Consider the following 72089-nt stretch of genomic DNA (forward strand, 5'->3'; position numbering starts at 1 on the left):
AAGTCTACTCAGTCTTGATTATTGATCTGAAAGATCTGCATCTTAACTGTCATCAATAAAACTTCCAGACGAAAATTATCGTTCGCTGTGGACTTTTACAATGGTACCTAGGTACTTAAATGGGTCAACAGCAAAAAAGAAGACGTCGAGACTATCGTCACAATACAGGATAGTACAAATTTGTTTATCAACACGAGTAGCTGTCATTGTGACATCAAAGTGCGCGATATTAAATTCTTATTGTACTGGATCGCAACTTTAAGTAGTCCGATAAATCAGTCCTTCACCCGTGATGATAATGATTGGCGGTATCAGCACAGATTTGGATGATTGATTTATAGGACTAACCTTTAGGTAGATCTCGTTCAAAAATGCCCACGTACGTTAACATTGATTTTGCCGTACGCACTTCTCTGGTCGTGTAAATAAAGACCTTCCAAAGGAATGAAGATCCAAACAAACTGTATGAGGATCCGAACAAAGTGGATACTTGGCAGTAATAATACATATAATAGCATGTAGATTCAAACTCTAGAAAGAGAAACCCATTACTAAAATAATCGGTGTTGAATGCCTACATGTACTGTAAGACTTTTACTATAAATGAAAAAGGTGTGACACAATGTAAAAAGAGACATCATAGTAAGAGAAAATAAAAAAAAGAAGCAAGGTAAAGAAAAATACAATAAGATAAATTCGAAGATTAAATTTTACAATGCTTTTCTTTAGCAAAAGAACCTAATTTTTTTATAAAGTTAATGCTCAACTAAGTGTCCAGTATTATCAGTTTAAATATGTCAAACCTTTAGCTCCTGTTTCTAATAATTACAGATGAAACCCGATATAAAGCAATGCCCGGGGTCCAAAGAATAACATCGCGATATAAGCGGGATCGCATTAACAAATTTTTCGAAAAACTTTCCCATAGAAAATGTGCATTGAAATTTCAATGCCATCAGTTTTAACTAACCTCTTGATCATATATCGTTTGTTTTGTTCGCTGGGTTTCGTCAGACATTAAATATACTCGCTAACAAATATAACACTGCAATATGTTTTAGAAAATTTCGGAAGTTAAGGCAACATTAAACGTAGTGTTGGGATTAAAACTCTACACTCTTCTTGAGATACGAATAGTTGACTTTTCCAAGAGCATGTTTTAATGATGTTAAAAAGAGAGGTCATCTTAAATGAAAAAATGGGAGTCATGCTGCCATCGCGTCATAAGCAGATCGTGTTACAATCGGAATAGCGTTTTAACCGGCTTTACCTGTATGTTGAATTTGTTATTGGTAAGCAGATTCGGATCAATACAGTGCTCTGAATTTAACATCCTGGTCATCTAAATGAAAATTATTCATTATATGGTACTATTATAACTGCTTTACATAAAATAACTACTATTGGTTTGCATTATTTTATCAAACAAAAACATGATACTCTAATAAATATTAATAGTAGCATCATTATAGAGCTTTCACAAACAAACTTTTAAGAAAAAAAATGACACGAGGACTCAGATACGGTATTAAAAATTATGGATAATATATATTCCTGGAGAAAAGTGAAACTGTTTTGCCTGTTTGATTTCGATTTATGTTTTGAGGTTACTGTAAAGTGTGTGTGTGTTTTTTTTTTATTTTTAACGTGGCTTTAACAATTTTTCAGTCATATCGCTACGATGTCTGCAGTGTGACAGTTTGTAGTGATGTCTAGCACTGGGGCATCATGCCGCAGACATGTAGCATGATGTCCCACCCAGTCACATTATCCTGACACTAGGCCGACCAGTTATAACACTAACCTTTTAATGCTGAGCGCCAAGTGAGGAAGCTGTTAGTACAATTTGTGTATGTGTTTGGTATGACTCGACCGGGGATCGAACCCACGACCTGCCGCATCTGAGGCGGACACTCTAACTACTAGGCCAACGGAGCGGTCTGGTTACTGTAAAGAATCATCTACTTATTTTGTGCAACAACACAACTTAGACATTGAAGATATGTACGAATATTAACGCAGATCAAGATTACAAAGAAATAGCAATTGTACCCCTCTCCCCAACCTGATTAAATTAAATCACTTTCACGACTCTTACGTAAATCATAATAACCAAAACCGCGTGACAAGGACTTATTAATAATTTAGGTGAAGCAATCTTTCCTCAGTTTACACATTTTTTAATGTAACTGAGCAATCAGATGTTGACAGGTTAACATTATTTATTAATAGATCTCAATTAGATTTTATTGGCCAATTACAAATAAAGAATAAAATTTTTTAATAACATTTAGTAGTTTTACTAACATGAGCACATTGAGCGTATCATGCTGATCTTTTTTGTAATCATCGAATGCGTATTAATTTGGGAACTGTTTATCGCACAGAAGTAAACTTGACGCTAAATAAATGAAATAAAAAGTCAGCATGAACATAAAATAACACAGATGAAGAAGAAAAAACTTTAATTCTACCGTATGGGATATTATTTTCGTACAAAACAATGATCTATGATGTACGCTAGCAGAAGTGCTTCCATCTTAAAACCATAAACCACACAAAGTACCGCGTCCTTGAGTGGATAAAGCCTGAAACATTTGTGTGACTGGCGAAGAAGGTTCGAACTATTTAGTGTAAAAAAAAGATATATCTATTTGATGTGGTATGTCCAAATTGAGGTGAAATATGTCATGTCTTTGGATCAACATTTTTTAAAGCTCAAATAATAATATCGGTACATATACAAATACACTGTTGATTAATATTGTTTGTCTTGTTACCTAGGAGAACAACACAGCTCATTTTAATTGATTACATTAAGCAGCTTGCTTTCTTGTCATAATACGGTTGACATTAACGTGGGTCACGTGGCTTTGCAATCATGAACACTCACGGTTGAAACAACAGGGTCGATCTACAGAATCACATGCTAGTCTTCTCTATCATTAAAAAACTTGCGTAACAGTTGTACTCGCAAGTGTTCCTATTCCTATGCCTCTAATTAATATAATGCCCCGACGCCTAGTATCTATCTTCAGTGTGCTTTCAATATATATACATTTCTTGACATCATTGTGTCTTTACATTGTTTATAACACACATATATTCGTTTTCTTTTTGTGTTTGCTTGAACAATAATTGGTAACAGCGCCAATACAAAACAGTTTCGAAATTAAGCTCTACGTTACGGGAAGAAACAAGACAAAAAAAAAAAAAAAAAAAACAAAATAAAACAACAAAAAATTTTAAAAAAGAAGAAAATAAACAAGAAACAAGCCAAAAATAAAACCCCAAACGAAAACAAAAGAAAAACAAACAACTCCCCCCCCCAAAAAAAAAACCAACATAAAAGAAGAAGAGAAGATTTTTATTGTTGTAGGGTTTAACGCCATTTTTCAGCACACTATAGGCTATACATGGCGGCCAGTATTAATGGTGGAGGAAGAACCCGGGAAATCCCCGGAAAGAACCACCAACCCTCGAGAAGCTACTGGCAAGCTTTCTCACATACCCACATTGGCCGAATCCGAGACTCGAACCCACGCAGACAGAGGTGAGATGGCATTGATCCGTAACGGAGAGCGCTTTAAATGTCTATCGCACCTGATCAGTTATTTGCGCAGGCTGTGCATCCCTATCTTTCATTAAAAACAAGGAACCCTATGCAAATCTCATCGTTTGAAGACGGTTCATTCAAGACAGATTCAAAATTAGTTGTGACATTTTCAGATGCTATTTTACTTTGATTTTGCTATTTCTTCAATAGTTAACTTTTTGTAGATTTGTTCTTATGAGAAAGGGTAGCGATTTAAATTCAAGACAAACATTTGAAAGAGAAGAAAGGAAAGAAAAAAGGCACGATTAATATAGAAAGCAAACGTTTCTAAATAAATCAAATTTATTTTTTGCTCAGACTTGATAATATGTTGTGTGGGAGGATGCATTAAAATAATCATTTTTTATATACACCTTTTTTTTCTCCGTTAACTTTACATTGTCAGAATTGTGCGGTATTTTACGATACTGAACACTCGTATTGCACTCACGTGTACGACACGTGTGCTTAAATGATCTACTTTGTAAACAAACCATGTACACTCATGAAGTGGTCTTTAGGTTTCAGTTTAGTAGATTTGTTTGTTGATGAACTAAAACAGTTTTTTCGTGTATTTCAATGATGATAAATTGACGTGGACGAGTTCACTGAGTCACAACGAAATTTTAAAACAAGCAAACGATAAATAAACGTGAAAGATGCAGTACTGAAAATACCATTCTGATCATTTAAACATTTATTTAGGGGAAATGTTTGCAAGATTTTGTTAATGAATTGATCAGACTATGACCAGTGATCTAAGGGGTATATAAACATAGCAAAAGAAAGCATACTGAGGAAATCCATGAATAACATTTAAATTCAAAACAAAGCACATACGTACCATTTTGTGCATGAAAGTACTAAATTTGTGGGGAAGAAAGGAAATGAGGGTCTTGTTACAAAAGGAAGAGCCTCAGAGCCAATTATCCAAGACGACGAAGAATTTGTATTTCCGCTGAGTGAATGTGTTGTGATACACCAGACACGTTACAATTTTCCGCGTTAACTTTGTTGATACAATGTTTCGGATTTTTGCTAGCAACAGACGTCAGAAGTATGCAAGTGACCACGCGTAAACACATCTTCTTTAGCTGGTAATAAGAATGGCAAAATATACTTAACAATTTTGCATCTTGATATTCTTCAAAATGTACTTTTTCCGTTCTGTAAATCCGAATTACATGAGCTATGTCATGGGTTCTACAGCTTGCTTACAATTTATACGCCAGCGCTGTATTATCGCGGGCTCTATATTATCGCGGCAAACGGGATTTTCTACTAAATCTGTAGCCAGTAGGGACGCAGATATCTTAAAGTACATTTACCCCTAAAATGTTAACATTTTTATAAGTTTACACTGACAAAGAATGAACATCACTTTTTTAGTAAAGTGCATGCAATTCCGTTGATCATCATATACAAAACTCCAGTCGAACCTGCTATTCCTGCATTGGCTTTGAAAACGAAATATAATCAGTGTATCGTCTGACGTTTGATGAATATAACTCATATACCGATGGTGACATACATGTCTTGACAAGGATAAGCTTGGAATTTCATTCCATGGTAGCCAATGTTAACCAAACTTTACAAAATGTTGCTTATGAACATACTTATCATACATAAATAAGAATACAATAACACTTAAACTTTACTGAAATCAGTATTTCAATAATAATGATAATAAGACGATATATATATATATATATATATATATATATATATATATATATATATATATATATATATATATATATATACTGCATTTAAAATTCAGATAAAGTTAAATAATATTTGCGTTGAATTTGCAATGTTGTTGTTCATGGATTTCCACTTTAATTACATTTGTGTGTTCGATTTGATCATTGGATCCTTTCGTTTTTTTGTGTGGAAATATTCTGCCAATGCAAGCGTAGACATTCATTCTTATTGCAAGTTGCAGTTTATGTTTATTATAGTACGTGCGTGCTACCATACTTAAGTTTGGCAAATACCTTTATAATACAGAGTTGTTCCCCCATGGTAAAAGTTAATCTGGGTCAGCCACCATATGCTGTTTTATTTACATTTATGCGCTTCGATTCACAAACATCTTTTGAAGGAATAGAAAGAAGGAAAGTCATAGAAACTTTACAAATTATAAGCAAGTAGTAATAGCAAAACGGCTTTAGTATGTACTGATAAGAACATTAAGTGCCGCCACAATATAGCCTCCCAGGCTAGCGAAATTGTACTGTAATTTCGACTACGTTCCAAATGCATTCTACTTACTGCATTCAAAATAAAATGAACGTGAAATTTCAAAGCATCTTTTGGAAAATTACAACTGAAAGAGTTCATGTTTTCCCACATTATGATTCCAAACATTCAATGACAGAACGGGAACACACATGCAACTGAATCAAAACGTGTCCCAGGCGGGCGCCCTGCTCAAATCACAGACACATCTATTTTGTGTGGAATTGAAACAACTAATAAATCCAGTGGAATTGAGTAGAATCGATAATAAAGTCCCATTCATTCCAGACTAACTGGAATAGATGTTACAATGCACATTCATTTACAATATGACTCTAAATTCACGTTTAAGCAATAAAAAGTGGCAATTCTTTCTGAAATTGTTTTCGAGCGCGCTACTTAGTTCAAATTTTGATGGGTGGAGTTATGTGCGCATTAATATTGTTGTTGGTTACTGATGAATCTGCGCTTGTGTATCTATTTTGAAATACAGCATAAATTAATTACTTTGTTTCTTGTAGTGTATTTATGTTTATATAATTAACCCTTAGGTAGAATAAGAAAATGAGTATATGATGAAAAGGTTACTGCATTTCTATGGGAAAATATGAACTCGTTTTTATCGGATGGATATACTGGACTCCCAAGCTCGTGCATTATCCATTTGAAAAAAACTCATTCATATTTTCCAATACAAACCTATAAATTTTAGCACGGTGACAAAAACAAACAGAAAAGTAGTGATCATATAATAAAAAGATAGAATTAAAAAGTCTCCCAAATCTGGAATATGTAAATGTAAATACATTTTGAACGTTTTCTAATTGTGTTAAATTCTTAGTATTCATCAGTTCTATGAATTTGAATATCAGCAGTATTATGGGTTTTCCTGTAATGTTCAATATTGCTTATTTCTGCCCATTGACAATGATACTCCTCTCTTACGTTTAGCCGATACAAGTGATGAACCCTGTCTTGCGTTCAGTATTTCACATTTTCCAGTTACAATTGGTAGTTTATGATTCCGATTTCTAATAGCTACGAAAATATTACGAACTTTGGATGATAGAATATTCAAACACGTTTCAATCTGAAAAGTTACTTTCTTTGAAAATCATCATGAAAGATATGAGTTACCTGAATTATTCAAGGTACCACACTATCTTGAATAAAGTGATGCTTAAGTTTATGTCTAACACCTCTCGATTTACAGTTTATATTGTTGTTAGGAAAATCCTAATACCTGTCTGGAATATTTCCTGCCAGAAAGTAATTCATATCCGCTAGATCTGGCTCTGGACGATGACTTTCCTCAATCGAACATGCATCACAAGGGCAGAATTTCAGATCCTTTCCTGTCCTTTCAATGCGAACATGGTACTGACGAAACTGTATATGAAGGATGGGACCAAAACCACTTGTATAATCGGAACTATGCAATGCATGACAATTAAGCTAAAATAAAGTATCGAGAATCTGTAAGCATGTCCTATTTTATACATTGAACTATTTTTGCTTAATCACATACTCTATGTCAGTGAAGACATGCTCACGGATTTTATATTTACAAACTAATTATAAACACACTGAATGTTAGTCCCATAAATAAAGCACTCCAGTTTTAATGCAACATTGGTCATCTTTTTAATTATGTAAGAAAGACACGGACTTTCCTGGATTGAAACTTAGTTATTTCGTGAACAGCACAAACAATATATATTCTATAATTGCACACTAAGTCATCATGGAATTTAACCAAGCAGGAACCATTATTCGATTTTACGTGTATATTAAAAAAGGTCATTTAAATATAAATTTTAGCTTTGGTCCCTTGACATTTATGATTGATACAATCCTTTCACAGTGCAAAGTTTAGACCCGGGCCTAATATGTTTCGCAAAAGGCCTGTTAACCTTTTATAGGGAACTTTCTGGATATTTTCGGTATTCGTATTGAGTAATTTGAATACATCGATCGATTGAGTGTTTTGTATCTCATTTAGTGAAGTACTTATATTCGGCTTAGAAAAGCTTACATGTGAATGGTACAAATGTGAGACACGAAAAAAATGCAAGTGTGAAATTATAATAGTTTCTTGATATTTGGTCATTAGGTGATTAGAGATAAAATTACAGTATCATTAGCGCGTTAAGAACTTTTCATTTGACACTGACTGCTGGATGTACTAGAGAGATTCAAGGTAGGATGTAGAAGCTGTCTATTGTCATTGTTTTCAACGAACTCTCTTGAAAAGATCTTAATTTGTTTGAAACGACACATAGCCTGCTATTAATAAACGATAATCTGCAGGATTGATAGCTACGTCAAGACAGTGCCATTTTTGGTTTAACACGTAGGTAGTTTTTGTTCATTGTAAACATGATGTTTCAGTTTTAGGCGGTGAATGATTATGCTTTATCTGTAGATATGTAATAATGATTGTGAATCACGAATTGTCTTGGTGGTTGATTCTAGGGGAGTGTTCAGTTATGATTCATGACCACACGTATTACATTTATAAACACCCTGTAACGTTGTTTTTGGGCTACCTGTTGGCTGGTAGTGAGGGTGTGATGTCTTTGGGTTTTTAACTGAAGGAAATTGTCATTGTGTGACCTGCTATTAATATACGAGAAATTGCAGCTGTCGTAGCCTATTCAAGCAGTGTCATGTTTGGTTGAACGTTATGTAGCCTTTGTTCATTGTTTACGTTTTTCATTTTAGGCGATGAGTGATTATGCTTTACCTTTAGTTAGACGGAGAGAGGCTAAAATTCGTGAATTACTAATTTCAAGTCGGATTTATAATCATGTTTTGGAATCACGAATCGGGTTGGTTGTTGATTCTAGGGAAGTAATGAATCGTGATTCATGACCACACGTACGACGTTTGTAATCACTCTGGTGAATCATACAGTGTATACGAAGAAACACAAATGTGAAAATCATTAAAGATATGTGATGTGTGGTCATTAGTTGATTAGAGAAATTACTGTAGTATTTGCACGTTTAAGAACCATTGCGATGACAACTACTGTTTCCATGAGGTCTTTGGAAATAGAGGAAACATGGACTATCAAGTCACGTTCATGCATATGTTTGATTCTTTCATTACCAGAACCCTTGAATTGTATGTATGTATGTATGTATGTATGTATGTATGTATGTATGTATGTATGTATGTATGTATGTAAATTTTGTAATTTGCAACCAATTTAATCAAAATACCTTTAAGATAGTAGAGTCCTACACAAACTTTTGTTTCAGATTAGATGGCCCAACTATTTCGTTTGACACATAGGTTTCATTTATCCCTTATGTTTCGATTTTAGGAGTGTATATTGAGTAGACAAGTTGAACAGATCGATTATGCCAACAGTAATCCATACTAGTTCAAGATAAGTATATATTGAATAGACAAGTTGAACAGATCGATTATACCAACAGTAATCCATACTAGTTCAAGATACGTGTATATTGAATAGACAAGTTGAACAGATCGATTATGCCAACAGTAATCCATACTAGTTCAAGATAAGTATATATTGAATAGATCAGTCAAACAGATCCACTCAATCGATACTTCTTAACTTAGCTCAAAACTTATAGTGATGAGGTTGTGCTGGTTTTTAAACTCAGATGAGAGTCAACATCTAAGCAGGAGGACACCCAAACAGCACGTGCTCAGTGTTTAGGATTCAGTATGCTTAGGCTAAACTAATGCCTGAATTTATGGTATATGGTCTGTCAGTTCTCACTTGTTGCAGTTTTTGGTACATTAGCATTTATCAGGTGAGTTTAAACTATAAAATAAGTCGCTACCTTAAACATAAAGCCTGTGGTTGCTATTAATTCTCCACAGAATCAATTTTATGAATGATAATGCTTAGATCCTGCATGTTGCCTGTAGGAGTAATAAAAAAAATATCTTTTCACCTACCATTACAATGGCACTGAAATCAAGTTGATTCCTTATTCCCGATTTAATGATGAATAAGTTACCAATTACCGATTCAATAAGGACTAAGCAACCAGTTACTTATTCCCGATTCAAACAGACATCAACTTGGCTCCTTATTCCTTATTTCCAGTTAAATGAAGAATAGGTTACCACTTACTTATTACCGATTCAAAAATGCTACAAATATAATAGCTCTTCAGGTCATTTATAACTTTAAACCCTATCAAAAAACGATCCATGCCAAATATGAACTAAAAAGATAATTTCTTTGTGGGATTTGATATACTTATTATATACTGAGCTATCTTTTTCTCGAAATCCTTTCTTACTGTTGGAACAGACCCTTGTCTAAAAACTTTTCAAGAGGCGTTGAAACCAAATCCTCTAAACAGGGTTTCAGTTAGTACAAAATATTGATAGAGCTGATCTACCCTGCACGAGTTTTTCATAACCAGTACCCGTAAGCTGTCTCTTATTTCGCTGATTCCTCAAGACGAAATTCATCAAGACTTCTTCCGTGGGTCGAAGATTGTCTCTTGCTGAAACGGATCCCTAACTAGGAACTTTCAACCAGACGTTGAAATCAAAATTAGCTAAGCAGGGATTGACGCATAGCAGAATTTGGGTACAATCTGCCCAAAAACTATTTAATACTGTGGGTAGCCGTATAGACGCTCCTGTTTCTCCGATTACTCTTGACATACTTCGTTAATACTTCTTTTGGGTGTCAAACATATCCCTAAGAACAAAATATCAAAGGACGATCCATATAAAAATCCTTGTAGGGTGAACTGTATGGTCCACACATGGACTGAAGAGGTAGTCTCCTTGTGGGTTTTTCTTTTACACCTATCAAATACTGAGCTCCCTATTTCTCGAAATCGACTCGATACATTTTCTGTAAACGTTTCTACTGTTGGAACAGATCTTTAGCTAGAAGCTTTCCAAGAGGCGTTGAAATCAAAATCATCTAAGCAGGGTTTCAATTAGTACAACAGTATTTATAGGATTGATCCACATTTTAGTTTTTTTCATACCTGGTACCCATATGTTTTTTTTTCCCATTTAAAAGAATTTCAAAACAACAGTCAATGTCAGCTGATTGCTTTTTAAGCTGGCAAATAGGACAAATAATTCTCTCTAAGGACATTTTGACCACACATCACGAAACTCCAATTTCCCAATTGCATTTATTTTGTTTCAGATTTGCATAACTCATTAGTATCATTTTCGCATTATTTTGTTACAAAACTTTTGCTGCTGTAGGAACATATCTCTACCTAGAATGTGTCAAACAGGAGTTGAAATAAAAATTCTCCAAGAAGAGGTTCAGTCATTGCAAAATTTGGATATTATCGGTCCACGGTGTACTAGATTAATATTACCGCTATAATGTAAGGACCGTTTTGTTTTTTCTTCTCGACATGCTCTCGACGAACTGCGTCAATACTTCTTTTTTGGGAAAAACATTACCCTAGGTTTAATATTTCAAAGATCGATCCATGTCAAGATTTTTTTCTAGGTGTGGACAATATATGACCTTGAAAGGTAATGCCCTTACGGGCTTTAAAACGTATTTGTCGTTACGGGTGTTGTTACGGCTTCCGTATATTTAAGACCCTTTGTGGTTCAACGAATTTTCAGTAAACTTTAGCTACTGTTCGAGAGCGTCCCTAATTAGAAACTGTCAAACAAGGTTGAAATTAAAATGGTAAGAGGAGTATCAGTTGGTGCAGATTTTTGTTGAAATCGGTCCAGTATCCACCTCTTATACATAACCTGTACCTAAAAGAGACGACTATTTTTGATTCCTCTCGACCACTATCGTCGAGTCCTCTTTTTGGGGTAGAAAACATCGCTTTAGGACCAATCTGAAGAATGTTTCCATGTCAAATTCCTTTAAGGACGGGTTGTTCCATATGTGAACTTTAGAGGTAATATCCTTGTGAACTTCTTTATAACTCTCGTGTATTTATAAACCAATTTCTGGATATCGGCTAGACGCATTTTCCGTAAATTTTTCCTATGTTGGAGGAGATACCTAACCAAACTGTGAAAGAAGCACTTGGATGAAAATACTTTACTGAAGGGTTCTCGTCATTGAATATTTCCATACAATTGGTGATCTCTCTGTATTCAGCTTTATATAGCTTGTTCCAAAAGAACGCTCGTATTTCTCCAAATGGATGATAATAATACCATGAGGAGTGTTACAATTTGATGCACGATTCTTTCATTCGGCAATAACTTTATTGAATCAAAAATAAGAAATAAATCGTTAACTCAATTTGAGTAATGAATAAGTAGCCAACTGGATGTGAAAACTTTTGGATCGGGAAAAAATAACTCGTTACTTATTCATTATTGAATCGAGAGCTGGTTATTTATTCCTTTTTAAATCGCGAATAAGGAATAAGTAACAAACTTGATGTTAATTACCACGGTGGCCATTGAAGGAAGAAGATTTAACATTATACATTCCACTTAAAGCACCAGCTATCGGCGGTTCTGGAATCAGTACTTCTCAGTTACATCAGCTATACGTAAGACGACGTTTTCATGCACTATTTACAAGAAGTGTTGTAAACGAAGATGATGCCATCCAATATTCAAATTTACATCTGTTAGTGGAGTTGGTATTATCTTTTGTTTTGATATTTTTTCATTGTTTCATTCATCATCAGTCATTAAAATACACCCTCCCCCCAAAAAAAACCAACACAAAACCCCAAACAAACAAACTGATGAACTGCATCAGTAAGGTGCTACATGACAAACTAAACTTTTTCGCGGTCATCAACTTAGCACCTTTTAGTAAAGAAGAGGGTACATTCATATACGTTTGTAACATCTTTCAGAGCTGACATATAGCTGAACAAAATCACAGTGCTTTTACCGCTCACAGAAAGCAATGTTGCATATTTACGTACAGCTGACGTACTATAAGTACACCCATATCGATTGAAATACGATAGTTATTCCTGCAATGGAACAACATCTCCTTCTTGTATATAATATATAAAAGTGTTCTTATATCCTGAATCATATTGTCTGTTTTTATATCACCCACTAAAGTGTTTGTTGAGGCAGTTGAAATAGGAATGATGCTTTCATCAAGTCAACTGGTTGGTGTCAAGAAAACATGAATGCTTCTGTCGTTTATACAGGAGGAGAAACAAATTTGGTTATAAGCAATGTCTGGTACATTCTGAAGCTGTTTTTCATTTTCAAAGTGTTTACCAATTCCGCGTGTGATGAAATTCCTTTGAGATTTAGAGGAGACAGCGAATGCAGATTCCAGTCATTAAATTTGTATACTAGTTTGTTCTAATCCATATATTTATAAACTTCATAAATTAATTAATAAATCTTTTGGTACTAAAGCCGATTTTAGATCATTATCTTTGCACAAATCACTGTAAATGTCAGAATCATTCCATATATATAATCTATGTTTTAAAAGAAAAGTCCATATATATTAATACAGTACCATTGTATGGTATGTTAATTGATATCAATCTAATACATTTATTATGCATGCCAAGTTAATTGCTGTAGATTTGTAAATGTTCTGGAGCTACGTCAGATGATAACCAATATGCACTGCCTTTTAACAAGCCACCATTGATTACATTACACAACTGGATTATTGTTGACAAATAAATGCAAACAAAATTAAAAAAAGAAAACAGTTAGTTATGGATATACACAAGATAACACCTTAATATGAAAAATAACCGTTTACATGAATCCTTCTATGGTGCCAGTGCTACAATATGAACATATTAAACTAATTAGTATTTCGATTGTTTGGTTTTTTATCTAAGTTTGGACAGCTACTCGCTGGTTAGCCAAAAAGTCCTCTGCAAAGCCAATCATCTGGTCCAGAGCCAAAAGGGCCAGACAGCTGGTACCGTCGTCTAGTCGTATTTCATTTTCGTAGTTCTTGATGGGAAGGACATTGCTTCGTGGCACACCAATGATCTCTGATGCTTTATCTACCGCCTCTTTGACTTTTCCACTCTCAAAGACTTTGGACACATCTTGTTGAACAGTCTTTGACAGTTTGTCAATCTTTGTCAGCAGGACCACTCGAGGGAGGTCTGTTAATGTACATATTATAATCATAATTAGTTGAGTCTCTCTTAACTTCCCTTCTTCCATCTCTATCTCAGCTTGCATTTGGTGAATCTGAATATAACAACTTTTTCTTGAATAAATATGTTCGGTTCCGCAAGATAAATTGAGTTGTCTATGTTCCATGTAGTTTTAACATGACCCTGATAAACAAAATATAGAATAATTTTCAGTTTTTCTCGGCAAGCCTGTGATGTAGTAACAATATATAATGTTTTATTTAGATACAACATTATCAAATAACCGTATTTAAAGTTCATTGTAATGCGAAAATAAAAAGGTCATATTCATCCTTTGTGTCTAGGTTATAATACTGATCGTTATTGTAATCAGCAAGTCTATTTATTTATTTGATTGTAAATGGCTAATGTAAAAATAACTTTCTTCCTCAAAAAAGAATAAATAATGAAACATAAAAACAAAATGGTGTGGTGAATATAAATAAAATATATTAACTCTATGGTCTTGGATATAAAATTTTACCACCTTCTCTCTCTACAATTTCAAATAAAATAGGCGATTTTAAGGTTCATATTGTTGAACGGGAGCAGAAGTTATACCTAAGAAAAATTTAATTCATACTTATCAGATTCATCCGACGTTGTAGCTGGTTGAATTTGCCCAAAATTGATTGGGGAAAATCATCTACCGTGTTTCCATCCAGCACAAAAACCACACAATGGACCTTGTCCTTGAGTTGTGGTTGGTATATGAAGCCTGGAAAATCTGCAGAGACCGGCGAAGAAGGGTTGAACTATTTCATAATGGAAATGAAACATCGGTGAAATACTTCTGATTAATATTGTCAGAAGGATAATAATAGAGGCAAAAACTTATGCTAAATTTCAATGCAAATGTTGATAGTGATCCTGTAGACTACTACTTTTTGGAGCTATACACCAGACCTTTAAGATCTCCTCAATGACCCCGTGACACGACATTTTAGAGGTATGCGTGTTTGCAACGACCATACACATGTATAAGAAATGGAAAAGAAAACAAATTTACAACAGAAAGAAATATATGCACATTTGCATTTACAAACATGACAATTATAGAATCGAATCATTCTGTTTGACTAAAAAAGAATTCCCATACAGAGACAAGCATACAAGTCAAAGTTAAGTCATAATTGATGCAAAAATAAATATCCACAAAGAGCGGGAAGGACAAGTACTTCAGTGACTCATTGTCATTGTTAAAAAAAGCGGAATTGAAAAGGTATTTCATTGTTAAAAAAAAGCGGAATTGAAAAAGTATTTAAGTGCCTTAATGTCGTTATTATTGAAGGGCGGGATAGAGGAGTACTTAAGTGCCTTAATGTTGTTATTTTTAAAGAACTGGATCGAGGAGTACTTAAGTGCCTTAATGTTATTATTACTGACGGGGGATAATGGAGTACTTAGGTGCCTTAATGTGGTTACTATCCACGAAGAGCAGAGTCGATGGGTACTTAAGTCCGTTAATGTTTTTATTAACAAAGAGCGGGATCGAGGAGTACTTAAGTGCCTTAATGTTGTTATTATTAAAGAGCGGGATAGAGGAGTACTTAAGTGCCTTAATGTTGTTATTATTAAAGAGCGGGATCGAGGAGTACTTAAGTGCCTTACTGTTGTTATTATTAAAGAGCGGGATAGAGGAGTAATTAAGTGCCTTACTGTTGTTATTATTAAAGAGCGGGATCGAGGAGTACTTAAGTGTCTTAATGTCCTTACTATCCGCACGTCAAGTCTTCACACGGCGACAATCCAATAAATGCACAAGATACCTTACTGATCCTGCACAGGAAGAATTGTTAGAGTTCGCCTATTCAAATGGGGCAAGCTGCAAATTTTAAAACTATTAGGAAATCTGCTCACATGACATTTCAACAGCAACAGTTCACGTTTTCTTCGTAAACTTGAAAAGCTCGTTTTACAACCTTATTCTTTCCCCTTACGAGGTATATTATTGTGCTAACCATATGGAAAACAATCACATTTTTAACAATATCGAAGACAAAACGAAATAAAAAGCTGTGATAAAAAGATCTATACTTGCTGGCTTTCTCTATTGAATATCTGGAAATATCCTTTTCTTTTTTATCTTTTGTTTTCTTTTACTCGTCTAGCGCATCATTCATTTGATTTTCTAATCGTTATAACGCTTTGCCTCTTGTGAGTGGTTTCCTCTATCGTAGGAAGTAATAACAGTCATTAGTTTTCATTTTAATGAAATAAGCTGTGAAGGAAGATATTTTGTTTGTACCCAATATATGTATTTTCCTCTTATACATTTTCTTTTGTACTGGGTGGGTTGATTATTACACCCAACCTTTTCCCCACCTTCTGTCTCCTTCTTGCTCTTTTCTTCTCTTTTCGCATTGCCACGTAAGGAATATGTTGTCGAATAATAATGAGCCAAATTACAGTTAAGACATGAACCAAAGGACGGGGAAGACTAACAAGAGGCGCAAGATTTTCAAACGGATTCGTGATAAACATATCGCAAGATTCGCACTCTGTAAATAATGCATTGCGTCTCTAGAAACATGAAATTTGGCTGTGACGCATTTTGCATCGGTATTAGGAAAAGTAGTCAATGAGTAGCGATTATCTTTGATTCTAAATTTCAGTTGAAAATAAATGGTTCTGGTGAATTGTTAAGTGGAAAAAATATTATAGTACAAGGAACTAACGAAGATTTAAATATTGTTATAACCGTTTATGGGCCAAATACTGATGATTCGGATTTTATTAATAAGTTCGAAGAATATATACGGAATATAGTGCCAAAATACTTATTATTGGTGGACAATTAAACAGAGCAATCTTTCGTACTGTGGATAAAAAGGGGATAACATGAACTCGAAAACAAAGCCTAAAGATATTTAATTATACTTTCAGGAATATATAGCCTTATCGACATATCGGGTAATTACATTCATTCCAATAACGTTTTTACTATATTATGCAGACTTGATTATTTTCATATCTCCTACTGGCTGATAATATTTTCGAAAGCAAAATTATACATCTATCTGTTCGGATCACTCGGTGGTAATATTTCACTTTTCTAAGCTGAGAGTCTTACCTGGTACTTCTCTGGAATGTTTCCTGAAATAAGGAAATGCAGGTCCGCCAGATCAGGACCAAAACTCTCTTCAAGCCCACACGTGTCGCACAGGCGGAATTTCAGCTCCAGGCCTGTTTTCACTGACCTCACCGGGTACTGCATATACTGTAAAGGAAGGAAGTAACAAAAACATTTTTTGTGTGTGTGAACAACTCGCTCATTAACATATGTGACATGAAGTACTCTAGCTTGAATATGACAAAAAGAGTATGCAATGAGTCCGTTTTTATTATATCAGCTTTCATTGTTTCATCATAAAATCTCTGATGCAAGCTCATTGATTTTACATTCTCCATCTCCAAGATATGTAACACTACTTGGATATGTTTTTGCTCTCGTAATCATGAAAGCATCACATAAATAATTTGTAATTCCACATATTTTCAAATGAGGACCTCTTAATTACAAGAAGCAAAGGAATTATACGGCAGAAGTTTAAGAATGAAAATTGCATATAAGAAAAAAAAAGGAAAATTATGATCCGCGTTGCCCCCCCCCCCACTAATTCTTTATGGAATGTATAAAGAAGCTAGTAAAATGTCTCACCACTGTCGTTAAGCTGTGTTCAGCGCTGCCACTAGATGCTTGATAGGTGATTCTGTCTTTAAATACGGAATTAATGGTATTAAAGAAACTTGACTTTCCTGCTCCAACAGGACCAATCATCAGAATCTTTGCATAGGAAACAGGCAGGACTGATGGCGGACAGTAGTTTTCTATCTTTTCCTTCAATTGTTGCAAATACTGAGGCACATAAAGAATTGTAATTAATCATAAAAAGAAACAAGAAACTAAGTGTACGACTGAGGTAAAAGTTTCTTTCTAAAATATTAAAAATATTAAAACTTGCATAAACTGAGACGTATTCAACCAGATCTAGACAACATTTTGTTCTTCTGAATTATAATATGATCACAAGAAGAGTATCACCCAATGTTTCTGTCTGGCCACAAAAACGTTCTTGACTTAGTACAAGCCAGATGTTAGTTTTCAGTTAAAATATATTCATATGAAAGCAAAACAATACAAATCTTAGTTAGATTACTATATAACAACAAATATGTTCATTCCTTGACAAAACCTTATGTGTCCATGTTTGTTTAACAGTTCATTCAAAGCACATATTATTGAAATATTTCTATTGCAACCAAGCTTTTCTATAGTCATCGCTTGAATCCATATCAATGGATTGGATATTTAACTGTTTATCACATTACCCGTACATAAGTCAAAACTCCTTATAACCTACAGCGTAAGAATAGTTAAAAGTATGTGAAATCCCGTATTCTCGCTCTTCAAACAAAGAGCGGAGATATTATGAACAAATCTTGCATCAGTCCGTCCTATTTTGAAAAAATCATGTCATCACCTGTCCTTCTTCACCACAAAGTGTTTTGCTAAAACTTTGCATTCTAAAATGTATCTGTTGCATAATTCAATATAGATTATTGTCCTCTGCCTTTTTTAATTGTGAAAAATATTGAAAAAATGTCAAATTAGAAACCTCCTGAAAATTCGACTGCTAGGAGGAAATTTCTAAGACTTCGTTATTTAAGCAAATGGATAGTATTATTGCACAATAGCTTTTTAACTTTTTGTAACGAAAATTTTGAGGCGGAAGCTATATTTATAGGCAAAATAGGGTTATTTTGAGACATTCAATTATAGATTAAATTGTTTTCCATTATTAAATAAACAACTTGGAGTACTTTACGAAACTTTGTACAGACTACATGGATGGTTCAGCTTTGAGTATCTTACCAACTATTTGTGATTTCGATTTGCTGTTGGTACATTTTGTAACAGTAGTTTTGTATTTCAATGATATTTATATTTTGTAAACAAAATATTGAAAAGAGTATACTTTGGAGACTGATGTTCACAAATAAACTTTTCATGACTTGTTGTGATATACTTATGAGAGGATTTTATTGTTGCCCGAGTTAGAGTTTTACGTACGTATTCAATCAGTTTGATCGCTGCTTAAATTATTCTGTTGGCAAAACTGTGCAATATTGTCCAAAGACGCAGAATATTTCGGACGAAACAAGCTATCACTTCTTATCAATAAGTACTCAAATAATTATAGCGAAACCGTTTGGTTCAAATAAGTTGTTATTGAACATATTTTATTTACTTTTGTGCCAGTCACAAGATCGTCAATTTTTAAAAGGAAGGTGTCAAATAAAGAGAAAGTTATTAAATACAATTTTTATTAGAAGTTCGACATTTTTTGGCTAAATATTATAAAAGGATTTTACAGAAAAAGAGTAAGCTAGATGAATTTTTGGTGTTGATGTAACGCTAGCTTAGAGGATAAGGGTAAAACGTCAGCTAAAAGGAGATATTTTTATAAAAGAATATTAGAAGGAAGTTTGTCATCGCTTCTAATATAATACGTTAGTTATTACTAAGTGTTTTATGTTTAGTATTGGTTGATTTATATAAGTAAGAAGATTTTAGCATTTTTCTTTGGCTCTTTTTTTAAAACAAAAAGTACAATTGAAGCAATTTTAAGAGCCCCCACTTCTTGACTTTAGGCTATTAAAAATTCATTTAGATGAGTACAAAATGTACAGTGGCAGCAATTAAAAGGTCTAAAAATATTGCAATAGCACTGAACAATATTTAAAAAAGATCAGCATTCAAAACGTCGCAAATTTCTTTTCTGTGAAAGTAAAATGAGATTAGGATACATCTTATACAACGACAGAATCAGGAAGGTGAAGACGTTGAGTAGAGTTCTTGTTTGAAAGTAAGAAAGAAGGCATTTAAATATATTAAATAGAGTCAAAATGGAAAATATCACTGAACGTGTATTCGACATTTTAAATTACCAACTTGGTAATAAAACAAGCGATAGTACCAGAATGATTTTTTGACAAGATATAATATTCGACATTGCATACAAAACTCTCATAATTTTGCATGATTGAAATATGAACAAAAAGCAAACAAAACAAAAAAAAAAAAAAAAAAAAAAAAACAAACAAAAACAAAGCAAAAATAAAAAAACAACAACAAACAAACAAAACAACCAGCAAATGAGTATTAATATGGAAACAAAAACAGTAGATGTTTCTTTTATGATACTGAATCTATGATAAACATACCATGCGACAACTTTAATAGACCATACAAATACAATTTAGATACACACGCAGTTATTGGTTTGATAAATTATTGTCAACATGGAGGACAATCATAAGCTTGAAAATGAACTAGGTATATCTATAAACATGTATGAAACAGTGAAAAGGGGAAAAAAACCAGCACAGGAGGAAAGGGAGAAAGATTTTTGTTGACATGCTAATTATATTTATGGTGGTAAATATCACACTGTCCCTTAATAGAAGAAAACAAGAACAAATTAGGTCGTAAACACGATGGTGGATTGGTATTGGTGGAACACTGATGAGGCGAAATAAGGATATAGTACGTCCTAATATGGTTTCTATATGAACAAACGAAAACAGTTTTTAACGATGGTCAATTCATAGAAGAAAATGGAGAAAAAGTCAAATATGTCTCAGATGTCTACCGAGTTTTGAAGTATGCCTCCACATCGAGTTTTGTAATTGACCCCTTTACATGATAATAATAAAATAAATTATACAATTAGAATGGAATTTTCTCCAGATTGGAAGCAATGAGAATGTAGGAATATCACATACTTATCCAAAGAGTGAGGACCTAGGCAGCCTTTCGGCATTCTTGTTTGTATTCTTCTCCTTGAACTCACGCTTGTTCGAAAACTTGATCACTAGTATTTGAAATAAGCAAATCATTTTTCAAGTTGACTTAATTCATTTAGATAGTGCGAAAAAGGCAAAAGCTGGTGAAAAGGAATTTGAAGAATATTTTTTTATATTACTTTTACGATAAAGATTACACATGGGATTATTATCTAACCAATCAAGAAAACATCTTGATTATTGAACAGAAGACTTTACAAGTAGAGTTCTTGTAAAAAGAATTCTTGATGAATAATAAGAACATATTAAGGACTTTTCAAGTTCAATATAAACTCATTAAAACTCATTTAATTTATTAAAGATAGAGCCTGGTATAATTCTCAAATAAAAAAAGAATTAATACAATCTTCTAAGAAAAATAAACCAAAACGTTTCTTAACACCTAATTGTATAATAACATAAAAAGACAGAAATGATTTAATTTGGTCTTTAGTTTAAGAAAGAGAAGGAAAGAAGAATGAATCTACTATCAAACAAAAACCTGAAGGAAAACATTTGTTCATTTTACATTTGACGATGATTATGTATCCTACATAAAAGTAAGAAAATAAACAGTATAAAGAGCCAATAGTTACTAAATGATAACCAATAAACAAATTATGTTGAAACAGATTTACAAGAACTTTTAAATGATTCGGGAGAATTATATATTTTCTGTTATGCATATTTAATTTGCATTGCTTGTTATTTTTTATTTTTCTTAAATGTCTTTATATGCTTTTGGTAATGGATAATTGTATTTTGGACTTGACCTTGTACAAAATCAAGTTCAGTTTCCACTTGATCTGAATCATTTAATTTTTTTTTAGAATTCTGTAAACAATTAATAAATAGCTAAATAATTTCTCTATGAGTATGGATAGCTATTAGGACTATTATCTTTGCCATGTTCAAGGAAATTGTGTTTAGATTGTAGTTTTTTAAACAGAAAATGTTAATTGTGACCTGAGTCCAAGTAGAGGACTATATAATCTTCGTTTTCTAGAAATTACTAATTTGTGATGTAAGATCTCAGCAGAATCAGTTGGATTATTGGTGTGTCTAATAGTTAATTTTGGCTGGAAATATATTTATGTAAATTATTTATTCAATGGAAGTAAAAAGTGCTTATTAAAAATAACATTCTTGGAAATGGAGACTTGAATTTATAGGAAACTTATAAGAATACATTCCTGGATTGTGTTATTGTGATCCAACAAAAGACACCCTCCAGCGTTAAATTATTTAATTTAAATTCCCACTATAGTTTATTCAGAACGTTAATCATTATGAATTTATGTCTGTAATTCTAGAATTATTTGGGATTTAATTCGCAATGCCGTATGTTTCCGTTTTTACATTTTTAGTTTCGAATCTTTGTAAATAACGTATTTCTTGAATTTTACAAAGCTTCTTGCTTCTCACTCTTTTCCTTTACTTGCGTTAACACCATAGAGTCGTACTATTTCAGTAAGCAAAATAATTTAAAATTTGAAAGTAAGTGGATCACAATTGTAACATACTAATTTTCTACGGAAGAAGAAGGGAACTTCTGGGGTTATGTAGATGGAATGGATGTAGTAATATTCAAAAACTGTTTCAATTAAATTAAACTGTACGATGATCAGATAGTGGAACTGAAAAACAGTTCAGTGAAGCAAATGATATAACATAACAAAATTGAACAAAATATTGCATTCTTATAAAAGTGCACTGAATTGTTGGAAACTTCAAAAATGTATTTTCAAAATTTTTAAAGCAAATAACTGACTCAAAAGTTAGAGAAAATTTACCAATATGCGCAAGGTCAAAGACCTGTTTCAGGAAATTGGTGTAACAATTGCTACTAGTTTCATAGCCTTATTTAAGACTGCAACAACCGTTGCTTTATCTGTAGCAAATTATGTGATAAGATTAACCGAGGTGGGAAACATCATAAAGGTGGGATAAGCGGTATATATATATATATATATATATATATATATATATATATATATATATATATATATATATATATCGGCTACATGTTTAATTTAACAGAAGAAAGCTGCAGAGGAATTTTCTGGAAAAAGCAGCAGTGTATTAAGCAAGCTGCTGAAATTAAATGGACAATTATATTTCAGAATTCTATTTATGACATTTATTTTGTTGCAATAACTGATTTGTTTCTTGTAATTATACTCAAATGTATAGAGAAAAGACGAAAATGTATTTTTTCTTATATTTTTACACATTGTCTATTCGCGGCTGTAATTAAGATTGTAAAGCGTCAGTATTTACACCAGTACGTAATTAATTATAATTCATTTTTGGAAATTGTTGTTATAACATATTATCACATAGTAGGTATAGTTTTCCTATAGTATTTACAGTTTCATAATTTTGATATTACCACACGTTCAAATATTACTTTATATGATTATGATTATTCACGAAATTACTGCGCCTTATTCTCTTTATTGATTGGTAGCATTCGTGGGTTTACAATCCCGCCTTCTGGAATTGTTTGTTTTCAATGAACATTTTTGACTGCCAATTTACGAAACGAAAAGGAAATGGGAAAATTGGTCTCGTCTGTTTTAATTTGGCTAATTTACTCCCACAGGGGTTTGTTATGTCATGTATAACATATTATAAGATGAAAAATGGCTAGAACCACAGGACACAAACAGTAACAAGAAAAACTGTGGGTATTGCTTATGTGGACTGGGGGTTGAGAGAGGCGGTATATCTGTAGCATGGAATCCATCCTATATAGAAGCGTGGTTTAAATATTAACGTACAAAAGTAAATATACTCACCTCTGTTCACAGAATAATGTGGACTTAAACCGGTCTCCAGACTGATAGAAGTTTGTCCAATCACTTCATATTTACGAGGTAAATATGTGATGTAATTCAGAGTCAAAATGAAATTTGTTTTTGCATATTCTGTTGTCTACGGTTCGAAATCAAACACTGCAAATATCCGGTCACAAATACATTACAGTAAATATGGGAATTTCTGCATCCAGTAAACCTTCTTTCACATGAATATTGCAATATAAATGTAAAGTTTAGTTGTGAAAGTGAGACTTTAAGGTTAGGTAAACATGGACTTTCAACTGTACGGGTAGTGCACCAAACAATGCGACATCAGGCATTTGTGTTAAACATGATTTTGTCTGTGTCAAATGTTCTGTTTATTCGGAAGGACGCTGGTTTATAGTTTGTAAGAAAAGTATAATGTACTTTTAAAATTCAATACTATTTCGACATTGGTTGGGACTATTTTTTACGCACAACAAATGAAGTGTGCAGTGTCTGTTGAATGAACGAAATTATTAGTACTTCTTTCCATCTATATAATTATCCTTCTAAATAATTTCCACTGAAATAAACACTATGTAATAAAAGAAGCTCAATTGGGTAATGATTTAACAATAAATTTACGAAACTCGTTCACAAAGCTGGGTATTATTAAACTCGTTTCATAAATTTCGTATTAAATCATTACCCATCTGAAATACTCCATCTATGTATTCTATTCTCATCACCATATCAGTTGGAATTAAAAATATTCCATCACCACCATCATAGTTCCTTTAACCTTTTGACTCTGAAAGTATTGTTGATAATATTTTCGTCTGAGTCATATCATTGTTGATCAGAAATTGAATTTTGAATTAACTTTTAAATTGTATCTTGTACAGTTGATATAAAATTTGTAAAAGATGTTTTATTTAGTACATGGCCAACAAAAGTACATATCACATAAGAACGTGTACATTCATTAAGAAATGTCATAAGCGCTTGGACCAGCACCGTCTTGTAGAAAAAACCCAAACATATTTTATTATAACCGTTGAAAAATGAATTTCAATACTTTTATACATTTTAAAATTTTTTTTCTTCAGTTTTCAATTGGTTTCAGCTGCCTAATTAATATATTTCTTATTTGTGTTTAATACATCATGTGGAGTAGGTGTTCGAAATTCCTGATGAAGACTTATCTTCTTCTATTATCAATTAAATATCTATTGTATTAATATATTTTTAGTCATGATACGGACGAATATTTCTGTTAATGCAAATTATATTAAATCATTTTATGTCTATAATATTATCTGTTGGATTAAGAGGCTGATTATGAGATTGCGGTATTTTAAATTCAGACAATAGTTTTTGTACTTAAAAGTACATCTGAAACCTATAAATTGATTTTACTGACTGGTATAATAATGTGAGCCAATGTCAAATTAAACATCCTACAACATGACAGTTTAACTGATTTTGCCAAAACTTTACATCACAATTTGCTCTATATATGTTCACTGAATAAATGTTAACAAAAAAGTATAAAAATACATATTAGTTTGTATGATAAATTATTACTTTCTGTGCATGCTACCTCTATATCTTGAAATTAGTTCACATTTACTTAATAACTAGGGCAATGAACGGAATTGCAGGACAAAATAAAGGGGTAGTTATGTGCATTTTCTAAATATGAAGTAAATCTAGTTCATAAAATTAGAATCTTGTTATGTTTGTTTGCTTGTTTTTATAATTGTTTTCCTGTATTGTGTTAGGTTTCTTGAAAAAACAATTTCTAAGTGAAACTGATTTACTCATCGGATTATTGAATTCATAAGTGACGTTTGTGATACTCCAGGCACAGGCCCACTGTTAAGATATTCAGCTTAGTAGTTTTAATTTCGTTAACTTACAAAAAATTAAAAAGTATATCTAACTCTAGCTCGGATATTTAATGTTTTCATATATTAAGGGACTTTCGTGCCTTTGTTTGGATTAATTGATCGACAGGTGACCTTTGTAATACTCAAGGTTCATGATAATTCAAGATACGTAATAATCGTCAATGTCTTCAATTCTTTATTTTCGTCATTGTTGAACATGGTGGCATAGGCTTTCTTTGAAAAGCAAAAATGGTTACGTTTTTGACATAGGTGGTTAAATATAAATATTTTAAACAAAAATGAAAACTTACAGAGATATATAGATTAGAATGTATGTGTTTTGTGTATAGTATAGTGTATTGTGTATGTTTGGGCACGATATTTTCAACACTGTAATTTTTGAAAACTAAAAATGGTTAAAGTGAGTTTTCAGATTTCTGTGATTTTTTGAAAAGTTTGAAAATTGTGGCCCAGATGTTATCTTTCTTTTATTTTTCTTATTAGTTTTCAAAATAAAAGTGTTGTTTGGAATATATGGTCTTAAAATAAGTAAAAAGAAAGATCAAAACCAACACGTTTTCTATAATTGAAAACACTGAATTTCTTCTCTAAAATTCAAAGTGAAAAATAAACAAATAACTTACAGCATGGCGAATGAAACCTTAAAATCCTTAATATTCTATCAATTACAATAGTTTCTAGTAATCCGAATGAGTTCCAAACATATTCCGAATCATTGTCAGTAATACACTGACGTGTCAACAGTACAGAAGAAATCACTGTAATCCCAAAATGTCTTTAAATGAATTCAAAGTAAGAGATAAGATACTAATTCTTTATTTCAGACTATATAGTCTATACATCTAAATTAAAATACAGATATAAAGTAAAAACATTGTAAACATAAAAGAACATATATATCATACGTATAAGTATACATCTACATCTCCACAATTAACTGCGCCCTGCGTTGTTAAGAATGAAATTAAGTGGTACATTTAAAGACTAATTTGTTACATCTGCTAATAATATGATAATTTAAATGAATGTCATAGTTCCAAAGATATTTCGATATACAGGTCTTATTATTAGATATTCTTGTCATCATTGAGAATACATACTTTCTCATGACTTCATCAAAACTGAATATATTATAATTTACAAACATGTTGTAGGCACTGTTACACCTAGGAAGACCCAACAGAAAACGAAGACTATTATTATAACCAATGACTATTTTTATTTTCATACATTCACTAAAGTTTGTCCACAGAGGAGCACAATACATAGTGCAGCAATAAGATTTGAGTAGTCTAATTTTGATATTCAATGAACAATTCTTAAATTTACGTAGAAGCATGTTTGTTCCAGTACAGACAAATCGGTAATGTCTCATCATATCTTCATTATCTGACCGATTGGATTTCGAAATATGACCCAAATACGTATAGCTGATGACATATGCAAGAGCATTGCCGTTAAGTTGTACAGGGGGAGGAGATGGTAATTTGAAAGAAGTTGGCTGAAAGACCACGTATACTGATTCTTTTGTATTATAGAATATATGATTCTCAAATGCGTATTGTTCATGTATCTTTAATAATTTCCTTAAACCTGTGATAGAAGGACTTATCAATGTCATATCATCAGCAAAACTAAAATTGTTAAGAGGCAACACATTTGGTGGCAGACGTAACCCCACGTAACACTGACCCAGCTTACCATTTATCTCGTATATATATATATATATATATATATATATATATATATATATATATATATATATATATATATATATATATATATATATTAAATAACAAAGGGGAAAGAATACCCCCTGCCTCACCCCATTGGAAAGAGCTGGATATTAAACTTACACAATCCCAATACAGCTATAAATCCAAATGCCTTTGAATGTTTCACAGTAATTCCGTACAGTTATTATATATCCAAATAGTCTTCAATTGACTATTAGAACACTATAATTCCAACGAACGGTTAAACAATATAAAAAAATTCCACTCAGTGAATAACTCTTCCAAGACTGACAGTGCAACTATAGATGCCTAATTCTAAGTATTATTTTCTCATACAGAATGCTAATACGCAATAGAGAGAATACGAAGCTTTGAATGAATAATGTTGGTATTTCGAAATCACGTTACAGGTAAACATATCAGCCCGAATTTCACTGGATAGTCAGGAAATTAAGTCAGCTTGGACTTTTACTACAACTAATGTCCTTGTCGAATCACGTGATGTTTACTTATACTTATAGTTCGACTCAACCTTGGAACTTATGAATGAATCAATTAACGCACTTGATCTCACAATACGAACTTACGATTATAGGATATTAGTATAAAAATGCCATTAACTAAATGACCCTTACAAAACTTATGATTATGAAAATAACACGCATAATATAGATAAACATAAATGTCTGAAAATGGGGTGAAATTTTTTGGTCAAAAATGCGTATATACTTGTCTGTTAGTGATCTAGAATTTATTAAATAATTTAAACATTAGTACTAGGACTCTTATACCGTCAACATGTAATAATGCATTAAACAAATGACCATCTAGAATGCAGATTATCTAACTACTGCTGCTATCGTATTAGTTTCCATTTGAAAGGTAAACATTTCATATTATTGTGAACATTAAAAATCGTTACCTCTCTTTACAAAGGTGATGCTATTCTCCATGGTCGTTCAATTGGATCTGGTTCATCTATATGAAGAGAAAAGTAAAGAAATTCAAAGCTTTCAAAGAAATAAATAATCAACTGTAACAACATTACTGACAATGCTCGCTTAAATGCATTGATTTTACAACATCTTAAATAAGTTTACAGGCAATTAAGCCATATGGGAAATAATCACCTTTCATTTTTAAATTTAGCACAAATCGGAAGCCAAATACTGTATCATTTGTGAATAACTGAAGAATCAGGCACATATCAAACTCCGATCGATTTCGACCAAATTGTAAACAAAATATGTATATATATATATATATATATATATATATATATATATATATATATATATATGAAACCTTTAATACACGTCACATAACATGTCCACCACTTAATTCTTAAAAAATTTAAACTATTCAAAATGTAATCAGATTACAATTAAAAAAATCAATAACATTCTTGTAAATCGCATCAAAGTTGCACTCAAAAGAAAACTGGATAACATTCTCAATAATTTTCCATACATACTAGAATGAATTTTAGAGTGACTAAGGAACACTCTCTTAAACTGCATGAACGTTACCCGTGAACAAAACTTGAGTATATCTTTATCAAGATAAGCATGCATGAGAAAATCGTATATGTGCCAAAAAAGTCGATCATGCCTCAGAAATCGGCCAAGATGTCGAAGTGCACCACACTTTAATCAGGGAATTTGACACACTTTCGGTTCACACAGGTAAATAATGTTTCCCTCTCGGTAGGGGAAGACAAAATGTCCAATATATTATCGATGAATAACTTTGCAATACAGTTGAGCTCTCAGTACAGTTGTCTTTTCATGAGACTTTCTATGTTGCATTTCCTGCTCTAAATCTATAGAGGCAGATTTAAATGCTCATTGTGGCCTATAAGCTGAAGCTTTTCAGTGTAGCGCATCTCCAGGTTAAGATGACAATGAAGGTCAGTGGGTTCATATTTTTAAAATTTAAAAATACCTATAGATCTAACATGTATCATATTGCTTTGAATTCGGCAGGTAATTTGATGTTTTGGATCAAGCTATCCCAGGTGTAATGCTGTAACTACTAAGCAACATCGACCCCTTCAAGTAATGTATATAAACACAAGGGATGAGTCTATTGTTGAATGTAAACCAACATGTCTTTAGGCGTGTATAGTTACCTTCTTTGAAACTAACGAACAAGCCAAGCTCTCCTAACAAGGGTAGCAGTATGGTTGTTCACAGTAATACTTATTGCTTACGAACGTCAGTCTATATTTCTCAAAAGACACTCACAAAAATGGCAATACATAATATATTATTTCGTCTGTATCAGTACATTAAATAATCGGAAATAGTTTTTATCCGCGATGAATACGATATTTGACCGTGAATGGAAACATAGATTCAAAAGTACACCTTAATTTACCATCATTTTTGGGAATACACATATGGCACTCTACATAACTGAGGAATCACACCTTTGACAATATACTATAATATGTATTTATCGTCGTCGTGATTTAAAACAACAATTAAACATAAGCTCTAATGAACCTTTTACCGACATTACATAACACAAACGAGGCATATAATAAGCATGATTAGCAAGACATAACAAATCATAATACATGTATACAAAATTGTACAAAACATATAATGAAAACTTTGTATATGAGCAGGAAAAGCGTTTCACAAAATCTGAGTAAAAGTGAAATTAATAGCTGGATAAATTAAAACCCACGATTTAGGATTTAAAAATAAATAAGTCAAAAATATTATTGGTCAAAATTGAAATTTAAAGCATTAAACCATCGAAACCTTGGGGGCTTTCCTATAGAGCATTTTGCAAGACTCTAGAGCATTAAATCCGAGCACCTTCAGAGATGTCATTCTTGCCTTAAGTACAAGTTTATGATAGCTGCGTACAAAATCATCATTCACGAATCTCAGAGCACGCTCTTGTATTTTTTCAAGCTTAGTAGTGATCATATCACTCCAGAAATGCCAGACCAAGGGGGACATGCATTGAAATAGGAGAGGATAAATGTCAGTTTGTTGAGTCTAGTTAGCTTATGACCAATATGTTTCAAGACAGATAGTTGCCATGAAGCTTTACTTCAGAGATTCTTTTTACACGTGAATAGAATTGCAGTTGATGGTCAATGTCAATTCCATGCAGTTTAACAATTGCTTCAAAATGTTTGACAGCACTACTTAAGATTAGTCCAGGCTTCATACTGAATGCCTTTTTACCCTCAGCTAGTGCTTGAAACCTTTCTGGGTTGGCTCGCATTTTCTTAGTAGTTAATCAGAATATTTCGACTCCAGAGCGTTAATCAGTGATAAAGTCCGGTGAGGAAAAGGAGAAAGTGCTATCGTCAACACAATTATATAAAGAGCCATATCTAATAAAAAAAACTATCCCTGATAAAAAACATAAAAAAATAATAGTCCAAAAATCGACCCCTGAGGAATCCCTTATTGAATTTCAGACCAACTACTCAAGAGACAATGCAACATAATTTGGTGCTTACTATTCAGCAGAAAGCATAGAATGAGCTCCACCGAGTCATCTGACATAACATGAGCCCTTAACTTGCAAATCATGAGGGAGGCAGGCAGATTTAGATAAATCCACCAGGACTGCTGCTGCGTATTTGCTTTCATCAACGAAATCATTATTGTTATAACCCCGTTTTATAACCTCGTTGGTCATTAGCTAAATTAGGTAAATTCAAGCACGTGACGATTAACCTATGTTAAACTCCCCGAAGAAAAAAAATACAGTCGCCGCAGAGGTCCTTATATTACACTCAAGGTCAGGTCGTATTATCCCCACATGACATCACGTTAAATTACCATCACGTTACGGTCATATCAGCTTGCGACTGTTTGCCCACTAGTTGATCTAAAAGGTGTTTCACCAATTAGAATAAATGGCTCCGAGTATGCCCAGTATTTAGGCTAAGTGAAGACTTGTCCCAACATGTGTCATCGGCTAAGTCAGAACCCTGGAAAAGCATATCATATGCCTAGGGTCGACGAATTGTCATACGACATAAAAAACAAAGAACAATAACAAGATAATACTCTCCACAGGACTATTAAAATTACAGATTAGTATACAGAGTTTATACAGCACGTAATAATTTAGATGCCTACGTTATTAATAATGGAAATAAGCAGACACTAATTCTGTTAGTATTCAATCACTAAATATTAAAGTTTTCCAACAATTATGCAAATTATATGGCATTCGTCACGAATCCTATAAATTAAGCGTGAAACACTGAAGTGAAACTATTCTAAATGAAAGAAGTTTAAAAGTAATAATTGTCAAAACTGAATTGTTTAGTAATTATAAACCGAATTTAAATGACATTCTTGTAAAGTAGCTTATGCTTGCTACACAATAGTACATAAGGCATATTTAAATGAATTTTGTCTATCCAACGCAAAATTATTGTACTTACTTTATGACTATCCCGCATGATAGTATTTTCCAACACTCTTGAGAAAATAAAATGCATTTACCAGGAATTTGAAATATGGAGCTTTATCTGATGTGTTTACAGTTTATTCGATAATAATATGTTTATCAAGAAGAAGAAAAGAAGAATTTGTAAAACTATGTTAAATTCAGAAGAAAGGAGTTCATTGCACAAAGAGGACATAATTCTAGTAGTAGTTGTTGTCGTCTTCGTCGTTTATTTTCAAGGAATAAAAAGGCATACAAGTAAACCACGCTATGTTTGGAAATATGTATAAGGAAATATTTAATTTGATGGTGCATGGACGGCTAAAGAGACATAAATGAAGAATCTTACCTATTACTTTGTAAACCTCTATGTCAAATACATTCAGGTGGCCATTGGTAATATCACTGTCTGAAAGACTACACGAGTAATAGCCAGCTTGAAACTTTGTGTATCCATTAAGAAAAAATCCCGATCCGCTGCTTGAAACTGTGCCAGTAAATGTATGCAGAGTATGCCCGCCACCAAACGTAGGGCCATAGTTACTGTGAGGGTACATCGCGTTTATAATGTAGGCTGGGGTCACTGGAAATAGGTTAAACTTTTCTATGTCATTTATTCTCAATTGGAACAGAAAAGCACGATCATCGGTTACATAGTTATTAGTCGCTGCCCAAGTCTTGGTTGTGAAGCCCCCGTATACAGAATTGCTCGTGTTGTAAACGACGGTCACTGTGCTTCCCTGGTTGTCACAACGCTGATGGAACGTTACTGCGGAGCACCCATCTCTTTGAATACTATACAGCAACTGGAATGTCTTTGGACCCTGTCCTATCCAGGTTTCCAACTGCTTCCTCTCTTTCTTAGTTATCTTCTTTACCATCTCCGACGACTGCAAAGGGGGATAAGAATAAAAGGTAAAAAAGTAGATTATATATTATGCAAACGAGTAATTTTAATGGTAATCATGTGGCACATATAGTACAAGGTAGTATTTCGACACCAACTTTAAGTATATTTTGGAACTTGCTAATGTGAATTTATTGTATGGCGGAGGGTTGTGATATCCGTTGGTAGAAAAAATGTTATTTTCGACTTTTCAGTAATTGAGGAGAGAAAATATGTTTCCAATTGAAAGCAATTGTGGATAGCAATAAGCAGTGCCAGAATGATAGAACGTTTGTGCATGTATATACTGTTTTCAAGAGGAAGAAGATATAGACTGGGACCGATATGGGTTAATACTAAATCAGTTGCTCAAACATTTAATATGGAGGGCTTAATGTGAGTTGATGCATAATAACAATTTTAAATATAAATTACAGGATTTAAAACCCAACATGTGTGTCATTCACAATAAATGAAAAAAAGCGGCATATGTTAAGTTTCGTTTAAGAGCGATGTAATACAAAAGTTGCAACACCGGAATATTGCAAATGAAGCCTTACAAGCCGAATACAGTGAACTTCACTTGGTCGGTAGGGTAGAACGCCATAGAATGCATACACGCATCAAGTTTCGTGACTATATAAAACTGAACCTAAACGCACACTAAGGTTTAAAAATTCCTCTTTGAACCGATATTAACATTACAACTACACCTATGTTTCGCACTGTTATCACAAAACGAAACATTTTAACTATCAACTTTACACCGCCTGTATCATAAAATTAACCAAGGAAGCTGAAAACAACTCGTGAACAATTTGATGGTTAAGCTCTAGTAACAGAATTTATTATTGACAGACACGAGTATAGAGGGACACAGCGATTGCTACATAATCCATATTACATAAAGAGAAGGAGGAGAGAGTAATGATGATGGTGTATATTTCTAAAAATCATGCCCATTCGAGGTTATGTCAGTGTGAAGCTTCGTACCAAATTGAATTGAAACCTAATTATGAATAACAACTACGCCATCGACAGTGATACCTATGTTTAGCCTATATTCGACAGCCAGAATAGCAGACGAAGAGAATAGAATAGTAAATTAATCCAATGAAACCATCTTGGTAGCTTGTGTAAGTTTCCAGACGTTTCAGATACCCATGCAGCAAAGCTACCCTAAGGTCTGTATTTACCCATTTTTATATTACCTATGATCTACAAATTCTAACTGATGTAAGTCATCTGTCGGTCACATGGTTGACGTGAGTACAAGTTTGGTGGAAATACACTGAACGGTTCAGAGATGTTTCCATAAGAATAAACAGACATGTAATGGAAGACTTTCCTCAACTCAGTTGACTCCTCTTTTTGAGTATCATTCACCTAAGCTTAGTGGATTTGCTTTGTTTGAAATCGAAAAGGAAAATATAATGGTACTTCAAAGAACAATCATTCGTCGCCAAGTCATCCAGGACTTCAATATCTAACACATTGTGGAGTAAAACATTATATTTCCTAATGTAATCTAAATCTTCAATATTTGCAGTGGTTTCCTTCTCCGACTACACTGGATAAGATTACAAATAATTTAATCCACGACTTAAATAAGAATTAATGTATTGTGCGTTTTTTTTAATAAAAAAAATCACTGCATTTCTTTTAAACAAGGATGAAATTATGTGATTTTTGCCAATCGAGTGCGCATGAGTTTGTATGCATGAGTGCTTGCATGCAAAATGTCATGATAATCCGTAGACAATATTGATCATATTGAATAAATTATTGGGAATTGATGAAGATGGTTTTTGATAATGTGCACGGCGATTCACAAATGCTGTCCATAAAGCGTTGGAGTTCATTTAAACAAAAATGAAATGTATTTCTGCCCATCGAAGACCCGCTTAAGTTTGTGTGCATGCGTGCACGCGTGTGAAATGTAATGAAAATCCTTCGACATAGTTTAAGATATTTTGCGAAATGTTTGGTATTAACTATTGATAATGTGAACGGTGTTTCAGGAATACTGATCAACCACAAAGGATGGGACTAAATCAGCGTACAAAACAAAGGAAAAATGACAGAACATACTTTAAGACAAGATGGTGTTTTTGCTTTTTACCACTTTATTTTAAGTAATTTATCTTATGTCCTAGGAGATCAGTGTATTAGCTTGGGATAAAATTTAACTTTTCTACTAACTCAGTGTCTGAGTGAGTGTGGGTGTGATTTGGTTTTTTAACGTAGCTTTAACAATTTTGGAGTCATATTGCCATGATGTCTGCAGGGCGTATATTTAATTTGCGTTGTTTCTTAGTTATTTGTTTCTATTATTATTTCATTATATGCTATTGCAATGTAACATGGTATGTTGGACTTAATCTTGTCCAAAATCAAGTTGATTTTCTACTTGACCTAAATTATTGATTTTCTTAATTCAGTAAACAACTAATACATACCTACAATTTTTTCTATGTGTATGGGTTTAGTATTAGGATCATTATTAATAGAAGTAAGCATGTTTATATTGGGTCTGAGTCTAGATTTTTGGGATTCCTGGGGCGTACTGACATAGTCCAGGTTATGTATTATAATTTTGGTAACAGATCTTCTGATTATAACTAACCTTTTTGTTTTGTAAACATCATGAACCATCCAGATTGGTATTTTACATTAGTTAATTTTTTTTTCTTCTTCAGAGAATGTTAATTGTGACTTGAAGTCAAGTAGATTACTATATAATCTTGTTACCGGAAGAATTATTCATTCGTGCTTTAAGATCTAGCAGAACCAAGTTATTGTTGTGTACCGTATGTAATTTGGAATTATTCAAATTATTTCTTCTCTGGAAATACAAAAGTGTTCTGATAACATTCAACTTGCTATGAGAACAAATGAAATCGAAGGCGAAAGTAGTCACATATGGATGCATAATAAAAATACGTCATTAGCGAATAGCGTTTTTGTTTTTTTTTAAATTCACAGAGTTAGGGCAGATATACTGTAAACAGACTTTATTATATCACGCAAATTGTATTAGGCTGAAATATTTAATCTGAAACGTACATAACCTAATCGTACAATACCTCGATCTCAAATCATCTTAGTTCTCTTTGTCCCAGACTGACGACTGCGAACGTAAGACTTGGATCTGGGAACTACAAATCCGGTCATTCAACCACAAGATGCAAAGTAACATCAGATTATGTTGTGCCAAATAGGTCAAGTATTAACACAAAAATACTACTACTGTTATTATTATCATTACTACTACTACTACTACTACTACTACTACTACTGATGATGCTGTTGTTGTAGTTGTTTTTGCAGTTCCTGTTCTTGATTTAGCTAACTTCCGATCCATCACGAATCGTACGCCAAAAGTATTTACCTGGCACAATTACGACCCAGATGATAATCATGTAATCCCAACATACCTTAAAGTTTCAAGCCTTACATTACACCGTCCGCGCAAATATTTGTAATTTGGAAAAATATTGTCAATGAAAGGTGCAATGATTTCAGTAAACGTAGTAGACAAATTACATAATAATCTGGAAGGGAGTGAAGCAGGCTCTCCATCTGATACAAAGACGTCAATACATATATACTGTATGCATCATGTAAGATACCTACCACTATAACGGCTGTAATTAAAATATAGGGAGACGAAAACACAGAGACGAAATTCTCTAATTACAAAAATGTCATGTAAGTAGATGCCGTTAAGATACTATCATTTGTAAACAACATGTGTACCTGGATTTGAGTTCTGTGTATTGGTTGTTCCCATATTATAGCCATGGTTTATCTAATTTTTGTCAGGATGTTTGCTAAATTTAAGCAAATACACATTACCTTGTTTACGAATTTGATGTAAATTTCCACTGGAAATTACCTAAGTCCGTGACATTTATTTTGTTTTGTCACGAATCAGGTGACAGTTTGTATATAAGGAAAGACCAAGTAAACAACTATTCGTTCCTATTTTAATATTAGCCTTTGTGAAATCATCGGCGGTGTTCAGATATAATTTGAGAGCAATTATTTATTTAAATTAATCTCTGGAGTTACAAGTGCACATTGACATTTTGGACTAAAACTATTTTGGAATTATTGTGTATTGGTTCATAAACATTTGGGATTATATCATTGTGATACATCAAGACTATTGATATATCCGCATATTCAAGACTATTGTTACATCAGCACGTTCAAGACCTGGAATTCATTCGGAACACTGCAATTTTGGACTTTTTGGGATTTAATTTACAATACTCAAAGTTCTTAAAGTTTCACTTTGAAACTTTGAGAATTAATTTATTTGTTGATTTTACTTAAGATGTAGATCTTGCTTTTTCTGTTATTTAGTTAAAGACCACAGAGTCGTAACAGTTCTTAACCAACAATGGTTAACACTAGCCGTACTGATTCATATTTCTTTGTCTCCAATTTCGCCGCATTGTAGGTCCATATACCAATATTCATATTTGTCAAACTTGACTTATAAGGTAAATTCTTCTCTTCTTGACAGCAATGGCTGTGAACTTTGTGATGGTTACGACGACTTCGCATCAATACAATGGTCGAAATCAAATGTTATGCTTGAAAGGATAGTAGATGACCCCGCGTTCGTCCAAATCTTGATTTGTGTTTAGAACGGTTGTCATAAGAGACCAACGCACCTATATATATATATATATATATATATATATATATATATATATATATATATATATATATATATATATATATATATATACATATACATATATATATATACTCTACGGGCGGATGCTGGCGGTTCCAATATAATTCAGGGCGCTCCATCCATCTATCCATCCGTCCGTCGTCCGTCCATCCATCCATCCATCTATCCATCTACCTACCTATATATTTATCTGTGTGTGTGTGTGTGTGTGTGCGCGTGAGTGTATATTCATGAGCGTTTCCACGATTTACCAGTGCAGAACAGCGTGGGGACAGTATAACATGGACCGCTCCGGTGGCCTAGTGGTTAGAGCGTCCGCCTCGGAAGCGGGAGGTCGTGGGTTCGTTCCCCGGCCGAGTTATACCAAGGACTTACAAAAATGCTACTAACAGCTGCCTCGCTAGGCGCTCAGCCTTAAGAGGTTAGTGTTAGGACTTGTCGGCCTGGTATCAGGATAATGTGACTAGGTGGGACATCATGCTACATGTCTGCGGCATGATGCCCCAGTGCTAGACATCACTATAAACTGCCACACTGCAGACATTGTAGCAATATGACTGAAAAATTGTTAAAGCTACGTTAAAAGTCATAATCACACACACACACACACACACACACGCACACACGCACACACACACACACACACAGTATAACATGCGTGTAATGAAGACGTTGTGCTGGGGTACACAAGCAGTGGATACATATTGTACTCCGAATGATAGTACTAATACTGATGCCGTATAGAGTATTATTCCAGAGGAGAACGACTTAAATTTGGATTGGTTTTTGAGATTTGATCTCCTCCTAAGAATATAGCCAGAACCACATTTGCCTCCTTCTCTTTCGCTACCAGCATATGATGATTTTAAAATCAATAGAAGGAAGAGATATAGACATTTTTACAGCACATAGAACGGGTTCTTCGTCAGCTTCTATGGTTCCTGAAACCTCCGCGTGGAAAGTATGTCACTCTGATCTCTTTTAGTCTGTTATGAACAGCATGAATGCATACATCAAGTTTCATAACTGTACATTGTGTCGAGGTTTAATACTATTCGGACTGCATTTAATATAAATGCAATGATAAACTGGATTAAGATGCCTAACGCGTTAAAATGGATTGTACTAGTTTCCGCAAATTACAATTTCGTGCATTTGTGTGTGTGTGTCTATATATATATATATATATATATATATATATATATATATATATATATATATATATATATATATATATATACCACATACATGTATAATAACATGGCTTTTATAGTGTTGTTATAAAGCAATTTGATATACCAATACTATTGCTATATCAAATTGTGATCCGCCCATTGCACAATAAGGCGAATATATAAACATTCTTGGAACTGTGCTGTCGGTTGTATTCCTATAGATCAGTGATGAATTTCCACTTATTAATCATTAGTGACGTATGAAAATAACGATAAAAAGTAATAATCATCCCAGTTGCCTAAATGAATTTATCACGATACACAATTTTCATCGCAGTTCTTTCTTTTTACGCTTCGCCCTCCCCTCTTATGCATAAGGGACAAAATACGCAGAAATCGGGAGTGAGAGAGAGAAAAAAATGGACTGGATGAAAACCTTGAAACTGAACTTGCAGCAAGTAACTTGCAAGAAATACGGTTTGTCGTAACGGTATGTGTACATTTCCCTTGGGATCTATCTACATTGTTCAAATAATCAATGCTACAAAGTTTCAATATCCTGCATTGGTTACGAGGAACACACACGAAAAACATGGAGATGGAAACCTTAGGGCAAGTCGTATGTTTCTGAGCTCCCGGGTTTTCATTTAATTGGAAGGTTAAATGTGATTATATTCATTAAAATATGTTATGGGTATATTGATGAAGTGATCAGCTTTCATGTGGCGTAATTACTTTCTTTTGAAATTTTCTTCCAAGTCTGAATTTTTTATTTTTAATATTTGTTTTTCATATATTCATTTAAACCAGAATTACTGACACTTATAGCTCAGTTCTATAATTAGTTTGTTTGAGACTTTATTGGGTTAGTGAGTGTATGTCAGAGCTAATCTGAGCTAAGTATGTGACTTGGTATAGGCTCTCTTGCTAATTCATGTTCATCCAAGGAGTGTGACCTTGTTAGTGCAGGAAAAAAGTTAGATAAAAGCTGACAATGTGACTGAAATGAAAATACACTACAACTAACAACAAAATAAATAAATATTTGAATGTATTGGGAGATATTCTTTAGAAAACAACACGAAAATAATCTCTTAACCTGATTATATAGATGATGTGGACATTGAGAGAAAGTCTCAAAATAGCTTCGATGTTGCTACAGACATGTTAGATAATGAAGCTGAGGACAACACCAATTCAAGGCCGGATTTAAACTCACCAGAGCTGGATGATATGAGGAAACCGAAGAGAAATGAGAGGAAAATTGAACATGTCACTGATGCTGTTATCGAAGTTGATGCCAGTGATGATGCACTATTTGTTTCACAGACATCGCAAGCGGGACAAGATTCAGATGTAGAAGAAAGTCATGATGACATATACATGCAAATCAAAGCCAAATTTGGAACTCTTCATAAAAGTGCCTTCAAAGAAAAAATGAAATCGACACCTGATGTCAAAGGTCTCAAAGATATTAGGTAAGCTCTGTTTGATCGGGCAAAAAGGAAGAGATATGATTGTCCTGATGGTCGGTTAGTAGAACGTTTACCTCGAACAAACAGTGTTCCTGTGGATGATATGTTATCGGAAGATATTTATATAATGTTACATTTCATTGAAGGAGAGACTAATTACAGTGACATGAAAGCATGCATATCTAAATGGGCACTGAAACCTTATTATGAAACAAGCTCCTCCAAGCGTTTTTACTCCGTTCGCAGCGATTGTATATCACAAAGGCCGAAAGCTTCAGTCAATGATTACGCCTTACAAAGAACAGATGAACATGCTGATAGAATCTGCACAATATTTGCGCAGCTAGCGACAATGAATGATAAGTTTGACGAAAAGTTGTCCAGATTGGAAAACCAGCTAGGTAATATTGCCACACAGAGAGAAAATGAGATTCAAAAAGTAAAGTCAGATTAAATGGAAGAAAACGAAAAAACTTGAAGAAGCTAACGCTCAGGTGAAACAACTGAAATTAAGAGGAAAAACTAATGAATGATAATTGAGGAATGTATATCCAGATGTCAACAATGGCAACCCTGGAAAACGAGATAAAAGGAATCACTTCTCATGTAGATCAACATCATGATATGATCATGAAATGGTTCAACTGTAGTGAGGGAGAGTTAGACACAAATTGTACAAGACACATATTTTATACAATCAGTCTAACAAAGAAAGTGGAAGAAACGTAGATTTGCAAGTGAAAGAAAATCATGAAAATCATGAACTATCAGCATGCAAGGAGAGTAGATATGGTACCTCTCCATCTATTGACCAAGAAAATGTAGTATATGGACAGAAAGAGATTCACCAACAGCCTGCTAAGGCTCTTGCAGCAAAGTCGTCTGGAAAAGTTCCTGCTATGTTTACTTTGAAGGATTTGCTTCTAAATTGTAATTATCCTTATTGTTTCAACGTAGAATATACGTGGTATAATGTCTAGCACGCAGAAACTAATTGAATTGTTACCAGACACAGATCTATTTGTTACCACTGAACATTGGCTTTGTACAAAGTATCAAACGTATTTAGACAGATTACATGATGATTTCAAAGTAGTAGCTCGTCCTACTGAAGAGATACCCCAATACTATGGAGGTAGTGGCGGGACTGGCATCTTTTATAGATTATCCCTATGCAAAGTAAGCATCTTAAAACTGATTTGCCAAATATTATGGCGGTCAAGTCTTAGTGAGAGAGTTGGAACCTATAATTTTGATTGCAACTTACTTTTCTTCGAAACTAGAATTGACGATGTATATTTCATATGTTGCGAAACTATTTTTGATGTGTATGATAAATATTTTGCTGAAAATATATGCATAATTATAGGCGACATGAATGCAGATCTTGTGTGTAAAATTCCATCCAAAAGAGACCTTGCTCTCAGGAAAATAATAGAACAGAGAAACATAGTTGCTACGTCGGTCATAAAACATCATGTACGTTACATCACGTATAGATCAAAATACATGCCACGAACATCCACACTTGATTATATACTAATAACTGAAATAATCAGAGGTGGTGTAAAAAGACGCATAGTAAATGACAAAATTGATTTTTCAATCTCGGCTCACTACCTGTTACTGCGGCACTTGCTAAAGATATGTTGAAGGAAAATATTAAGACGCGTGTGTTTCTAAGAATGAAACGGAACTTGGCGAATCCATTAGAAATTAGCATGTATAAATCTGACGTTAGCGCATTACTGAATTTCACCTACGAGTGTAAAACGGTAGAAGATTTAGAGAAGTATAATAAATTGATATCTAAGAGTGTAATAACTGCATCAAACAGATATATTACGAAGTCCGAATTCTGATGGCACTAGAAACCATACTGGAAGAAAAGTGTCCTTTAAAAATTATATCAGATATGAGAAAAGCGCACGTTGAATGGATAAAAGCAGGAAAAGCTAGAAGCACAGAATGTAGCATATAAAGAAGAAAACAACAAGGACGCAAAAGGAGATTTTAGAAAGAAACATAGGCTAGAGAAAAAGATATATAAAGAGTGCATATTTGAAGAAATATGAAAGAAGGCAGAAATGGGAATAGACGAATTCTATGCAGTCATACGGGAAAATAGGAAAGATAAATAAGATTATGGTAATATTGAATTTCAAAGAGTAGAATCAAATAATTTGGATGAATATGTCAATCTATGGAAACTATATTTTTCTGAATTAAGTTGTACAACAGACGAGGAACACAATGATTGTGTCAAGATGAAGAATATGTACGAAGAAAGCAAACTAGAGACTGATAACATAAAATGTGATCATATTACAGAGGAAGAGGTGTTGCAGCATATCACGTCTCTAAAATTAAAACAAAATCATCAGACATTTATTGCGTATTGAATCAGCATTTAAAGTATAGTGAAAAATATTTAATCAGACATTACACTGCCCATTTCAATTACATGATCCAGTTTAAATATTTGCATAATGTATACAGATGTGGGATGATTATACCGATATACAAACAAAATGGTAAATATAAAAAGGATCAGGTGAATTATCGTGGTATGAGATTGACATCTTGTTTGGGAAAATTGTTCGAAAAAATATTGATTACCAGAATTCAGAAGTATTTAGACAAAATAAACTTTCCACAGCTTCATCAATTTGGATTTCGTAAGGAGGCTGGAGCTATCTCTGCTGCATCTACTCTTCAAGAATGTTTGATACACTATACTAGTCATAACCTATTTCTATACACATTTCCGTTATGGAGAGGTGTTGGTCAAGGGCGTATTATGTCCGCTTTTCTTTTTCTCGTGTTCATAAATGACCAATTGAGTGAACTAGTAATGACTAATTGCGGGATAACAATAAATCAGATGAACATACCTGGCATGCTTTTGGCAAACCACACTACTCTACTAAGCTCTACGCTGACTAGATTCCAGATACTCGTGAATATAGCATATCAGTATGCACGGAAGTGGACATTGAAATATAATCCTAACAAGAGTAATTGGGTGATATTCAGTAGACAAAATGAAGTGTGCTCATCAAATGGAATTACTCTGGGATTACATGATATTCCTAGAGCAAAATCGTGAAATACGCAGGAGTTACTTTTTAGCAGTCAATGAAAATTAATGATTGTGTTATGCATATTTAATTTAATTATTTTTTGGGATAGTTTTTAATTTTTAAAAAAATCTATAAAATGCTATTAAAGGTAACTTTGTTTACTGGATTTGACATTTTCCAGATATTCAGTTCAGTTCTGTTTGACCTGTCTGTTATAATAATAGAAACACTGTAAATAGCTTCTAACCTTGATTCAGAAACAGTGGAAGTTCTGGTAAGCAACTTTTTATATTTATTTTTTTTCTTCTTCCAAGAGTAAGAATTATTTATTTCAATTTAAGGCCATACCGGGAGTACGTGATAATTGTCATGTAACAAACTTACATTTCTTATGGAAGATTGAACTCTTGATCCCAAACCGGGAATGTTTTGCGTCTTAAGTTAGCCAGATACCTAACGTTTTGTATAGAAGTAGTCAGTGGGCTTTAAACTCTTGACACGTTAAGTTGTGACCAGGTTTGGCTGAGATTTTATTTTCTTCAAATTATTGGATTTCAAGTGATTAATTTCCCTGGAAATACTAAAGTGTTCTAAATTAATTCTTGGACAAGGATATTTATGAAAATCTATACAGAATTCAAAAACTGGAGTAATATTTTCTGTGATTCAACAAGATACTGTTGTCACTGCAGCACTTCCATTTTGGATTTCACCGGGTTTCATTCAAGACTTTTTATATCTGGGAGTTCTGTTTTTTAATTATTGTATTATTTTTGGATTTGATTCGTAAAACCGTGATTTCTTTTTGTCATTTTTCACTTGATATTCTAGGGAAATAAATTATTTGTTAAGATTTATAAAGCTTGTTGTCTTCACTCTTTTCTGTTACTTTTTGTAAGAGCCTAGACTCGCAACAATTGTATAGACTATTCGTACGATAAAGCTTAACGTGGAACAAACTCGGTATACTCAATTGGATTAAATGCAAATGGAATGAATCCTGTAGTTTATGTGAAAGTCTGGGAAAGAGTTATATTTATGTCTGCTTTGTATGGCTTAGAATATGTCATATCAGGGCATTGAATCATTGGAGAAAATTCAACGATATTTCGCCCGGAGAGTACAAGGTTTCCCTCAGGATCGCTTATTTGATCTACTATAGTATGCTTGGGGATGAATTCCATGGAAGCTCGCACAGATGAGCAAAAACTCGTATTCCTTGGTCGCATGTATAGAACATCGGCAAACTTAACTGATAAAACGATTTTCCTCTGGGCTGTTGCAAATCTGATTTTTGACCACCACCATAGATACAATTCTTTTATACATGATATAAATACTGTGCTCAAAAATTATGATTTAGAAGACAATTTAAAAATTTCCAGACAAAATAACATGTAAAAACTTAGTTGGGACAATAATATAGACATCTGAGGAGAGAAAACATGAAATGAGTATCAGAAATCCATCACAAGGATTAGGTAGATTTTTAAAAATTAATACAGGACTAAAAATGCACTATCAATGGAAATTCGCTTGCAGAAATATGGAATATGGGACATTACGTCGAACTGGAGGAATGATATCAAAATCTGGGCTGTGTCTCCTATGTGGCGAATCTAACTAGTCCTTTTTAAATATGCATATATGAACAAAAGTATTGGCCTGGGTCAAATGGTTTCATATACTGGAACTAAGAACGTTTTGTACTTAAAAGGTAACATGCCAAATAATATCTACTAGATTTGTAATTTGTAAAACATGTATGCTTATACAACAAACCTTTAGACCAAAAGCTTTAACACTTCAAATATGCATGCCATCAAGAAAAAAAAGGATATTAGGGGAAGAAATATAGGTAATATTAAATACACTGTTTCTCAATATGCTGATGATACGTCATTGACTCTTGATGGGTCAGAGAAATCTCAGATGTCTCCTGCTTTACATCATTTAATAAAAATATTCTTAATTTTCTGCTGTTATGTATCTTTAATTTGTATTATCTGTTGGCTTTTCTTAATGTGTGTATACTTTAAACATCGTGTTTTGTACTTGACCTTGTCTAAAATTAAGCTGACGGGCTCTGACATGAAAGTAATAGAACTGAAATTAAAACACAATACGGAAATAGAGCTATGAAAGTTTAAGCTTTAGAAAGAGATGAGAGAGACAAAAGCAGTTCGAGAAAGAGGAAAGAGAGAAAGACAATTCCAGCTACAGAAAGAAGAGAATTGTTGTTGCAAAGAGAGAGAGAGAGAGAGAGAGAGAGAGAGAGAGGGATATTGAGGGGGAGAGAGAGAAGAGAAGAGAGAAAGAGAGAATATAGGCTAATACAAATGTAGAAAGAAAAGAAGAGAAGGAAATACAGATGCATAGAGAAAGAGGCAAGGAAGAGAGGGAATTTCGATTTATATTAGAGCTGCCAAATGGACCCCCTTGACACCCAAGCTTATTTCTTGATGTTACCAGAAATATTAAGCTAGTACCCACCTATAAAATAAGAAGCAGATAAATATTTTCCTCATTTCCAAAAAAACTGCTGAAAATTAGATATGGCAAAGAGAGCATTGGACTCTATTATTACAAAGCGAACTTATTGGCAAAGCTTACAAAGGGTATACAACAAAGCGCTGATTATGATGTGTTTAAGGAATGGATTTTGGAAGGTTTTAAGTTCGTACCTGAGGCATATTGACAAAGGTGTAGGAACTGTAAAAACGAAAGTGGACAAACCCATGTCGAATTTCGCAAGAGAAAAAGAAAAAATATTTGATAGGTGGTGCTCAGCCAAGAAGGTTGGTCAAGCGTATGATAACCTCAGACAACTCATATTAATTGAAGATTTCAAGAATTGCATCCACAGTGACGTAAATACATACCTTGATAAGCAAAAGATCAAAACTTTAGAAAATATTTCTCAAAATATACCTGAAGCTAAATGGGTTAAATCTTTCAAATACATGTTCTAATTTTTTTTATATAAACCGCACTGTTCTGTGACACATGCCGGTAAAAAAAGGTTGCTTCCGTTACTTTCCTCTTACGACATGCGGGAGGGTGCATGGGCCTGTTATTAAATGCCCGCAAGGGGTATGCATATAATAAAATTTGGGGTAAAATCTTGCTTACAGGAAAATATCAGGCAAAAACTTGCATGGAAGCAGAAATCGCCATGTGGGAAAAATATATCTTGGAAATGCAAGATTTTGCCTCTACTTCTGTCTTCAGCAAAATTACAATGTGTGTGTGTGTGTGTGTGTGTGTGTGTGTGTGTGTGATTTGGAATTTTAACGTAGCTTTAAAAGAAATCAGTCATATCACTACGATGTCTGCAGTGTGGCAATTTATTGTGATGTCTTGCACTGAGGCATCATGCTGCAGAAAGGTATCATTATGTCCCACCCAGTCACATTATCCTGACACCAGGCCGACCAGTCCTAACACTAACCCCTTAATGCTGAGCGTCTAGCGAGGCAGCTGCTGGTACCATTATTTTATAAGTCTTTGGTATGACTCGGCAGTGGTTCGAACACGTGACCTCCCGCATCCGAGGCGGACTCTCTAACCACTTGATCCACTGGAACGGTTACTACAGATGGCTCAAGAAAGTGACATTGCAATGCATTTTCCATCTAGATTCGGCGTTTAGATCCACCCAGTTGACATATATCCTCAGCCCGACCAACAGTCTTAAGCAAATTTCAGTTTCATAGTCGAGGGGTGGGAATGGTGTGTGTGGGGCTACATAGGCAGGTTGATGAAAAGGCTTTCCATTCCTGTGTTATTTTTAAAAATGCTTTACTAACCAACAGTGAACTGTTTGTTCCCGAGGAAGTTCAACAAAAAGCAATTACCATAATGTAAACTAGGTCAATTATCCTTAATTACAAAATGTTTAGTATCTGCTGTGTTCATTAAAGTCATATAGGCAAAATACGTGACGTAACGACAAAAGAGGAAGCATAACCAAGTACAAAACCCATGGATATGAATTCTGTATCCTATGTGGATGTCATATGTGAGCATGCCATGCCGCAGTCCTCCCGGCCTCTATTTCTAATGGTATGGCAGGTGCGTAGCTGTCATATAGCAAGATTATGCAAAACATAGGGGTCCACGACTTATTTTTTTAGACAGGGGCCCATCGGTAAGCATTGCATATGGGCCCACCCGCATAGATGTCCAAATATCCTATCTACGCGACTGAGGAATGGATATATATCTCGCTGTTATAAGCACGCTTATAAACATTTTCATATGGGTTCGTTACAAAGAAAATTATGAGTATCAGTCAGTGAATCAAGGGATTGGTGGGGGGGGGGAGGGGTTCTAACCATTAACAATATAACACAAGGGAAGACACCAGTCGGCATCCCTTGGTAGTTTAAACCCTGGTAGTCTTGTATTTCACCATTGGCCGAAAGGTAAGATCCGAACAACCTAGAGTTTGTAGTTCAGCGCTAAATACAAGCGGACGATATCAAGGAAATAAATAGTTATTTTATTGTGCCATCTTCGTAACTAACAACTGTTGCTCATCCATTTTCTTTGAAGTTAATACACTGGCAACAATAAAAACACAAAATTTATAACTGTTTAAGTGATTACAATAAGTATTGACTTGTATTTTCAAAGAAAAAGTCTGTTTCAGGAGTTAACAATGCACAATGTAACAATGTAAACAGCAATCAACACCAAATTTACCAAAATCAATATTTCTATTTGCCACAAAAATTAAAACGCATCACAATGTGCATTAACGATATTTTCTGCGGACTCGAGGTGGTTCGGATCTTATCTTTCGGTCAGTATTGAAATCCAAGACTATCCTAACGCGAACGACACAACCGGGGACAGTACTTGCCCAGAGGTAAAAATTGGCGAACAGTTATTGCATTTTATCCAATATGTCACAAACTAAACGAAGTGTGTCGAGCTGTTTTGAAAATTGAACTATTCTTGATTACGACTAGCTTAAGTTGGAAATTAGCAGACGTAATTAGGATACACTAGCATGGTTGGAACTACCGAGGGGTGCGGTCTGGTGTCTTTCCTTGTGTTATATTGTTTCATGTTAGACTCCCCATCCCTTGATTCATGGACGGATACTCCTAATTTTATTTGTAACGAACCCCTGTGATTATAATTTTCATGTTATAATGCTCCTCTTCGCAAGAGCTAGAACATGTTCAACTCTTCACTTTTGTTATCACATCTTTAAAAAAAAGAAAATCCAATCGTCTTGAGTGCTTTTGTCTTATTTTTCGTAGAAAAAGAAAACGAAAGTAGAGCTAATATTTCTACGAAAAGTAGGTCATATTCATTTGTGAACCGTTCAAAGATTAAACTGAGACGATATAAAGGCAGAGGATTCGTAAAGGAAACATCAGTCATTTAAAACACTATCACACACATACATACGCGCAGGAGTGAACTTATCGATGGTTAACAACAAGTTCTTTTCCATTACATCTTATTGTTTCTAACAACAATGACGAACCCAACCACTCAATATTAAACAGTGACGGAGAATAGCTTGGATGTCTAATCGATTTATAATTTATTCATTTGGTACAAAATCAATATATCTGCTGCATAATAGCATAAAACATTTTTTTTTACATATATTTTTGTTTTACAAAAAACTAGCCTGAATCCGTGTGTGAAATATTTTTTTAAAGATATGTTTCAGGGATAGACAAAATGAAACTATTCGTGATGTGCATTACAAGATATATGCGATTGCAGAATCTACATAAATTACACACATCACAGCTCGTATGGGTTCAGTTCAATTTCTCAGTAAAGGTTTGACCGTGTGACCCATTTTCTGAATGAAATGCTTCATAAAGTACTGTTAACAGGAAGTAAATAAATATACAGAAGGAAACTGTCATTTACCTGATTAATGCCTGGGTACTTCGTTCGGGGTATTGATTCAGGACACTTTTATAATCTATGTAATGTTTGCATAGGACTTGAAGAAACGATAAGCCACACTTTGCTGGAGAACGATATACACCTACGCCTAAGCTGTAAGTAGTATTCTGCCGGTAGATGGTGACGCCGAAATATATATTCATGCGACCTCTACTTCCTGTCTGCTAAGGAGTATCCATTAAAGACATTCCACACTTGAAGGAAGTTAACACAAATGTTTAATGAGAGTAACGCGAGGAAGGAACTGGAAAGATGTCAAAAGTTTTAAAAAATATTAATTTGGTGCAAACATGCATATATGATTCATGTAAAGGAAACACTATTTGTTTGCACTCGTTATAGTAAGAATTAGAGACTAACGTGAGTTTTCTATGGATTGTGACGAAATAATTTCGATGAAATATTTCAGAACAAAATGGTCTTTTCAGTGTTTGAAAAAGCGAAATAATTATGTAAAATCAAAGAGTGGCGCTAACAGAAGAAAGTTGAAGATTTGCCTTTAATTTTTTTTTTAACCTAGGTTACTAATGTGGTGGGAGATAACTGTAAGAAAATTTGGAGGATTAATTTACTTACTCAAGCAGTTCCTGATAGATGCTATATAATTGCCAGAATGTCTGCATCTGCACACTTTAAAATACGATTAAATTATAAAAATATATCTTGTTTTGCCAGCTTTTCACCTAAGTAATGTTTAAACAGTTATTATTATTATTACTATATGAGAATTTTCTATTTATTTGCTTATGTTGTTTGCAGTTTCAAACTTCGCCGCACTCCGCAGTTATCTGGCAAGTACTGTCAGTCACTAATATATATAAAGAAAGGTTTTTAACCACGTGATAGTACTGGATCGTCAGGAAAAAGGGGTGAATAGAGAAAATGGCGGACAGTGTGTGTGTGTGTGAAAAAATGACGTAAAAATACATGGACCAACGAACAGTAACATAAACCAGTGGCGTCAGTAGGGTTTGTGTCACCCAGTGCGGTAACTCATAGTGTCACCCCCATGGACCTCTTTTCTGCACAAAAATGAAAAAATTGAACAGACATTTTGGTGTCACTCCCTCTGATGGTGTCACCCGGTGCGGTTCGCACCCCCCCCCCCCCCGCACCCACTCTAGTGATGCCACTGGACACAAACTATATGTAACATAATGGTGTTTTTATGTGCTATTAGATGTGAATATTTTTATTTGAGTTTTTAGTCACAATATGAATAACATAGAAGGTAAATCGACCAAATTGTGAGAAAACCAAGTGAAAATGACGCAGAATAGTATACAAGGTCGCTAGTATTGTCAAAAGATCTTGAATATGTGGTTGTTTACTGAAATTGTATTCTTTGGTTAAGCTTCTTCGATGTAGCAGAATTGGTTATACCATTAGCTACTTTTTGTACAGAAACTGTATTATTATCAAAATATTTTCCAGCAAAGTACATCGAATCAAACTCTTTTGTTTCACCGGTATCCAGATTGATTGATCTCTTTAGTCTTTGTGTTTTTTGTGTGTGTTTTCCAGCTTTTCCACCTTTACTGTTCTCACTTGGGGTGATGGCTTGAAGATTTTCAAGCTTATTGTCTTTTCCTTTTGAGTTAATATGATCAGACACGAGACCTTAGTAGTTAAGTGGGATACCCTAGCCTCAATGGGAATTAGCATTACAGGACCCCCCTGGGACAATCTAGCCTCAATGGAAATTTAACATGGAGAAAAATCGTGGGACAATCTAGCCTCAAGGGGAATTTAACATGGGAAAAAGTCTTGGGTCACTCTAGCCTCAAGGGGAATTGAACATGGGAAAAAGTCTTGGGTCACTCTAGCCTCAAGGGGAATTGAACATGGGATTTTTTTAAAATTTTTTTAAAATTTAAATTTAAATTTAAATTTAAAAAAGGGGTAGGCAATTGAAAAGTCATTCTCTTTTCGAGAAATATGGCTGGCCCTGAAAAGGGCCTTTGGGTTTTCTTCTTCTGCTTCTAATTTCTTCTTTTTATCAACCAACTTCTTATTTTATCTCCTACACTCTTTCTCTTCTTTTTTTTCTCCTCTTCTTTCTTCTCTTCCTCCTCTTCTTTCTTCTTCTCTTCCTCCTCTTCTTTCTTCCTCTTCTCATTTTCTTCTTCTTTTTCAATTTTTTCGTTCCATTTGCGTATTCTTATCCTTTCCTCTTCATCCTCCTTCTCCTCCTTTATCTCTTTCATGACACCACTTATCATATCCTTTACCTTTCTTAAGTTATTAATTTCCATCTTTACACGATGGGGACTATAGGAATAGTGGTCTTCAACGAGTCTTATTAACATCTGCTCCATCATTCCTAAATTGTCCAAAACGTCTTGCAATGTTTGCATTTTGTCAATTTGGTTAGAAGCCATCTTCTTTGTAGAATGGTTTGAACGACGAATACTGTGGGTTCTTATAGTGAAAGCGCGGACGTGAAGGAAAACATCCCCCAAATTTGATCTTACCTAGATCATGACCTAAAACAACAACGCGCGGACGTGAAGGAAAACATCCCCTACTTTCTCATTTCATATAATAAAAACCAAAACTATACTCTCCACATACGCTAAGAAACAATAAATAAACCCATAATCTACTATTCACACAAACATACCTGAGCTCTTACAAACACAAACACACAAACACATACCCTCACACAATTAAAAAAGAGTTAGTGTTTATATTCACACTACTCTACCTACACACATTGGCAAATGGATCGTTATTTCTTTTCTAGAGTATTGGGTAGCCCTGAAAAGGGCTGTTTTTTTTTAACTTCATGGACACCTGGTTAATGGTGACACCTTCCAGGCCTGGCACCACATACACATCTTGTCCCCCAGTTACTTTTTACCTTTTGGGGTGAGAGAGCAGAGGCAGGATATGTGGCTTCAGAATCCCAATTTTCGGTTTCTGGGATTCTGAAATTTTTTCTTCTTCTCTCCTTTTCCTCCTCCTCTTCTTTGTATCTTCTCTCCTCCTCTTTGTATCTTCTTTCCTCTTCTTCTTTATATCTTCTCTCCTCCTCTTCTTTGTTTCTTCTTTCCTCCTCATCTTTTATCCTTCCCTCTTCCACAATGGCTTCCGCGGCCAGTTCATTTAATATGCGCCTGGCATATTCCAGATGCACATGAAGTTCCAACAGTTTCTCCAGTCTCGTGTTCATTTTTGGTGTTGATCAATCAACAAGGGTAGCTAGACTGCCGAACGAGTTTCAATTTATAGTGAAAGCGCGGACGTGAAGGAAAACATCCCCCTAAAAACATAAAATTGATCTTACCTAGATCATGACCTAAAACAACAACGCGCGGACCTAAAAGAAACACTCACTCACTTTTTTATGCTGCTCATCACTATTTTAAAATTTTTTATTAACCACTTCAATAGACTATCCACATACGCGAAGCAATCCAATCTAACCCCAAATGTACACCTCAAACACCAAAAAAGACATCATTTTAATCTACTATCCATACCAACTTACTTAATCACTTACAAACACAAACACACAAACACATACCCTCACATTTTTTAAAAAAGAGTTAGTGTTTATATTTACACTACTCTACCTACACACATTGGCAAATAGATAGTTATTTCTTTTCTAGAGTATTGGGTAGTCCTGAAAAGGGCTGTTTTTTTTGTTTGCTATGGCAATCTTTTTTTAGTTTCTAAGAATGCAATGTCCTCTGAGGATAGACTTTCTGGCGATAGGTCTGCTTCTTCGGAAAGAGAAGAAGAACTCTTTGGTGTCGATACGACAATCGACAAAGCCTCTGTCAGCTTCAGGTTGCTGCTGCTGTTGTTGTTGCTGCTGTTGCTGCTGTCTCTGAAGTCTGGACTTCTCTGTCCATTTTTCTTTCTCTCTGTTCATTTCTTCTCTGAAGAGCTCTTCTATCAGGTCTTCAGTGACTTTTAATATTCTCACATTCTGTGTCTGACCCTATGCAAATTCACGTAGGCTTCGTTGAGCTTAGCTAGTTTGGAGCACATCTTCTTAGGGGGATGAGTCGACAATGGATGGTTAGACTGGAAACAACCCCAGTTCTTAAAGTCAAAGCGCGGACGTGAAGGAAAACATCCCCCCACACGGTTTTCGAGCCGCAACGTTCAATGAGTGTCATGAGAGGGATAGTAAGAAATGAAAGAGCATCAATCCAACATTCTTATAGCTAAACAAAAGACAAAGGCATTTTTTTCAAAACACAACATTTTTTATTCAAAAATCACTTAACACTAAACAACAACTCTAACATTTTTAACAATAATCCAACAATATAACATCAAACAATCTTTTCAAATCACAAACATTTTTTTCTCAATTGACAATCTACTTTAAACAGGGCTGACAACGTTGTGAATGAAATTGTGATTTCCACTGTTGGAAATCATTAGGCCATTGATGGACACTACGTTTCCTAGCTTGAGACAAAAGATAAGCATAATGGTCACAAAACCATCGATCTACTTTCACATCGTTTCTAGAAGAAGAACGAGGATCAAAATGAGTCACTAAATGTTCTAAGGAATAGCCCAGGCTGCGATGATGCAGAAAATACACACAATATTGTCCACACACCAAGGAATCTGTGCCTTGTAATTTCACATTATTGAATCGGGTAGTCTGAGCATTTCTTCTCATAAAGTCGATGATATCGTCTTCCAAAGGGGGCAATCCATACCAATCAAAATATTCCACACATCCTTCTTGAGGAAAGTAGACGGCTACCCAGTGGGTTCCTGGGAGATGACTGTCGTCCGTGTTGATCACGTAAGCTTGATGGTCTTTAGGTTTGCGATGAGGGAGTTCATCTTTAGCACAGACGACAGGATTCCAAGAAGACGTATACGAACTGTGGTTCAAAAGGTAATAAAGTTCCCAGGTATCCATTGTTTTGTGTTTTTTTCTTCTTCTTCACAGGTAATAATAAGTCGTCAATTCGATCCTGACTTTTTGCTTGAAAATGTCTGACGAATAAACGGTTATTCGTTCTGTTTCCTCACTCTGATTCAGGAGAGCTTCGATACGATGGATCTCTTGAGTGGTCAATGGTGGACAAGAATGTTCACGCAAGTCTTTATACCACTGGTGCAACACGTCTTTGTCCGAGATGAGACTCCAAGCTTCGTCCAGATACTCGTCCAATTTTTCTTCTTGTCTTAACATCAGGCATTTATCGTGTTGAATTTGACTGGGATGATCGTTTTGACATCCATAGCAATTTTCTTGATTAATTCCGTCATTTTTTCCACCAAGTGTTTGGCAAAACAGGAGACTAAATGGGCTTCTTGTTCTGACCATCTTGACTTCATCATGATCACTTATTCCACAGTCTCCTCACATTTCATGTCCAAAGTTTCTTCACTAGGTAAAGAGGGATAACAGTCTTCCATGGCTTCTAATAGTCTAGGATGACTTCTCTCAAACTGTTGATTTCTATGGTATTATCGAATTCTGCATACAGGATGACGTTCACTGTGTTCTCTGGGGGTAGTGGACTCGCAAAGTGAATTTCCACACGAATCTGGCCAGATTTTATAGGGTGGAAATGTCCCTCGTCGCTGCCTTGGTCTGGAGTGAAATCTAAAGCCCACAAAGCATAGCCTCCTGTATAATCGTCGTACGTAATGCCGTGACTAGTGTTGGTTCCTAACTGTCCGGTAGCTTCGTACAGGGACAAGTACGATCTCAAATAATTCTTCGCTGCTGCACCAAAGTTAGGCTCGAAAGGTCGGGTACACAAGGTCTTGCCATCGCGACTGACTTCGATTTTGAACACATTGTAATGATGAAAGTTGAAAGGATTTTCGTTGTAGGCTCCGTTGAAGGCTGAATTCTTGACGATACCAACAATCAAACGTTTGGGTAACTGTCCTTGGAACAGATGATCTTCGATCATGGATCGCTGTCCAGCAGGAATGGTGAAGGTTTTCACTTCCACGCGTCGGATCGGATACTTGGCGTTCGTTCTGCTCAACGTCTGACTGATGTCGTTACCTACTTTAGGCAACACTTCCACACGTCGCACGTAGAGTCTGGCATCTTCGATTTTGGTTTTGTAAGTGGCATCATTAGCAGCCATCAAATGGAAAGTGGCACTGCTGCGATTCAGTCTCAGGCGGATATCCACCCCGTTCAGCAAATACTTTTCTTGCAACCACATGTCTAGATGCAAGAGATCCATTAGTTCTAAAACACGACTTCTAGCAATTTTCGTTCGTTCTACAAATCCCGATAAATTTTGAGCATCCCCAGCAACTGTAATGCTGTTGAACCTAGTCGCTTGGTCAGGTTTCCATACCACGCAAGCATCCAGGTGAGTGTTCTTGGCTTCTTTTCCGTACGTCAAGAGATTTTCCAGGTAGGCTCGATAAGGGTAAGTATCCATGCTGCTGCTGACCAGTTTGTTATTCAAGTACAAGTCCACTTCGCTAAACAAGGAATGCATGAAATTATTGACGGGAGCTACTACATCATCATTGGCTAGGTCAGCGTTGGGTGGTTCGATCACTTTCACTTTTAAGTATAGGTAACTGCTATTCAGATCGATGTAATCTTCGGGCTGTCCTTTGATTTCAAACTCGATGGGAGCGGAATCGGTTAATGAGGAGACCGGGTGAAATTCCACCCACTGGGATTCTTGCATGGACATCATGGTGGGGGCATGGCAAACATATCCAGTTCCGTCTTGGAACAAGCACATGTCTCTCGGTGCATCATTTTTTTCTGTGTCTCAATAATCGAAAACGTCTAAGTCTCGAACGGTTTTTCTTTTCTTGGCCTTTCTAGCTTGAAGTCTGGTGAAAGGGTGTTTTCTTCGTCGTCTCTTTCTGCCTTGTCCTTGCTGAATGCCTGATTCGGTAGCGTGCAGGGCATTTATAGGTGTGTCTCGTCGGCCTAAAATGTCTTTACCCGTTTGCAGCAAGACATTTTTGCCAGCCCTCATGAAGGCTTCTTTAGGGTTTTGTTTGTCGATGATGACATTTTGGAGAAATTCTTTGCCTTGCGTCAGTGCCACATCTTTCAAGGCGTGCAATCCGCGTGTCACCATCGGTTTCAACACTGGGGCCACCGAACGAAAGGCCGATTTTAACATGTCTCCTAAACCGTGTCCTCGCTGTCGAGCAACCCCTCGGTACACTGGATACATGACTTACGAGTCGTGAGAGAACCGTTTTCGAAAATGGAGTTTCACCGTGACTTTTCCTTTGGTGAATGGAATATTTTGTCCCAAATCTCCTTTTATAGTAATGTTGACCGTGTCCAAATACGACTTGCTGACCGGCAAATAGTGAGGTTGGACAAATTCGCGGTGGACGTGGTAAGTGTTTCCACCTTCCTCGTCAGCGTTCGCGGAAGAATCCACTTTGAAAGGAATGACACGCAGTAACGGCACGGAGGTGTGTCCCACTACGTTGTACTCTACCACATCGGAATACACGAACATCAGATTCAGTCCTTGGTTCAGTTCTACCGGGGTACGAAATAACTTGCTAAAAGACTCGTTGTCGTAAACGATGGGTAATTCGCTGTTGTTCATTATGGTCATTCTCATGTTCATGTCTCCGCCCAACATGTCAAACAATTCAGGACAAAATAAAATGGACATGATTTTACTCCGCTCAAATTTCATCGAGAAGCGACGAGCTACTTTGTGGTACTCCATGGTGACACTTTTGTTGACATGCTCCAAAGCTTTCCCAAACACGCCATTAAACCTGGCAGCTATGGTGTTGACCAAATGTTGACCACCAAAAATAATAGCCTGGGGGAATGAACAAGTGATAGGTGGTGGAATTTTGTATACGAGTTTTATTGTCATAGTTGACTTTCTTATCCAACTCCTGTTGCAATTGCTCGTCATGAACTTCCACATGAAAAAAATTTTGATTGGGAAGGACATTGAGGACTTGGGTCGGGTGAATCATTTCTACTAAAGCCACTTCCCAATGGGCTTCGTGATCTAAGGGGATGGCCTGAGGTAATTTGGCCGTGTAACAGCACAACGTGTTGTTGGGAAACACCTCCATGGAACTGTCACTGGGTAAGGTTAAGTAAAATTGGTTTTGGTGACTCATAATTCTAGAGTTCTGTGGCTGTCCGAGGGGTTACTGGACGTCAGAGGCGTGTCTCCGCCCAAAATGGGGTTCTGATTGTGGTTGGAGTGGTGACTAGCACTGGCACTGGACACAAGGTTCCCGTTCGAGGTGAATTTCAGGGAGGGATTGGGAAGCAGGTAACCGATGAAACTGCTCAATAAAATGGTCCACAATTGTTTGTCTCCTTGTTGCAAACTCAAATTGGCGATGGCTGCCCCGATGACACAATACACCACGAAGATTTGGCAGAAAAAGACAATTTGCGTTTTAGGCACACGTTCTCCACACCACACCCACAAGGGTTGTTTTTGTAAATCTTGCACAGAAGAACTAGGTGAAGAAGGAGTGGTCGACGTAGCTGCGTCTGCTGTGTGAAAGGGCATGATGGTCACTTCTTGTTATAGTCGATGACTTGCGAAGCGTCGATCCAAGAATCAAAACTGGGTGGATATCCTTTCCAACGTACTTTGACTTCTTTGACACGTCGTTTGCCCACTTTACGGGTTCTGCGTTCGAGAATGCTTTCGATGTCGTACACGTCGTCTTCTTTTTTGGTGACACGTTGTAATTCGGGCAAATAAAACGTTCCTATGAGCACTTCTCCGTTCATGTCTTCCAATTTATAGACGGCAGGATGACGGCCATGCACTCGTCCAGTGACGCGAAACAATTCGGTCGTCCAGTTAGGTAAGTAACCTTTGTCAAAAGTGCGTTTGGTTTTGCCAATGCGCACCCAATCTCCTACGGCCAACATTCCACTTTCCTTGGGGACAGCCCTCGTCGGGGACGTACCGAACAGACGCTCAAACACCAGCACTTCGTTCTCGGGAGTCACGTCTTGCGGGGCACGTCCGATGCTTCGATGGTAAGATTGGTTGTACGCTTGCACCAGGTGCGGTAAGATGTCGATGTACTTCAGAGTGTGGTGATGCGTAAAATATTTCCACATGCGTTCTTTCAAAGTGCGTTGAAAACGTTCCACGATGCTGGCTTTGGTTTCGGGATTCTCGGTGGTAAAAAAATGAATGTCACGTTTCTTTAATTCTTTTTGGAAAGCTTGGTTCAGAAATTCGGTACCTTTGTCCGTTTGCCATCGAAGAGGGTGACGACCGCTTTGTTTCAACACCCGTTGCAGGGCTCGCACTAACTCGCTGATCGATTTGGAAGTCAAGGGCACGACCCAGGCAAATTTGGAAAAGACGTCGATGACACAAAACAAATATTTGTAGCCACGATTGTAGCTGGGCAAATGAGAGACATCGGCTAAATCGGCTTGCCATTGATGATCGATGCCTTCCACTCGGGTGCGACTTCTAGCAAACTTGCGTCGAATGGGTTTGTGTAAAGTGTAGGTAGCTTGTTCTTGTAACCATCGTTGCACTTGAGGTAAACGGAGACTTTTCAGTCGAGTTTTGGCAGCACGATACAATTTTTGAACTCCTGCGTAACCTGCAGGATGCGAAGGATCGTAGTAAATGCTGGCTAAGACTTTTTCCATTTTTTATTTTTTTGTGTTGGTGGTGTGTTAATAAGTCACCCACTCTTCGGTGATGCTGCTTTGGGTGGGTCGAAAGGGTGGTTTGGAAACGGATTTATGTGTCCGATGGGCTACGGGAGTAGAAGTCGAAGGTAGTGGTGGTGGTGGTGGAGGTGGCAATGGAATGGCTTTGGTTTTCTTTTCTTTTTTCACTTCTGGTTTCCCTTCTTTCTTTTTCACTTCTGTCGAAGGAGGAGTGGACATCATCTTTTTAACCCAAGCTTTCATTTCTTCTCGTTGGGGTGTGGGGGACGGGGTCAACAAGGATCCTGCAATCTTACTCGAAATGGGAGCTGCTGACGGTGTTTGAAACACTTCTCGCATCTCTTCTTCCTCAGGCCTTCGTGGGGTAGCATCTCTGGTGACCCCAGGGGATGGTAGTAGTGGTGTTGGTAATGATGATGGTGCTGGACTTTTCATCAAGGTCTTAAAATCTTTCAGAGTGGGTAAAGCTGTTTCGTCTAAAGCTTTCTGGTGAAAGAGTTGCAGTCGTTGCAAGAGTTGACCGTACTTTTGCGATTTTTCTGTTTCGGACAAATCTTGTCGATCCATCAAGGACTGCAATTCGTGCTGTAACTGGGACATCTCGCTCAAATTGGGATTGGGAGGTAAATGCGGGGTGCGTTGTTCTTGCCACCGATGGTATTCCATCCATCGTTTGTAAGGCACTAAAGCTAGTTTTCGTCCTTCCATGGGGTTGTCAGCGGTCGATTCTGAGATCTTGGGACTTCCGAGGGCCTTTTTATCTTGCTCCCACCAGTGCTCCCAACATGGTTCCCAAGACTCCTTTCAGTATGGGGCCTAACAAGAGAGGTAAAATGCCTCCACGTTGCACTAACATCTTCTTTTTTAACGAATGGGAATTTTCTTTTGAACCATTTTCCGAAGAACGTGACGATGATTGCCTAAGCATTGTTTCTGGTGTTTGGACAAAGGGATCGTGCCTTTCAAAACGTTCAAACAACATTCGCACACGGTATCGATGACCTCTTTGGAGGCCGATTGAATGAGTTTTTTTCGTAGGGGTGGAGAAGCTTTGGACAGGACAGATAACATGTCCCCATGTTTGGCTAAACGTGGTGGCAGTCCTTTCCTTTTCTTTCCTTGGGGTTTTCTGGAGGGTGACATCTTTGAGTCTTCAGGAGCACCAAAAAAACACTGATACCCTACGTGGTCACAGGCCTTTTTTATACTGGAACGCGTCGCCACTGATTGTCTTTACGTCGTATCAGTTTGAGGACAGGCATGACACGTCGTGCAGGGGTACGTAACGGACTAAATCGAGCCAGTTCTTGCTTGGACAAATCCAGTAAACTTTGTAACATGCCCGATCTTTCATGGACTTTGATTTTGGGAGAAGGTACTTTGTGAGCAGCAGCCACTGCCGCTAAATTGGAGAGTCCTGCCACTGGGGAAGTTCTTTTGGGGGTCATCAACGGAGAAGTTCTTGGTGTGATCAACGTCTCCAAGTACTCTTCAGTTCTGGGTGTCATTAACGGAGAAGTGGATAAACGTGAGGCTGTCGGAGACACAGTCACCGCTGTGGCAGGTCGTGGTTTGCGAGTGTAAGGTTGCGTCCTGGCCGAAGTGCCTCTCTTGCGACTAGTTTTCTTCTGTGGACTTTTCTTTTTCTGGGGACTTTTTTCTGTTTCTTTTTCTGGGGGCTTCTTTTCTTTTTCCGGGGTGGTGGTGTCTGGTCAGAGGAGGGTCCTGCCACTGGAGAAGTTCTCCTTGGGGACCTGGTCTTTTTCTTTTTCTTCTTGGGGCTTCGTTGGACTTTTTTCTTGGGTATAACTTTGGGCGCATTAGGATCCCATCTTAAGAGAGAGCGAATGATGACCCCTCCTAGAGTACCGCTCCCTCCAGGTTTCAAAATGATTTGTTTTTTGGTTTGAGTGTCGATGCGGGGATCGGCCAGTTGGACCAAAGCGACTTTGTTTCGATCAAAAAAGCGTTTGGTTTGATGAGGAATCTGAATGATTCCTTGGAGTAATTGACGTGCCGTCACCGTGAACCATCGTAAGACTTCTTTGAGACTAGCTTCTAAGACACGAGCTCGTGTTTGTGGATTTTTTCTCGACTGATGCCATACAAGGCACGAATCAATTTGACGGGAAGATGCGACTGAAGGGACGTCATGTTCACACTGTGTGAGACAGACGAAAAAGGGTCTGAGGTTTTTATAGATCTTTTTATGGGGAGTGAAATGAAGTCGAGGACGGAGACGTGTACAGGACAGGCCCTCCGTCTTGGCACCAGTGGTGAAACAAGTGGGTACGAAATCGCAAATCCTCCGGAGTCGTAGGTTTCAAATCGACGAGTAAATAGGCGTGTGGTGTTTGAGTGGCATCGTCGTACGCCTGAGTCAGCCAAGGCGTTCCTAACTGTTTGGCTAAGACTTGCACTTGCGATTTATCTCGAGGGCTTTTAAACAAGACCACGTAATGCGCATTGAGACTGATGGTGCGATGGGCTTTACTTTGTTGAAACAAATTTTGGGTGATGTAAACGACACTGGCATTACGGTGATGCCCTTTGCGCGTGAACCACAGTTTAATTTCTTCTTCGTCTTCTCCTAACATGTCGTCGAAAATGACCAAATGGGTTTGACGGGAGTCAGAGACGATGCCGTCGTCTTCTTTAGGAATGCCTTCCACAAACACGATGGAATCGCCTTGACTTTCTCGCAAGAGGTTGTACGCCGATTGCCACTCTTTGTAACACCACACGATTCGTTGAGGGGGCCGATCGATCAAATGATGTTCATGTTCGATCAAACGTTTGACGAATTCGGTTTTGCCTGAACCGCTAGGTCCAGCAATGAGCATGTTAAAGGGATGGCGAAGATACAAAGCCTCCCAACTGGCACGATCTAAGTGTTCGTCGATGACTTTGACAGTAGAGGAAGAGGGAGCAGAGACAGTAGAGGTAGCCATTGTGTGAGAAATGTCACTTGTGACACGAAAACAAACAAGACAAGAGTTTATATACTTTTTCAGAACACGTTTATTGAATGTTTTTTTTTTCAAACATGAATACGAAAGACAAAAATACATAAAAGCCAAAGGCTTAAGTACAAGAATAAAAGGCACATGATAACCATTAACGTGGAATAAAAACAAGTGTCTGTACAACAACATGTTTTGGGTAATGTTCTAACCAGTTCTATAATAGGGGGTAAGGTCACACAAGTGTCCTCCCGAAAGGGTCTTTCAGGTCTGTCCACGACAGTCCTGTCCTGGGTGACGGGTTCTTCTGGCACCGTCACTAACACGGGTTGAAAAGTAACTTTTAGCCTTGAACAACTCTCGTGCATACTGGGCCACTTCTTGGGTCCAAGCCTCAAAACCCCATTCTTTCCAGGCACGGACATCTGTCCAATGGGGATGTAAGTCACAAGCTACACACACATCGTCATACACTTCTTGGGTAGCTAAAAGTTGACGAATCTTTTTTTCCTGTAGAGGTCGAGAAGCATCCAGATGAAAACGCAAGACTTTGAGCAAAAGGAGTTTTTCGTGACCATTTAAGGCCGTTGAGGTGGTAAGTACTGATCGTAAAGAGTCCACAAAGAATCGGCTGATAAACGAAATCCCAGAAAACAAGTCACTAAGACACACACCACTTGTCGTCAAAATTGAATGGATAAAATTCTTGTAATAATTGATGGTAATGATCCACGGTTTGAATATGGTCATTGAGTACCTTCCACGGAATCTGTTCAATGATATGTGACATAATCCGTGGCATGGCAACTTGATTTTATAGTGTCTTTGTTTCGGAAGCAATAAAGGTAATTTCTAACCAAACATGTTCGTTCTCCAGTAGATAATTTAAATGTTACATACTGTAACTGAAACGTCGGAGTTTGTCTAGATGTTTCGTCTTTTTCTAAGCAGATTCCATGTAACAAATGTTGGTAATCCTTTAACTTGTCTTCCTCAATACGTTGCAGTAAGTGAATCTCTAAGTAACCAAAATTACGAACGTCTGGTCCATCATCATCCCCAAACTGATAGTGTTCAACAAGGTCTGACCACTGAAAAAATGTCTGACGAATCAGTCCTCTTATACCATTCAGGTACCAGTGGTTAAAGATCTGGTGACGTAACGGATGCAATTGTTCTTTACGTTTCACTTGTATTTTCACCAGCTCTCGGTAAATCCTTTCTCTCAACTCCACAGGCAAGCCCAAAATGTTCTCTTATAAAGTATTCATAAGTATATACACTGTTTTTGGAATCGTTGGGTGGTGTCCATTAGCCTCGTTTAACTTTGTGCCTAATGTAATATCCACTCATAATCAGTCTTCTTGTACTTTGGAACAAAGCATAATTTAAAAACGGACGAATCACTTTGCGTTTGCGTTTGACTTGTATTTTGATCAGTTCTCGGCAAATGCGTTCTCTCAACTCCACAGGCAAAGCACGAATGTTCTCTAGCAAAGTATCCATGAATAGGTCATACTAAATCCTCTTTGGTCTGACACAAGAAATGTACTGTTTGCACAAACATGGTTTTACTTCAGTGTCGAATTTAAATCGTTCAGTCACTAATCTACACATTACAATTCGTTCAGAAGTTTCCTGTTTCACCAAGTTGACATTGTGTTCAAGATGTTGGTAATTCGTTAACTCTTCCTCTGGAATTCGATGCAGTAAGTTTACAATGATGTAGGTAGAATCGTCCATACCGAACCAATCCTTTTTAAAACTAGAGGATCGTTGATCAATGTCTGTCCGATGGAACACTTTCAATTGAATCAGTCCTTGTATAGCCTTCAGGTACCAGTGGTTCAAACACTGGTGACGTAACGGATGCAATTGTTCTTTACGTTTCACTTGTATTTTGACCAGCTCTCGGTAAATGCGTTCTCTCAACTCCACAGGCAAAGCACGAATGTTCTCTTGTAAAGTATCCATGAACAGATTATGGTAAGAAGTTACTTCAATGTCTCGGTCCCACTAAGGGTAAGTAATGACAATTCGGTGACCATCGAGCATGTTCAACGTAGGCCGAATCTTGCGGTTCCCAATGGTGAAGTGACACACCGCAACTGAAGCACTTGACTTTATCCCAAGTAGAAAAATCCGGCTCTGGCTAATTCTTCGGGGGTCGGTCCTCTCAGATACTTAGGCCATTTTCCTTTGAACGATTGAAGACGATTTTCAAAGTTGCAGTATTCCGACAAACGCACAGGGAACGAATATTCGTCTTTCACAGGTTCGTTTCGATGAGGGTTGAGTGACATGGGCAGGAATTTGCTCAGGGCTGGATGACATCCGTAGGGGGGTAGACGTGAAGGTGAACATTCCCCTTTAAAACGAAACTCAGTAAAATGTCCAAGAGGACGAGCGGCATCACTTTCGCATCCCTCAGGTTTGACACGCACAGCATCCCTTTCCATGATAGGGGTAGTGACACTAAAGTTCCCATGATGCTTTACGGCATCGCTCAGGTCACAGCGTACAGCATCGTACCCATCGCAAGGCTCACAATCGCATTCCACTTCCGAAGTCTCACACTTGAATTGTGCCTTTCTAAACAACTTGTTCTGTGTTTCTCTGAAAGTATTCATCTTGTTCGCTCGGTCTTGGTAGTCACAATGAACTATCGATCTTGCCTAGGGTTCCTTTTTATATACAGACCAATACCGACGTGACCATACGGCAACGTAAAGTGATTGGGAAGTCTCACTCGCTTCTGGTACACGATTTGATAGACTTTTTCTAAGGGTCGACTGACGATGTGGTGAGTGGGTAAACGTACAAACTTGTTCGGTTGATAGGTGGTCACTTTAAAGTTTCCATCCTCTCCCGATTGCAAGGCTTCTTTCAATACCCCAAAGTTGACCACTCGACTGGTACGATGATTCAGAGTCAGTCCTTTCACTTTGCACGTCGTGTGCACTTCTCCTTGTTTGTCCCGGTATTCGTAGCCGTAATGTTTGGGACCGCCACTGACGAAACTTAGAATCTTGTCGTCGGGATGCTCGTCTGTCCAGGCTCCTAAACGGTCTCCTTCGATGTCAGGTTGCTGTTGACTCGGGTGATGGATGTAAATGCAACTGTCCGTGTCAAAGTACAGGACGCGTTCCCCTAACAGTTCTAAAGCTTCGTACAATTTTAAACGAGCATGGGCTGTCACGTAAGCCGCAATGATGACATTTCCAAAAGAGTCGTCTTGTACAAAGTCCAGATCTTCTTCGTAATTGACCAAGATCAAATCCTCGCGAACGACGTCCACGTGTTTCATGTACTTGGTTTTGTCGTGAATCATCTGGAAGTAGCGGGAAGGTTCTGTCAAATATTCCGTCTTGGGTAAACACGGTCGTTGTGCCATTTTACCCCACAAGCAATTTAACATCACTTTGGCAAACGATCGCCTGCCTTCGTTTTTTTCGATGTGGTCTAAAGAGATGCCTTCTTGTTCGTAGTATTTCTCTTTGAATTGTATTTGGTCTTCGGGAGTGTGACACCAGGACGGATAGCCGCTGGCTTCTTGCTTCAGTTTCAAAAAGGCATCCACGCAGTCGGCGAAAATGCCTTTCTGACTGGGGTCACCCTTGTGGCATTGTTGTGTCTTGGGAAAGTGGCAAATTTCGTACACTTCTAACAGTTGGTATCCCATGTCCAGAGCTTTGAACAATTCTACGCTGACCCAGGTTCCCGTCAAGGCACGTTCTTCCTGGGTGTGATGGCAAGGCTGGTCTTGGTTGCACGTTTCGGCACAAGGGAAACATCAGTTTGCCTTGACAATGGTGAGGTAAGACGGGATGGTATAGGTTCGTGGGAGGCAAGACTTTACACTTGATCAAGCCTTCGTATTGTCGAATGTTTTTCAGGTCGATGTGTTCCGTGAACAATTGTGGGTGCCCTACAGGAAAGCGACAATATTTGCACACGTAGGGATACAGCGAACACACGTCCAAGTATTTGATTTCTTCTCCTTTCTCTTCGTCGGCTTGGTACAGCAAACAGGTGGCATTGGTCCTTCCTCCGTACAAACTATCCCTCGGGTTCAACGGGTCCATAAACTGGTAACTTTCCACGAGGCGTTTAAACTCGGGATCGGTTTTCATACGGTGATCGTACTCGTGTTCCCACATTTCCACCACTTGGTATCCTTCCTGTTCCAACTTTAGGCGTCGCTGACAAGTGTCCTGGTACAAGTCTTCCATGGTTCGTTGCAAAAACTGATTTTTAGTGCCACGGTCAGGGTAAGAGACGGGACATCCGTGAAATAAGCAACCGTTAAACTCGTACACGATCTTGGGGTTTTCTAAGTCGCAGCCATCGACCGAATACGTTCCGATGGTCTTCTCGCCTCCTCCGTTGCGGGCATGCTGAATCCACTTGTCTTCCTTGTCGCACAAATAATGTAACCAACGTAGGGCTTTGACCGAGTATTGACGTTTGACATAGTGGGTCGTTTGAGGACTGATGACAGCCACGGTGTTTTCAGGCATGAATCGTTGTCGATACACTAAGGAACACGCTATGGCATTGGTGCAAGCTTCTTTCAAAGGATCGACCCCTCCGTGTTCCATGAACAGTTCTCGAAATTTTCCACAGCAACGCCGTAAAATGTCCACGTCGGAACGACAATACTTTAGCATTTCTTCCTGAAAGTCGAAGGGGTCAGAGGCGTGAGCCTGGTACCAAGCGTAGAAATCTTCTCGTTGTTCGGTACGCATGTTGTCGGGGTCGTAATAGTGAGCCTCAGGCAAATGGGGTAGAACAGCATGTTGATTGGCTTCCGTATTGAAAAAGTGAGGAAAATAACCTTTAGCCATTTCTGTCATTCCAAACGTTTTAGGCATTCGACTCAAAGGCATGGCCAAGTAACTCATCGAATCTTTAAACTGCACTTGTCCCACTTGCATGAAAATGATTTTGGCTCCGTTCAAAGTCACTTTAGGACGCTCGGTACCTTGTTCCGTATAGTATCTGAGAAGAAACTGTCCATCGTATCCGGAAAAATTGTGAGCCATCACCGTGGCATGACGATGACAATCTCCGTAACGTTCGATGTTCTCTTGGCTCCACGTCTTGTCGATGGGATCTAAGACCCATTGGGCAAAATCGGCTAACGTGTTCGGTCCTCGAAAGATTTTTTCACGCCCTCCGGGAATCTTGCTGCAGTGAGGGCAATGACTGAAGATAGGTTCTTGAATGCACTTCTCGCACGCTCGGTGAGCCACGCAGAAATTAGGAATGTGAATGCCAGTCTCTTGCATGCATTCGAAATCGAAAAAGATGAAATTGCCTTTCTTCTTGTGACCGTCCTCTTTCTCTGGTGGGGGTTGGTATTTTTGCACGTAGCATTGGTGTTCCAAGTCCACGATGTGGTGACAAATGTGACATTTTTTCTTTCCTGAACATACGTGTGCCTTGGCATTATTGGCACGTAGGCCTTCTCCACAGGTAGGGCACAATCTCAGGAGTTGACAAGCACATTTCTTCTGTGAACCTTGTGTTTTCAAATGTTGTTGGTAACAGGTAGGGCTGACAAACGTGCGCAGACAAGTTGAACAAGGTACTGGTTCTTCGCTCAGACAGGGTGGAGAGGCCAAACATCCTGGGCATTTCATTCCACAATGCTTGTGTTGCTCTCGATTGTTATAACCATAATCACATTTCTCACAATAATAACCGTATCCCAGGAATCCGGTGATAGTGGTAATGGTATCGAAATGGTCATCGTGATAATGAACATGAATGTATTTTCCGTCCTTAAAATCTTGGCCTCGAAACAACAGAGACCCACGCATTTCTTGAGGGTGCACTTTCAAGGTGTAGCGTGGAGCTAGGGCATCTTGCAATTTCTGCATCTCAGGAATGCCACAGGGTGCGTCTTTGGACAGACCAGCTTGTTGCAACAGGAGTTCTGCTTCGTTTCGTTGTTTGGCTCGGTCCGATTGTCGAATAGTTTTCCAGGCTCTTTTCCATTCTGTCGTGTCGTTCTTGTTGGCATAGGTTCGTCCCACCACGATGGCTCGAGCTAAACACATCTGGTCCTGAGGGTTGTTAATTCGGACGAGACTTGTTTTGGTGTTGCGAAGGTCGTCCACCAATAACATCTTTTTGCGTCCAGTCCCTTGAGGAGGAGAGACGTGGGTCATGTCCAGTGTGGCCTTTCCATCGGTGGTGTCAAACTGTTCATTAGATCGTTGCACGTGTTGAATCTTGTCCATGACTTTGGAAGCAGTCAATTCTGCAGGGGTGCTAAACTCGATCCAAACAGGGGATTTCAAACCGTCGTGTTGTATGGAAAGTCTCAAGCGATCGTCTTCTTTGGGTTGACATTGTCGCTTGAGTGCAGTGAGCAGAGAATCCCACACCCCAGTGATAAACACTTCTGCTTTCTCTAAGGGCACTTCAGCCTTGAAATCTTTAAACTTCACCGTGTATTTGTAAGCCGTGGTTCTAAATTTTCTAGAGGAGCGCTTTTCCGTCTCTCGAATGGAATAGTATTTTTCAGGGTTGACTAAGGGTGGCGAACTTGGTTTAGAGGTTTCAAATTCTGGTTCACTCATGTCCTCTTCAAAATCACTGGCATGAATTTGTGCCAAGATTTCAGCCCTGGTTCGAGGTGATAGATCACGTTTCTGCCTCTTACTTTCTTCTTCTTCTTTCTTCTCAAATGAATAGGATCGTTTCATCTTGAGTGTAAAACGTCAAATGACTCAAGTTTAAACACCATAGACTAATTTATAGTCATGGCAGACCAGCGTATATAAAAAGGGTGTGTGTCTTGTCCTTTTCACTATTCATTTCACTCTCAAGCCGAGCACAACGATGGAAGAGACTAACCAAATCGAACGTTTCGTCAGAGCTTTGCGAGGGGTCATTAGAAAATTCTCTTCAGACCAGCCGACGGACTACTCTCCTTCCTTTCGAGATAAAAGTCAAGATACTTGCTATATCTGTCAGAAGAAAGGGCATTGGTCTTCAATGTGTCCAGACCGTCAAAAAAGAAAAAAAAAACAGGGGCTAAAAAAAACAAAAGTCAAGATACCTGTTATTATTGTAAAGAAAAAGGACACTGGTCTCCAGATTGCCCAAAAAAGAAACAAGAGGAATCAGAAGAAAAGAGGAATTCTTCAGAAGAAGAGAGAGATTCTTCAGAGGAAGAGAGGTATTCTTCAGAGGAAGAAGAGGAAGAAAGAAGACAATTCTATTTACAAGAGGCAAAGAAACAGGAGAAGAAAAGAAGAAGGGAAGAAAATGAGGAAAAGACGGTGAATAAATTTAAAAAACAGAGAGACTAAACAAGGAGAAAGAAGAAGTCAATGAACATTTTATTAAAGTGTTATGTTGTGAATTGTGAATTGGAATATAACAATGGATAAAAGAATAAATTAATGATATAAGGTAAGTGTCTTTGAGTTTTGATTTTAAAATAAGAAGTACACTCACGCACTCATACAAAAAGACACGTACTATAAGGGTAAAATGGGTGGGTTATTTATTTTTGAGCTATTGGCAAAATTGAAGGGCTATCTCTTTTCGAGAAATGTGGGTGTTCTCTTCGAATTGGATGCGGGCTGACTGAATTTTGTAACGCGTGTTCGGATTGGTGAATGAACTCAATCCGTTTCAATCCTACCTCTACCTATAAATAAGCGCAGTTCACTGCATTGATTCACCTGTTCTCGTCGCTTCAAGATGTGGACCGATGTGCAATCTTCTACGCTTGTGTCTTCCATGATGTTCAGGACGGACATGCTCATGTATGTCCGATCCAAGTGGACCGTTGTCCACAGGACAAACACCAGTCTGTGGATACGTAGGATCTACGTAGAAAGACAAGGATGCCTCAAAAGAGTGCTGATTTACGGGCCAACAGTGAGACGCAGCCTAAGGACAAGAAGAAGACCAATGCGGTGCCCTTTATGTTAATCGATACATTAACATAAACCCAAAGGCCCTTTTCATGGCCAGCCATATTTCTCGAAAAGAGAATGACTTTTCAATTGCCTACCCCTTTTTTAAATTTAAATTTAAATTTAAATTTAAAAAAAATTTTTAAAAAAATCCCATGTTCAATTCCCCTTGAGGCTAGAGTGACCCAAGACTTTTTCCCATGTTCAATTCCCCTTGAGGCTAGAGTGACCCAAGACTTTGTCCCATGTTAAATTCCCCTTGAGGCTAGATTGTCCCACGATTTTTCTCCATGTTAAATTTCCATTGAGGCTAGATTGTCCCAGGGGGGTCCTGTAATGCTAATTCCCATTGAGGCTAGGGTATCCCACTTAACTACTGACCTTCATTAATTATGCAATTGACACACTCTTACAAAATTGTGAGGAAGATAATTATTAATTTTTTTTACTTCCAGAAATTCCAATACCGATCATAATGTAACTAAAGTTATTGCTATTTCCTACAGTTTTTGTTCAGATGACAATGTCGTATAACTCCGGCTCTACTTGATTCGTAATTAATAACTATCGGATGCTTCTTAAATTCATCATTGTTAATCAAAATTTTTACTTGATTCATTATATTATTTACCAGTTTGATTTGGTAGACACTTAAATAAAATATTAGTTACCAATGTCAATCACAACGACTGCTGCGTAAAAAATCAGCGTGGCTGGGCTGCAATAGTGTTATTACGAGATATGTTAGACACTAAGAATTTAACGTCGTTAACGGTAAACAAAAGCAAACAACAAAAGCATGTTTGGTTACCGCAAGGTGACAAAGAAATATGCAGAAATATTATTGGTACATTTACTCAGTGTTCCTCACGTTGTTGTACAAGATTAATTATGGATCCAGCAGAATTAGATTTTGTCATCAAGGACACAGCGGCAAAAGGTATATTGGTGTCATTGAGAAATGCAACATGCAAATGGAATAATTATTGACACGATCATTAGCTACAGCGAAGACAATTTTCCTCAATTTGTTCATTTGCTATCATCCATGCTGGCCTACTCATCAATAAACCTATTATCTATGATTAATAGATTTCCCAATGACGCTGTTGGAGTCGCCACGGATTCTTTTTATATTAGTCCTTGTAAAATTAACCTTTCGGAGCCATATATCGAAGAAGACACCAGCGGTGTCAACTGGGATTCATGGCGAATAAAACGTGAGCAAATACGCAAATATTCAGAGTTGGCTGACGTTAAAACACCAGATATGTATTACCTTAATGTCAGTTTATGAGAACCATCATCATCACAGTCAATCAGTAAACGATACAATCACGAGACATAGCACGGTGTATCTGAATGATCAGGTGGTTCTGGTAAAAATAACATGTGCTATATAATTATTTAAAAACTCTGATATGATTGTGTTGACGTCAACTCACCAGCTTGCCAGAGAGAGGAGACAACGTGGAGTCAACGCATGCATGTCTCATAGTTTCTTCAGATGGCGAGGTGATGCATGGACCTCCAAACGAATGGGTGAGAAATATATCCCGAAAATATTTATCTGGGATGAGATTTTACGGTATCAAAAGATGTTTTAGAAATGTTTCTTGATTGGTTATTAACACAGTCTACTGCAATTATCACTTTTGACGATCATGGACAGCTTCCGCCATTTACAGGTGATTCATCACACTAATGGTATATCAGCTATGTTAGCCATTATTAAGAAGTGTTGTACTACCATCGATCACAGGATGAACACCTACGACAACTGAAATCGTTAATTAGATTACAACCTGACAAAATTCAGTGTGATATACTGCGTACAGCAATTTCAGAGACTCTATTGTAAGATTCCTGGTACTTATAACGTCCTAATTATCTAATAGTTTTATCCAGGAAAAACGTCCGTGATTCATTTCAGAGTAAATTATTTGAGGTTCAGAAGGAAAATAATCCTGATCAACTAGTTATCGACCAACAGATATACGCATATAAAATATACTTGTTGATATTCTAGGAACGGAGGCAAAATAAAAACTCGTTTCTAATGATATCTTCGAGGTTCCAGGAGGGGTTGTACAACATAGAATGGTCAAAAAAATATGTCTCTGTCTAGAGTAACAAAAATATCTCAGTTATACATGGTTGTCTACAGCGTTATCCGGTGATCTGGCGAGTTTCGTAGTGGTATGTGTTTTTTTCCCTTCACAACTGCATTTACAGGTTTCATGAGAATTCCACTCGTGATCTCGTTGTTTAACGCGGCCACCACATAATGTAGTATCCCAACCCATTCACGATATCTGTCCTGAACGCTCATCGTTCCGCTCAGTAATTCTTGGAAATATTGATGCCCGAAGAGTCTCCGTGCAAGTGTTTGATTAAATCGTTAAACGACTGCTTGATGTCGATGTATCGTGGTGTCTCCACGTTTGATTTTAGCATTATGTTGTTTCAGCAGCGTCGTTACTGCACCGAGAAATTCTTTGCCAGGAACAACCTATAGCAATTGTACCGGTTCAGCCTCTTTGTACGTTCTTGCAACATCTACGACAGCCAGTGCGTATTTGTATGTGGGCAGTTTATGTACGTCATGTGGTAAAAACAAGGTATCTGCACGATG

General features: G+C 36.5%; 1 protein-coding gene and 1 long non-coding RNA gene across 2 annotated transcripts; both read right to left on the bottom strand.

The window, feature by feature from the left end:
• Positions 1-12024: 12024 nt before the first annotated feature.
• LOC149804276 (interferon-induced protein 44-like) lies at positions 12025-49085 on the bottom strand. The gene is made up of 6 exons (XM_089932112.1): positions 48882-49085; positions 31997-32537; positions 17594-17808; positions 17006-17152; positions 14516-14687; positions 12025-13899 (listed from the first exon to the last, which is right to left on the bottom strand). The coding sequence occupies exons 2-6, from the start codon at positions 32526-32528 to the stop codon at positions 13619-13621; spliced, it is 1347 nt and encodes a 448-aa protein (XP_089788238.1). The 5' UTR covers positions 32529-32537; positions 48882-49085; the 3' UTR covers positions 12025-13618.
• LOC149804277 (uncharacterized) lies at positions 23674-31166 on the bottom strand. The gene is made up of 3 exons (XR_016415332.1): positions 31029-31166; positions 28139-28194; positions 23674-23738 (listed from the first exon to the last, which is right to left on the bottom strand). It is a non-coding gene; the product is annotated as an uncharacterized LOC149804277 (long non-coding RNA).
• Positions 49086-72089: the final 23004 nt, after the last annotated feature.

The sequence above is a fragment of the Sinohyriopsis cumingii genome, chromosome 2 (assembly GCF_028554795.1).
Source record: "Sinohyriopsis cumingii isolate HCF-2022 chromosome 2, ASM2855479v2, whole genome shotgun sequence".
Taxonomy (NCBI): Eukaryota; Metazoa; Mollusca; class Bivalvia; order Unionida; family Unionidae; genus Sinohyriopsis; species Sinohyriopsis cumingii.

Excerpts from the sequence above, each read along its gene's own strand:
- LOC149804276 (XM_089932112.1), bottom strand. The coding sequence starts at position 32,528 with ATGGTAAAGAAGATAACTAAGAAAGAGAGGAAGCAGTTGGAAACCTGG. Across the intron at positions 17,153-17,593 it reads AACACAGCTTAACGACAGTG|TATATGCAGTACCCGGTGAG; the intron begins GTGAGACATTTT and ends CTTCCTTTACAG. Across the intron at positions 14,688-17,005 it reads ACATTCCAGAGAAGTACCAG|TTCAACCCTTCTTCGCCGGT; the intron begins GTAAGACTCTCA and ends ATTATGAAATAG.